This window comes from Myotis yumanensis, unplaced genomic scaffold (assembly GCF_028538775.1).
Source record: "Myotis yumanensis isolate MYYU_CA2020_CCGP unplaced genomic scaffold, mMyoYum1.0.hap1 SCAF_10, whole genome shotgun sequence".
NCBI classification, from domain to species: Eukaryota; Metazoa; Chordata; class Mammalia; order Chiroptera; family Vespertilionidae; genus Myotis; species Myotis yumanensis.
The window spans coordinates 10813759-10885847 of record NW_027223761.1 but is presented as its reverse complement, the minus strand read 5'-3'; the positions used below and the strand labels follow the sequence as shown (position 1 = coordinate 10885847).

Here is a 72089-nt window from a genome sequence, read left to right as displayed (position 1 = left end):
TCCAAACATAATCAAGAAATTATGTAAAGGTAGATTAACTATATGAGCAACTTTTTCATATGTGCAGTTGATTTATTTTCATATCTTTATGTTTCAAATGAGGATTCTAGAAGACAGGGCTTTCCTAAACAACTCACTCAGCAGAGTCTTGAAATACTCCTTCAGAAGAGAGGACACTCTACCTAAAGCAGCTCCCGGGCTGTGGGGCGGCCGGGGCACCTTGTGAACTCACGGGCCTGCAGCCGCAGCTGCATTCGGGATGCCTGGAACCCTGGGCCAGAATTACTTCTGAACCCTCAGAAGAGGTCAAAAGGAATCAGGAAAACATGATCATTCTTTCTTTCAATCAAGCTTGGAGCTGGGTACTTTAGTCCTGGTGAGGACCAGATCTCTAGCAGCTCTTAGAATGGGAGAGCAGTGGGGAGGGAAAACTGTCAGCCATGTTTGTTCATCTCCACTTTTCTGGGGGGGGGAAACACTGTTCACTTGCAATATTCACTTCCATAAAGAGGACTGGTACCCTCTGCTGAGAACCAAATCAGAGCCTCATGGAGACAGCAGACACAGCTGCCTCGGTTGCAAATGGGGGTTCTAATCCTTGGTCCCAAATCTCTACACCAGCATTTCCTGGGCCCTTACATTGACTCCTGAGTCATTCCAATCCACCCCTCTCTGACAGGGAAACATTACACAAGGGCAACATGATGGCTCCATGAACAGTTCTCACCCCCATTTACCCATTATCTTCACAATTAAGGATCCTGTGCTCTTGCACTTCTCCACACCTCCATGGAGTCCATGTACTGAAAGATCTTGCCAATCAAACTTAGGGCATTTATTAACCATCCCTTGATCCCATTTTTTTTTTCATTCATGAAGGACATAGCAAATGACAAGCTCTGGTCGGCACAGGGCTACCAACATCATCACCACAGTGAGTTGGTATAATTCCAACCAATAGCCAGTAAGAGTGGTTCAGAGCCAGAGCACCTGGCCTAGAAACTCAGCTCCGCCAGCTGCCAGCTGTGTGACTTTGGGCAAGTTATGCAGCCTCTTGGTGCCTCCATTTTCTCATCTGTAACACATAGCCGTCCCTTCCCAGGGGGCTGTTGGAGGGACGTAAGAGATATAAGTTAATTTATTTAAAGAACTTATAATCGTGTCTAACATATAGTAAATGCTCACTTAGGAGAACTCTAATTTTTTAAACAGCTTAATTTCTAGAACTGTTTCCAGGAAATATTCCTAGAAACTTGTGTCCCCTAGATGTTTGGATCTACGTGAAGGAGTTCAAGGCCTTTTAAAGTTTCACCTTGTTTTTATGTAGTCCACAATGCAGCTCTCATCACGATAATTTACTGTAGCTTTAATACCATCCTTCTGGTCAAAGTGAGGTGAGAATAAAAATTATCTGTAATAGACTGTGTCCACAACACTAAACTCTAGATCTTTTAAAATTACTGTCTCTTCATTGATAATGACCCACTGGGAAGTACATATTGTTTCCATTTCCCCCATTTTATTTGAAAATTCAAGATACGAGATTTTGTCTGATAGAAGCCAGACACTTTGGGGAGTAGTGGGTTACAGAGGGGCAGAAGATGTCACTGGGTTCAATCAGATCTCTGAGGGAAATAGCTCAAATGCCCTACCTGGAAAACTATGTTAGTGTGCCCACATGACATGAAGAATGCAGGAAATTTTGACGTAAGGAGATTGGCAGTGGCCCAATCTTTCCAGTGCTGAAATGGATAACTATGCAAAGGGTGAGAGAGAGTTGGACTATACCACCCCCCTACCAGCCATCCTCGGGGCCCCCAGCACTTGGAACACTGTTCCCAAAGGCTGACCCTATAGACAGACACCTCCCCCCCTCCCCACCAACCAGTTTCCAACACTGGCTCTGTAATCTTGAGAAGTTACTCTGTGGCTTGAGTTCCTCATTAGTAAAACAGAGGTAACACCATGAGTTAATGTATGTAAAGCTCCTAGAACAGTGCCTGGCACAGACTGTATTATGTAAATCTAAATTATTGCCTTTATTTAAGAAACCTAAAATAAAAAATAGGTTCCTGAGCTTCTGCCCAATCCTAGTGAGTCAGAATCTGCAAACCTCTCCGAAGTGATTCTGATGTGCAGCAGGTTTGGGAACCAGGGGTGGGCACCTTGACTTTCAGTGAGATTATCACTTGGTCATCTTTTTAAAAATATCTCTGAATGGCCCAGGAAGAGAAATATGAGACACTTTGATGGATCAAGACCACTAAGCCCTGTAGACCCTCAATAAACCAATTAGATGCCTGTAAAATCCTACTGTAGCTAGATAAAGAGGGGTGCAGACAAGTCATGTCTGTTGCTTGGTTTCCTCATGAAAGGCACCTCCTGAAGTTCCCTTGGCAAACACTTCCCATGGCCAATGTGCAAACTGAGCTGCAATAGCAGGTTATTGTATTTGTCCAGGCGAATTTACAACTAAACGCAACTTGGGTTTATGTCAAAACAGGCGAAAAATGGGTTCCCACGCTCCAATTTCACAGAGATGTGGATTTGTGAAGGAAGTTCATTGAAATCACAACACTGAAAACTGAGCCTTGTGAAGCACCACCCACCACCTCTGTTCAGTTTGTGGTGGGAAAGATCAGCACGTGCCCTTTTTGCTTGGCTTCTGAACCCAAAGGGGCTTTTTCTTCTCAAATGATATCCTTGGGATATCAGTTTCTTCCTCTGTAAAATGAGGGAGTGGAACTAAACAGTCTCCGAAGTGTCTTCCAACTCCAAATTGGATGGCTTTCTGAAGTGGCCAAACCAGTTTCAAATTGCCCATTGGGAGCAGCTTATAGAACACTAGAGGCCCGGTGCACGAATTCGTGTATTTGGGGTGTGGGGAGAGGTGGGGTGGGATCACAGGAGGTTGGCCTGCAAATATACTGGAAAAAAGAAAGGCTTCTTAGATGTCACAGGGATTTCAAATTGTTATAAAAGCTTCTGTCTGCTTTTCACTTCCAACCTTACCTTGGCATGGACCTGTAACAAACAGCTCAAAACGGAACAGAAGGACAATAGCATGTGGCTTGAGAAATATCATAATCGAGTAAGGGAACATGATGTTTAATTGGGAATGAAACCTCCTAATATTATAGGAGTTTATAATATTATACAGTGTTATGTTCATAAGTTCCAGACAAATCTCAACACTCTTTCAACACATTTTTTTATTTACCCTGGCTTTAAGCTGTGGAGACTGAAAGAGAAGCCTATAAAGCCAAAACCTAGGATTCGGCTTCTATCCTTCCATCCCCTAAAACTCCCCATATCTAAGCCCTCACTGAGTCTCATCAACTCCAGAAAAGATCCTGAATCCATCCCCCTGCCTCCACCTCCACCATTGACACCCAAGTCAAGCCACCATCACCTACCACCAGACCTGGCAGGTCTCCCTGCTTCTTCTCTTGACCCAACTCAACCCCATCAAGCAGATTTGATCTCTTAAAATATAAGTTTATCAAAGGCTTAAAAAGAACAACCCAAGGGTTTCCCGTAGCACTGAGATTAGAAACCAAGTCCTGACCATGACCAACAATGTCATACAGTCTCTTGATCCCCCAACCTGATCACCTGGTCTCCAGCAACCTCTGCCTCCCACACCTGCCCTTGTTACCCTCTAGCCACATAGGTTTTCATGTCCCTTAGGGTCTTTAACTTAGCTACTGGTTCACCCAGGAACACTCTTTCGCCAGGTCATTGCAAGCCTGGCTCCATCTTGCCATTCCAGTCTCAGCTTTCCTGTAATGTTCTCAGTAAGTTTCACCCTGAGCACCTAAATGCTCTATTGTACTTCATCCAGATTGGCGTGCATCGTAGCATTTATGAGTAATATGCACTCTGCCTGTTCACTGCTGCCGCCTTGCATATCCTAAGCACTCAACAAATATCTATTGTCTATAGGAAAACTTTCAACACTACAGAAGTGTGTGCTTAGTTGCTACTTAGCAATATGAAAAAAATAACTAATTCATTTCAAACATGGGGCAATAAAAGAAGCTGAGGGATTTGTTTGCTGACTTACTTGGGATTTAATTACATGGAGGATTGTGATGAAAAGAAGGAAGAATATTGTAGTACATTATGGTGTTAATGTGTGGGAGTTTCATTGTTTACCCTTGTCTCCTTCCTAGGGTTTTATTAATGAGCCAACTATCTTGTAAGGGAAAATGTATTACAATGAGTTCCATTTGGTTGTGGATCAAGATAAAAATAACACAGTGTAATTTAAACGAAATGATGTTTGCTCGGTGAATGGCAGACCAATTTAACATTTGCTTCTCTTCTTACGCGCTTTGGCAGTGCACACCCCAAGTTGAACAGACTCAGCCTCCCTCCCATTTAGCTCATGGGAGGAGGTAGATGAGCCAGCTGCTCAACAGTCCAACACTCTTTGCAAAGACTTGCCACCTTGCCTGGCAGCTTTTGAGTGTTAGTGGGTCTCTTGACAGCCGCCTCTGATTTTCTGGGCAGGTATCCACCACCTGGTTACTTCTCAGAAGCAGCTTCATGGACCAAAGCAGGGCACCGATCCCAGGGAGGCGGCATTCCCCTTCAACAGATAACCTTCAAAAGAAGGGCAGCACCTTACGCCCACCTGTGTCAACTGCCAGCTGCCCACAACAGAGAGCACAGCGGTGGGAATGCCCCCGTTATCACCGACTTTCATCGCTGTGATGGAGAGGAGCTGCTCTTGTGGGCTGAGAGGGATGGATTTCAAGGGTTTCTTTGCCTTTGATGTCAACCCTTCACCACCACAAGATGAACATGTGCCACCTGTGGTGTGGCAGAGTGTCTAACAGGGGAGTGGGATAAACAGGGAAAGGCAAACATATACAGGTATTTGCCATTGGTGCCATCTCTCCCCAAAGAACATGGAGCTCAATTTCTAAAAAGTATGAAGAATGTTTATTGGCTTCTCTTCTGAGCTATTAAAGGTCAATACGTTATTTGCAGCAATGAGTGTAGCTAGTGCATTACTGGGTCGCTACCTGGTTCCCTGGCATATTGCACTGACTTCCCTGTCCTGTGTCAAATCTGCCTCTCTGTGATGTTGTATTTTTTTCCTTCTCCCCAAGTTCACCTAAGATGATGCTGAAAGTATGATACCTAATTTATACTTAGCGTGTTCTTAATACTTTCTATTTTGATCAGTTATTGCTTAGGATGCAATGACTGTCAGATTTTGAGAAAACAAGCATGGAAGCACAGTTTTCACAAAGTTTATTTTCTCATTGCGATGGCATTGGACTGGCTATTTATCGATACACAGCATACTAGACCTTAACTCAGCACAATGAGAGCTGATCGCTTTGAATACCAACTATGGAAAACTCTTTGTGACCCTTACAAACTGAGGACAATACCAGTAATAAGATATACTGGGCTCATTCACACTGACAAATACAGAAGCCATGATGTAAATAAAGAAGTTTTCCAGAAACACCATGACTGACATTTCACACAGCCTCTGACATGTAAGGGTCCTATTGTGTTGTGAACACAAAGAATCTCAAGTCCAACACCCAAGCCCTTATTCGCGACATGCATATATTCTTCTCTTTGTCTTACAATCCCTTCTCAGAGTTCTGTGCACCTGCTTGTGAGCAGCCAGGTGTTCAGCTGTTTAAACACAAACAACAGCCAGCATGCATTTCTCTCTGCTACTTACACCTGGCGGATGGGAGTGGGGATGGGGGAGGCAGATACAGATGCTACAGGCAAAGCCCAAAGGCCAGAACAATAAATGGGAAGACCACTGAACAAAGACAAAAGCTGCATGATTTTTCCCCTGAGAAATGTTAGCAAACTCAATTTCAACAAAACAAAAAAGCAATACAGACTAATTTATAAAACTTAGATTTGAAAGTAAGTTGGAAAATTATATATATATATATATATATATATATATATATTACACACACACACACACACACACATATTCATCAAAAATGATTAGCATCAAATGCATCAAAACAGTGACCAAAACATCCAAAGAAAGGCATAAACTAGTCTTCAGGAACTCGGCCTCTCCAGGAATCAGCAGGCCTTTGTTCTCCACACCTAAGTCCTCTGCAAGCCTGAGACACTAACCCATTTAAACCCAGAGGACTTAGGAAATCATTTTTGCAAGGATATCTGATCCCATGGTGTGTGTTTTTTCAAGTCCCAATCTGTATGATTAAAATATTTTCAAAGGAAAAAGAAGATGAGAATAATTAGTGGGTTTTTTCTGCCTGGTTGTTAAACACCCTAATTACTTCAAGCGCCATTACCGCCACTTGCACATAAGCCGTCTTTTGAAACTACTTTTCAATCTAAACTAAAATTGATGCTAAGTTCTTCTGAGGGTATAGCCAATATTAATACAATTTGGAGAGTCGCTGAATTTACTCTTTTTATCTTAACGTGGATGTCAATATTCTAAGTGCACACAATGGAGCTAATCTACTGCCATCTGAAGTGGAACCAACACCAAAACCTCTTTAAAGAGACCGCACATTTTTTATAAACGTGAAAAGTATGATAATTATATATCATGTACCATAACTTTTACTACTGATTTGCCATTATTCGGATACTAAAATGTCTTTCTATTTCCCTTTATGCAAAATTTACTTACTGTAGAATTATACCCCTGGGTCTTTTTTCCCCTCCCACTTTTCACTGGATAGAATTGCTTGTGTCTGATTGTTAGCTCAATAAATCATTCTGGTGCAGCTTGTGCAGACTTTGCATTAGTTTCTTTACTATACTTTCAATGAGCTAATAAATCGTGGCATTAATTATTCGTTTCTATAATAAACTGTAACCAAGAAACCAGACACTAGATAAATATTGGTTGAATACGAAAATGGGAATGGGATCCATTACTGTCAGCGCTCCACCTGGGCTCTGGAAGTAAATGAGGTCAGTGGTGAGCACCATAACAAGCAAGAGACAGTGCTTAGCTGAAGCTGTAAGGATGAATGAGACTTGGTGCTTGCCCTCAGGGTCAGATGGGAAGACATGTACACGAATGGCTAGGATACAAGGCAGAAGGTGGGAGCACCAATAGTGTTACACAATGATAGCAAGGTTCTGGGGAAGGTGAAATGAAAGCTGGTCGGGAGGATCAGAAAGGCTGCATGAAGGAGGCAGCCCTTGTGGTGCATCATAAAGGATGAGAGGAAATGCACGGGGCAGAAATGAAGGGGGATCATCCGGAAAGAAAGAACAGTAAGAAGAAAAGCGTGAAGGTGGAAGGCAACCTTCAGGATCCACGTGTAGTCAGTGTTGTCTGTAGCATGGGGGTCCATGGGAAAAGGGCCTTGAATGCTACATTGAGAAGTTTTCACAAATTCAATAGACAATGAGCAGCTAGTGGTGGTTTTGAAACAAGATAGCAACATGAAGATTCATATGAAATCAATGTGCAAAACAAGCTAGAATGGAGAGAATAGAGACATTTAGAGACTAATTGGGAAGCAAGAAGACTCCCAGGAGCGGGTAAGTAAAAATGAAGGCTTGAAGAGTGGCAAGGGGGGATACAGAGAAGAGACTGGAATCAAAGGTACTACAGAGGCAAAACAACATTGCAACAGGAACATGAGGAGGAGGAGGATCTGCTTTTGAGGATGGAGCTCCTAACACATGAATGCTCTATACATAACAAAGGCAACCCAGCCAGAGACCCAACACCCTCATGCATCTCTCCCCTCCCTGCGCCAGGGGTCCTAGCTCTCAACTAGCTACCACATGGTCACATCTGAGGCTTTCTATAACACGATAGAATATGCAAAACCCTCCTGAAATCTCGCTCCACTTCCTATTACTCATTCATTCAACATAGTAAGCGCAAGTGCTTGTTACCATCAAGAGGCACTATCTCACACTCTCAAGGATAAGACACTCTCTTCACCTTTTCTGCCTAATAGTCTCGTCCTGATGCAACTCTGTGTGGTTTTTTCCCCATGGAAATGGCTTTACTGTTTTGTAGATTTAAAACTAAACTAAAAAATTTTTAAAGAAAATAATACATTGCAATTAAAATGTGGGAGACAAAGTTGGGAAAAAATCTCAGAAAATAGAGCAAAATCAGGGGGTGAGATAGAAGAGAGTACAAAAATACTAGAGTAGCAATCTAGGAAGTTCAGCATCCAAAACATGAACATTCTGGAAAGGAGAAAATAAAAGGAAGAAAAATCATCAAAAAATAATTCAAGACAGTTTCAATAATAATAACAATAACAATAATAATTCAAGACAACTTCCTAGAATTGAAGGACATAGGTTTGCAGACTAAATGGCTACTTAGTGCCCAGAACAAAGGACAAAATAGACCTATGCCAACACATGTCACCATTTTCAGAATACCAGGGATAACACGGTCATATGAACTTCCAGAGAGAAAAGTGTGAAGGCCCTTCACATTCCAGCCCTGCACACCCCTCCATCCGGGTGACCTCCCCCAGTACAATACAGCCCTACCTCCTTCCTACCATCCTCCATCAACTGAAGTCAGATCATGTCCCTCCTCTGCTTAGAACCCTCTTGTGGCTCACAACGCACTCAGAATAAGTAAAAATATAAAGAACGCAGGGGAATTAGGCTTTCAAACCACCTCTAAAGTTTGATGACTCTTCTGAGCATTAACATTATTAAATGAAATGATAAAGGATTCTGCTTTACCGAGAGCGACAGTGACTGGGGTGAAAGTTTGTGAAAAGGGGTTAGATAGGTGTTCAGAGAGAGGCTCGAGGGAGATACTTCTCACCTGAGACCTAAATAATGAGAAGGATCCAGCCTTTGAAGACCAAGGAAGACCAGGCACAAAGAAGAGTGAGAGCCAAGGCCCTGTGGTAGAAACAAGGTGGAGCGTTTGAAAAAGGAAAACAAATACAAGCTGGTCAGGACCTGATATAAAATGAGGAAGAAGGTAAGGGTAAGCGGTGGCCATATTATGTAAGGACTGGATAGACCATGGTCAGGTATGAATTTCTCTTCCTCATACTGAAAAATATTTTTCTAGAAAAGTCTCAATAAGATTGCCTCGTTCAAATCACTACCTATTCATTTACCATCAACTTCCAAGAAACAAGCAAATAAAATTAAAATTGTCTCTTTCATATTTTAATTCGACCATACAGTCACCTACAGATAAAGAACATTTCCTTTTTAATTGAGGATACAGTTCTATCTCCTTCATAGGGGTGATGGGGATTCTTGATGAAAGAATCAAGGAATTTCAATACCCGGTCAATATTTTTTCTCTAAGATTGCTCACTGTGCCACCACACTCAGGGTGGCGGGCTTGAAATCTTCGTTCAAGCTAGATTGTGTGGCAAACACCACATTATTTAAAGACACTTTACAATTTTTCATGTTCTCCCCTCCCATGTTGGTGTATACATACAGGTGCACCTCCTTACCTTCTACTGCGCATTAATCTTACCTCAGGTGGCGCTACCTATTCCACATAGGCATCATCCATCAATACACACGCAGGCTTCTCCTAGAGGCACTCGGCTAGGGGTTGCCAGCCGGCGTAAAACAAGCCATTTACATCGATTCAGGGGATCCATAAAGCTGAAAGTCATGGAGGAGGAGTTGCTAGTTAGGGCGAGAGTAACGGTACAACTGAGACAAAACTATTTCATTGAGAGGCTTTCAGGGACCCATTTTCCAGTGTCACTTTTGCTGTAATGCACAATTGCCCCCAAATAATGCAGGAATCAAGAATTGCCGGAAGGACCGAAGCCAAGACGCAGTACACCAACTCTACAGACAGAATGCTCTGCGGTATCATTCACCTGCCACCCACCCAGCCCAGGTAATGAAATACGACACGAAAATGCCATTCTTTTTAAACACTTGGAAGGATGGCTTTGTTTCTTCTATTAGAAAACTATTGAAGTCCATAAAATTGAGATGCCTTTAAAATGGTGAAGTCATTTATTTAAAATGCCAAAGTGCTGTGTATGATTGAGTCAAAAGAGTGTGTCTGATCCTGTGAAAAATTATATCACCACGGGATTCCCTCCTCAAGTTGGTGTGCTATATAGTTTGCATGCTAAAATCTCCTTAACCTTGCAATTGCTCTCTCATTCCCACATTGCATCAGTCAACAATCCTTGCTAGTTCTACATCCAAAGCTCTAATCAAATACATGCCCTTTACTTCCACGTACACCGCTTTAATTCGGGCTCCTATCATCCCCCCAGACAAGCTATTCTAATAGCCTGCAATCAAAAACTCCTTTCTTCCTGACCACACTCAAAGGCCACCTCCTCTGTGAAGACGCCCCAGCTCTCCATGGCATGGTGCAATCACTCCAACTTGCTTTGTCCTGGGAGCTCACATACACAGGACTCTTACAACACTCTTTACTACAGAGCTTCAAGTAAGAATATGCAAGCTGCATGTGTAATTGTAAATGTTCCAGGAGCCTCCTCTAAAAGGTAAAAAGGAATGGGTGAATTTTAATAATACTTTTTATTTAATCTGGTGTATCCAAAATATTTCAACATGTAATCAATACAAAAATATAACAAGACAGTCTACAGTTTCTCATATTAATTCTTTGAACTCCAATGTGTATTTCACATTTGTAGCATATTTCCAATTTAGACACTAAGCTGTCATCAAAAATAATTGATCTGTATTTACATGTCATAAAAGTACAGTTGAAAAAGTACAGATGCACATATCTAAGTTGTTTCAAATGTACTAGAAATTTTTATAAGAACTGTATCAAATATCAACTTATTTTAAATTAAAATAAAATTAACATCTAGAAATCAGTTCCTTGCCCTGGCTGGTTTTGCTCTGTGGTTAGAGCATGAGCCCATGGACCAAAGGGTCACTGGTTCGATTTCCAGTCAAGGGCACATACCTCAGTTGCAGGTTCAATCCCTAGTCCCAGTCAGGGCGCAAGCCAGAGGCAACTAATTGATGTGTCTCTCTCACATCAATGTTTCTCTCCATCTCCCCTGCTCCCTCCATTCCACTCTCTCTAAAAATCAATGGAAATAATGTCCTCACTCCTTGGATGAGGATTTAAAAAAATTAGTTCCTCTGTCAAATGAGCTACATTTTAAGTGCTCCATAGCCACATGCAGCCAATGGCTATTCTATTAGACAGCTTAGCTCTACTATAATTATTTGTTTATACATCTGTCTTCCCCACAACATCAGACCACATCTACTTGTATCTTCCCCATTGCCTTAGCACATAAAGGGTGTTTAATGAGAGTTTGTTGACTAAATAAAGAAAAATAAATGTGGAAATCACTTGACTCTATTGTAATGTTAAATCAAGAACATTCTTTCCTAAGGATATAAATGGCCATTTCTATGAATACACATATACACACACATGCATGTACATGAGCACAGGCCTGAGTGAAAACTAATTAAGACTAAGTACATTTGATTTGTCATGGATTCCTTCAATAATAAAAATGACTTCATACATACTACTCCCCCTGCACCTGTACCTCCAGCCATCTATTCTCCTTTCCTTAAGGCATGTATGGGTACTCTACACAATTAGCACTTCATAAGCTTTACATTCTCTAGCTGTTTTTTCTATCTATGTCTTACCTCTTCAAATTATATTTTACGCTTCTGCAGACAGAGATCATTCCTTGCACTTTGTAGCTATCACAATGGCGATAACAAAGTACAAGAATTTAATACATGACATAGAATCAATTCTCAGTTGCCTTCTTTTCCAGTCATGCCTTTCCCAATCAATCCTAGAAGCCCAGCCTCTCAGCAATCAGATTCATACCAATATGTCTGGATAGCTGCGGCCAATAACCTCCCCACATAATCAGTACTTCCCTCTGTGCTACAACGCATTTTGCATGTGTAACTGTCCTTCACCCCCAAAAAGGTGGGAAGATGCTTCCAATCTTTGCTACAATGCCCCGTGTTACCTAGTTGTAGTGCTCTCTTCAAACTGACCCTTCAGTGGGCGTTGCCTCCTGTCCCGACTTGCCACCTCCATCGCCCCCTACCCGCCACGGATGCAGCAACAACGTGACAGAGGGAGCTCTGTGAGCGTGGAGATCTCTGTGGTCTTGTTAGCAGCATCTCCCTATAGGCAAGTAACTCTGACAAATCAATGCACACATAAATGTCCACAGAGGGGCTTACAGTAGGTTTCTCATTTATTCTATTTTTGCTTGAATAAGAACAAAATAAATGTAAACAGGAAGATGTCTTGGTGAATCAGTCACGGGGTTCCTCCAAGTCCGTGTTGGTGTTCTCTCGCTTGTGCTTAGATAGTTGTTCTTTGATGGCTTCTACCTCTGCAGGAGTGAACTTGGGGGTTAGAATCACAGTGTCATAATCAAATTCTTCATCAAGAATGAAGGGCTGAACTTCATCCCCGAGTATCTGCAAGAGGTAGCAAAGGAGGAAAATCATTTACAAATATTGTAAATGACGATAAAGTCCAAAACGTGATTCCCTATTACTATTTAATTAAACATTTTTTTAGACTCCAGCTCTCTCAACTGGTTAGGTCCTTTTTAAAGTAAAGGAATACAGTCACTTATTCAATTTGACCTAATGCAAGCCCCTTAAGAGCCCCATTTGTACCTCCCTGCCTCTAAACAATATCACTAACTAATTCTGCCCACAGCAAGAAGCAGAAAATCTATCTTGCACACATTCATTACATTTTTACCACCTGTACTGTTAGGACTAGAAGCATATGAAAAAACTAAAGGTTTATATTTAAAGTGTGAAAAAATACACCTTAAGATTTTGATCAACCTTGAATATATTTTCACCATTTACCATAAAAGACATATCAACAAAACAATTTTCTTTTTTTAAAATATTTATATTGATTTCAGAGAGAAAGGGAAAGGGAGAGAGAGATAGAAACACCAACGATGGCCGAACCGGTTTGGCTCAGTGGATAGAGCGTCGGCCTGCGGACTCAAGGGTCCCAGGTTCGATTCCGGTCAAGGGCATGTCCCTGGTTGTGGGCACATCCCCAGTAGGGGGCGTGCAGGAGGCAGCTGATCGATCTCTCTCATCGATGTTTCTAACTCTCTGTCCCGCTTCCTTCTTCTCTGTAAAAAATCAATAAAATATATTAAAAAAAAAAAGAAGAAGAAGAAAGAAACACCAACGATGAGAGAGAATCATTGATTGGCTGCCTCCTGCACGCCCCCTACTGTGGACTAAACCCAGTACCTGGGCATGTGCCCTTGACTGGAATCGAACCCAGGACCCTTCCGTCCACAGGCCTACACTCTGTTCACTGAGCCAAACCGGCTAGGGCTTAACAAAACAATTTTCAAAATTAAAAGTACTCTACACTTATTTCATTTACTTATTCAGATAATACCTATAATTCCTGGTCCAATAAGAGTAGGAATTAAAACACATAGTATCTCCTTAAATTTAAAAGTCCAGGATCCTTTTGTCCTACCAAGAATTTTTAAAATATTACAGAATTTATCTACAAGCCAGAGTAAATGCAAAGAGGTATAATAATTTTGTGTCTATTTATTCATAATCTGTGTTTTAAACACTTCCTAGAAGAAGGTAGATTTTTTTTTAAAAAAAAGCATATTTCCCACTAAACAAAAAGAGAATGCCTTAAATCTCACTGTATCACCCCTTCAAGAGCCTCTCCCCAAGCAAATGGTGCAGCTCTATAATATGTATGGTGATGCTGAAATAATTGAAAACTATGGTTTATGCAGGAATGAAAAAAAATGCCCTAAAGCCATAATCAGCTTTAAATATTCTTGCCTAGAAAATGATCTCATTGAGTGGCTTTTGCAATGTTCTTGATAATGGAGCATATAGCTCAGAAACCGTGCTGTTATTAAAGGTGAAAGAAAGAAAAAAAAAAACCACAACCATAAAAAATAGATTAGCTCCTGTCCGTTGGGCAAGTTGAACCTCATAGTTAGGGGTGCAGGGTTAATAGCAAATACCCGGCCATCTTCCGTCCTTTCTCAGTAAAACCAGCAGGGGAACGCATTTCAGAGGCGTGTTGATTTCCTCTTTATTAGAAAGTGCGCGCTCTCCTGACAAGGGTGATGGGAACTCTCACTGGAGTGAGTTCCCACCAAGGGCCAGCCCCGGTACTCGGAACTGTGTGGGCAAGAGCAGTGATCTTCAAACAACCCATCTCACAAGGAGCTGAACGGCGAAGTCACCTGCCCCAGACTATGCAGTCAGTAAGAAAGGGAAGTGAGTTCTGAATCCAGAGTCTTCAGGGAAAGCTTTCCCTTCTCCAAAAACACAGGAAAAATCAACCTGGAAGTCTTCCCTAAGCCTGGTCATCGCCGTCAGGGAGAAAAGCCCTTTCCTAGATAAGCTAAACAAATCCCATAGCCTATAATAAGAAGCACTCAAGGCTCCACATAATACCATGATGTCTGGAGCAGCAGACAAAGGGAGCCAGTCAGCCTGCAGAGAGACCGATCATCGTGGTCACTTCCTGAGATTAAACTTAAACGCCACAAAGTGACCATGCGGTCATACTGCTGAAAGCAGCTCAAATGAAGAAACACAAGCAGGCAACATGTTCATTTCCTGCATGTGAGCATCCCTGCATTCCCGCTCAGGGGACCCTTGCTGCCTTGCATACCTGGTTAAAGGAAGTAGGCATCATGCCTTGTTTTTATATTACCAGACCCTGTGCTAGGCATAGGCGAGCAATGGTACTAGAATGAAAAGGCTGCGTCCCAGCCTACCAGGAGATTACAGTTACAGATTACAGTTGGGGTCGAGCAAATTGAAAAGAAGCAAATATAACACAATGTTGTTCTGGGAGTATATACAAGGTGCAAGGGGATCCTGGAGCAGGGACACTAACCCCAGCCTGGAGGTCAAGGAGAACTTCCAGGAGCGATGCCTAAGCTGATCCCAGCTCAGAAAGGACTAGTACAAGTTAAAGAGGAAAAGAGAGAGTGAGTCTGAGAGAACAGAGTGGACAGAAAACACCCCAAGCAAAAGAAAATGAACATCTAAGAACTAAGGGCAAGAAAGAATATAAACTATTTAAGAAATTGTAAGTATGAGAAATAAGAACAAATGTTATAATGCAAAAAGTGAACCCAACTGAAGAAAAAATTGACTTCTTACTGAAGTTGAGGTGTCTAACTTACTTTAGGACTTAGTTTATTTTATATGAAGGAAGGAAGGAAGGAAGGAAGGAAGGAAGGAAGGAAGGAAGGAAGGAAGGGAGGAAGGAAGGGTGGAAGGAGACACACACTGCAACTCAGAAAACTTAACTGCGAACTTCAAAATGGCAGCTTTCAAAAGACAGCAAAGTCGCAATTCTATTTATGTATTTCAGCTGTTGGCTACTCTGGCACACTTTGGGAATTCCCTTCTTTCAAGTAAGGTTCATCTTAGGGTCCTGAGCTACAAGACTCCAAATTAGTTGCAAACTCAAATTCTGATTTATTTCAAAGAGAAGCATTTGTGCAATGGAACGCCAAGTCCCCCACTATTACACAGAAAACAATTGTGAATTAAGTTATTAGCTTGTTATTTTTGCCTAAGGAGCTGAAATATGTGGATTTCCGGTATATAATTTCAAATCTAATTGAAATCTTTTTGAGCCTCTGGGGGACAGAACTTGTACACTGGCAGAACACTGCTAGTTTTCTTAAATTGCTCATGTGACTTATTCTAAGCGCAACTGCTATAAGAGGAGTCATTTTCATTCAGAGTACCACACAGGCAAGTCAAAGAAAACAGAACTAATGCTCAAATCAATGACAGCAGCATTTAGCTGTAGGCTCTATTACAAAGCAATATGATAAGTAAACTGTCTTCATAGGTGAAAAATTTTGAAGACCCTATATGAATTGGAAAAACAGGAGATCTCCCATTAAAAAAATACTATACAAGTTTCTTCTATGACCTCTTCTATGGGTTCGGGATGGGGAGGGGGAACTCATAATTTTTCATCTTTCTAATGTGAATTACTTTCATCAAAATATATTAACTAAGGCAAGAAATTATTCACAAATAGAAACTGGAAGGTTCTTGGGAAATGTTTGACTCTAAGGGGGGAAATGCACATGTATAAAACCAGTGATAAAATGAACAACAACAAATTTTTTTAAAAATTGGTCTGTTCCATACTAGGAAGCTGTGGATTCTTATTAGGCAATTACAGGTAGTTGGGCCATCCAGGCTATGTTTTCATCTTTCCAGACTGAAGTCACAGAAAGCAACTGCGTCTAGCTCCTTGGTAGGCCCTTACAGGACATATTTGCTGGAAGTTGATGCTTATGGTCTTATATTGGCATTGGGTGCTTTAAAATAAGATTAATACTATTAAACCATGGCAGAGTTGGTGCAGTATTATGATTTCTAGACAGTTCTGAAAAGTTTCTCTTCCAAATGGTGGTTAGAAATAAAAATCCCAAACCAAGGGATATTCAAAAGTTATTCATCTATGTCTCATGAGTTTGCCAACACAAACATGTTTATATCATTTTGATTCCAATATTTAAAAATGTTGACATTTTCTGGGAAGAAATGTATATTCTTTTTGAAGATACAATCATATAGAGGGTTTTAAATAGCATTGTACTGGATGTTTGACAGGTTCCAGAAATCATTCAGGGTTTTCTTTTAACCCATCAACTAAAATCATTTTATAAACATTTCCATAATGGTACCAGATGCAGTGACCACTAGTTGGTCAAATCATTTGTATGGTCACAACGGAAGTCAGAAACAAGTCTTTGAAAGAAACTCATTTCTGCCAGAAATAACCTTGCAATTTTAGTTTCTTACTACTCAACAAAAGCAATCCACAATTCAAGAAGCACACTGAAAAGTGGCTATCCCTACCAGTTTATCTGGTAACCAATTTAGGGGTTTAACATAAGCCTACTAGCACCCTAGACATAAGTTTGCCATACCAGTGAACAAAGTCTTATAATAAAGGGGTAATTTAAAATTGAAATGCATGGATTATTTCTGATTGAACGACTGCTTCCATAACCAAATATCTTCAAGTGGCAAGATTAGTACCTGATAATTAAATAATCAAGAAACATCCTAAGGGCTTTCTTAGAAAGAGATAATAAAGAGCTGTTGGCAATCTCTGTTCCTGATCCGCTTTCGTGTTCGAGTGAACTGGGTGCTAAAGGTCACATCTGGCAGCCTCTGCTGGTGCACCTTTGTCGAGTACATGCAGAAGAGCTGTAACGGTTGGCGAAGGATGACTTTCAAGTGGTGCATTTGGGAGAGGACGCATGTGGCAGAGGTTCCATTCTACCCTGCTGGGGAAGCAAACAGCTGGATGACACTTCCCAGCCTCCCTTGGGGTGGGTAGGAACATGTGACTGAGTGGCTGCCAATCGGGCGTGAGCAAAAATGGAGCCCTGAGCTCTGAGCCTGGGGAAGCAGGCTGCCTCGGGCTCTCATCCCCTGACCCCGGAAGGATGGGTACCTGACTCGCAGCATGCGCTCTCATCCCCTGCCCCGGAAAAACAGGGACCTGACCCGAAGCATGCATTTGAGGACAGAGTCTGGAGGCAGAGTGGAGTTCCAGAGAGAAGGAGCGGTGGTGAGTCCAGGGAACAGAGCCACTTGCTAACTTGAGAGACCCTCCACAGGTTATTCCAAGAAAGAAAGAAACTTCTATCTCCTCCACCACTGAATTATTGCTGGGATTCTCTCCTGGAGCAGCCTAGCTTTACCTTAACAAATACAGGAAGTCTACAGGGCCTTAGGAACAATAATACAAAGAAAAAAAGCCAGCTCAGACTAAAAGAGATCAGAAAGCCATCTGTCCCCTTCCTCTGTCCTTTCAGTTGCATTGTCCCCAGGTAGCACTGGCCTATAGAGCTATGTCATGAAATAAAAATATTTTCCATGGCCGGTGTGCTCAGTGGTTGAGCATCGACCCATTAACCCATCGGTCACTGTTCGATTCCCATTCAGGGCACATGCTGGGGTTGAGGCCTCCATCCACACTAGGGGGCATGCAGGAGGCAGCTGACTGATGATTCTCTCTCATCATTGATGTTTCTTCCTCCCTCTCTCTCTCTCTCTGAAATCAATAAAAACATATTCTAAAAAAACTAGTTTCCATGTAAAAACACAATCGCTCTCTGTGCTTAAAAAGAAACACATACAATAGCAATAGATGGCCGTGAGAGGGGCCCAAATAAGCCACTTGAATTTGGAATTTTCCCAAATCTGAGAAAAATACAAGAGAGACGGGTAGAGGAGCATTTCTCTGAAAGGACAAGTTACAAAACCACTGCAATTGGAGTACCACCATGGAGTACCTCATCCTTTTGCGTGTCCGCTCTTTCCACCATGGGCCTTGGAATGACTGCAGGGGTCAGAGGCTGGGCTGCGGGAGGAATGGCAGCTGCGGGAGGAATGCCGGAAGGAATGTGGGTGCTGACGTCCTCCACTTCCCCGGGCAGCAGCGGCAAATCTGCTGGACAGAAAATATTTCACTTGATCCTTTCTCGGAATTTACAATTGACCTAAATCGTCTAAAAGCCTGTAATGGTCCCAAGAATAAAGCAAATATGCTCAGGTAGAGTAGGTCCATCTCACAAGGCCTGTCCTGGTTTGAGATTCCCCTTTCTAGAAACTAGAAGTCCCTGGTACTTCTATTTCTACCCTATTGTTGCAGTTAGAGTCCATCCAGAAGGTCTCAGAGAAATATTGTTTGGGAATAACTTGTTCATGCCTCTCACCCCTCAACCCACTGCCTACCTCTATAGGAAAATAAGGCAAGAAGATGCTGTTTTTGCCTCATTTTCCCATATTTTCCTGAGGGGAGAAGAGAAAGGAAATAGAGTGTAGAATTTCATCCTGTAAAGAGATGGCAATATTTCAATAACAACAACAACAAAAAAGCATATTAAAAAAACAATGATGCCAGAAGGAAAGAACTTTAACTTTTAACAGAAAAATGAACTACTCTGTCACATTCAGAATGCATACTCTACGTTTCAACACCTGCAAACAACAAAAACGTGTTTCCGGCTTATTTGGCACAGTTATAAGAATTCAAGAGCCAATCTTGGTTTTCTGATCAACTCATGATGAAGGGATGTGTTCCCTTATATTTGCACGTGTGAGAGAACGTGGAGGCATCACAAGTAAGTGATATTCTCCCACAGCTTTCTTTAAGGAGGACAAAAAAAAACACAAAACACACAAATAGAAGCACAACAGGCTTCGCCCTCAGTAAGTTTTCACAGGACCAGAGGCTGCAGGAGATACCCAATAACTTGCAGTTGGCTCAGGGATGCTGCCTGCTACTCAAAGACGATCTTACGGAAGAATACATTCTCCCTGGAAGTGACTAACAGGCATGCCTTGACCGTTGCCAGTGGCAGCATATATGGGGAGATAACTGAGCTTGATTCGATATTCAAAAACTGAATCTTATGTGAAATACATCTCTCACTATTGTGATGCTATCGCCTTCACAAAAAATATGATTACAAAACTCATAAGACTCCAGCAACAAAGAACATAGCCTAGAAACCGAGCATGTGAGTGGAGGATTGGTGAACAAGGTGGTTTTACTGTGATTAATTATGGAAACCATAAAATATGACCTGATTAACTAGCAGAAATAAAAACAATAATAATAGTCAACTCTTATAAAGCTGATATATTACATGCATTAACTCAGCTAATCCAACAGCTCCATTACTTCCTGTTTTATAGGCAATGAGCTCTAAGCACTAAAAGTAACCAACCTCATTGAAGGTGCCACAGCCACAAAGTGGCACAGCAAGGCAGTCTGTCTGTAGAGCCCATGATGCCACATTATGAACTTCTTTTAAATAAGCATTTTCATTACATATATTTTTTAAATCTATCAGATTAGCCAAACTCAAGGCCAAGAAATGTCACTGCAATAGCTCCTTAGTATGGCTAGTCAGTTGTAAGTGCACTCAAACATTTTATGCCCAGAGAAGTGCTTTTTTTTAAACTCATTAAGATTGGTGGGAAGATTGACTTTCTAATATATCTATGTATGAGTTCAAAGCCAAACTCAGTGCAACTGCCTAGGACTGGTACAAGCCTGGTTAGGGGCCTGCCAACAACAAAGGCAAGACGAGAAAGGTTCAGGCCTCTTAATGTAAAAACCAATGTCTACCAGACCCATTGACCATCAGGGCAAACATCAGTTCAAGTGTAAGATAAAAATCAATTCTGCCTTCAGAGCTATTTAAAATCTGATTGAGAACCGTATGCACCAAGGAGGGCAACTCTGCAATTCCTTTGCTAAACCTCTTCACCTCTAATATTTTGGAGAAGTCGTTTTCTTTCATAAAAATTCTACTGCCATGGGAACAACTTCAAAACAAGAAGACTCAGAATCCTCCACACGTTGCTTTGCCATTTGCTTCTTCAGTACAAAAGCAAAATGTACAAATGCGTATCTATTGGTGCCTAACACAGCACCTTACACATAGTATAGTCTCAACAAATACTTAAGGATAGAAAATAAATTGCCTGCATCTCAACTTTTAAACTGAACAGCAAGTATCAAGAGTCTGTGTGCTAATAGGACATTGTGGATGATGTAAAATATGTATAGTTCTTACCCTCAATAATTAAACTTTGTTACAGGAATAAGATTTTCACACATAAAATCAAGCAGAGAATAATCAAAACAAAATTGAACAACCTTAACTCTAAAGAGGATAGATTCATAAAAGAGTAAAACCAATATGGACGAGAAGAGTCTGATAAGACAGTTATGAAGAAAGCTACCTTATATTTTAGCCATTCTATAATCACGGGTGTGTTATTTATATACGCATGTTCTCTCCAGGAGAAAAATGATGGTATTCATTAATGGTGGGGAATGGAATTTGGTATCTCTGTAAAACTATCTAAAACTGAAATGTTTTAAGAAACTTGATCCTATCTTAATTGTTTCTGAAATACCAAAGGCCTTGTTTTCATCTTCACTAAATACCACTCCCTTGGCTGATGTACATGTAGAGTCAAGGCAACTCTCAAAAACAAATGTTGATGCTAGGCAGCAAGACTGAAAACACTTCAATCTCTTCTTTCTCAACTACATAAGAATTTCCAATATTTATGAACTATGTGTTCATGCCATTTGTCTTTCTGTATGTAGTCAATAATCAGCAAGTCAAAAACTATACTCACAGAATCCAATACAACATTATAAAGCAAGCAATCTATCTGACATCTAATAAATTAGGTAAGAATAATATTTAATTGTGTGACATAGTTATTAAATTAACCAATCTGTTCCTTTCTTGTCATGTAGAAATGACAAAAATTTTTTGAAATTTTGGGCATTCTCCAAGACGAAAAAGGATGTAGGTAAATCCAGGCCTCTTCCACACATAGCTTTCAGCTATGATAGTCTATCTCAGTGGTCCTTATTCTTAAAATTTTTTTGAAAACTCCAAAGAACTTTAGTTTATGTAGGTTATGTCCATGAATATTTATCATATTATAAATTAAAGACTGAGACTTTTTTTAAATATTTAACTATTTAAAATATTATCATATATTAAAATAAATATTTTAATGAGAAATCTATTTTCCCAAAACAAAGAAAATAGTGAGAAGAGAAGCACTGTTATATAGTTTTAAAAAAATTTTTTTTTGTCTGCCTTAAGCAAAGAAAGCTGAATTCTAAACTTGTTAAGCACTCAAGTTTGGAATATTGTTTCACTTGATGTCAATGAAAATAACCTAGTCTCACACAGATTTATAAGTGGAAAAGGGAGGAGTACTTTAATAGTCTTTTTATATAATCATGGACATTCTTCTTTGATACTATACTAGATCTCAAAAAATGGTAAAGTAAAAAAAATAAATTCAACGTGCAGTCTGAAACCATTTTAGTGAATTTTTCATACTGTCATGTTAAAATCTTGGTCAGTTTTACATGTTGAATGGTTCTTTCTCTAATTCATGATTTTGTAACATCATAAATTTGGAAAATACTGATTCACTGTTTTATCAGGTCCCTCAAATATAGACATATTTCATTATACAGTATAAAAATCACATTAGCTAACATTACCAATTTTATCAGAAAAGTCTTTAAATATTGGGGAAGTGTCAAGCTCACAGTACTGGATGCACATCTCCAAAACTCTGTTTTTCACTCAATGCACTGTCAATTTTGTCACTGCCAATGAATACTATCCGTTGCATCAGGCAGTGGCTCCTTTGGTTGAGCGTCGTCCCATATACCAAGAGATTGTAGGTTTGATTTCTGGTCAGGGCACTTGCTGGTGTTGCGATCTGGATCCCCAGTGGGAGGCATGCAAGATACAGCCGATACTGTAGATAGTTCTCTCTCCTCAATGTTTCAATCTCTCTCTTCATCTCCCTTCCTCTCTCTGAAATCAATAAAAACACACTAAAAAAATACTATCAGTTGTTTGTCTTAAAGAAATAGGCCTACTTTATTCACTTTTTTTTACTTCATTTTTTTGAGAACTATAGTTTGTCATTTTTTCAAGTAAAAATGTTGATCTAACATAAAAAAAAGAAAAGAAAAACTGGTTCAAAACACCACTCAATCACACGATTGATTTTCCATGAGACAACCATTGTATTTCAGTATGTAGCATTCAATGTTCAGCATTCAAACAAAAAACTACCAGGTATACAAAGACAGTAGATCAAAAGGGAAAATTAATAATATAAATGGACCCACAGGACACCTCAGGTATTAAAATTATAAGACACAAAATTTAAAATAACTGATTAATATGTTTTAAAAAATGCATCACAAAAAATGGAAAATTTCAGCAAAACTAAAGTCTATAAAAATAGATATTCCAGCCCTAACCGGTTTGGCTCAATGGATAGAGCATCAGCCTGTGGACTGAAGGGTCCCGGGTTCGATTCCAGTCAAGGGCATGTACCTTGGTTGTGGGCTCGATCCCCAGTAGGGGGTGTGCAGGAGGCAGCTAATCGATGTTTCTAATTCTCTATCCCTCTCCCTTCCTCTCTGTAAAAAATCAATAAAATATATTTAAAAAAATAGATATTCCATATCTTTTGATAACTTTAACAACTGGAATATTTAGGGATTTATCAGCAAATTAGATCCAATTCAAGAATGGATTAGTAATCTACAATAGAGATAGAATATACTCTAACTGAAGCAAGAAAGGAAATAAAAAAGGATGGAAATGCTGATAAGAGCCTAAGAGATATAGGGGATATGTAAAAATGTTCAGGCACAGGTAATATTTGAAGAGAGAGCAGCTGAGGATTTCCCAACACTTACAGGAATCTCTGCGAACCCCAAACAAAATTAATACAAATAAAACAATACCAAGGGATAGTGAAAATCAGCCAAATGAGAGGGAAACAAAACATATTGTCATCAAAAAACCATATTACCTTCAAAAGAACAATAATCAGATTGATATCTGATTTTTCAACAGTTTTCAGTAATGAAGATAAGAAAAGATTAGCATATCATCTTTAAAGTGCTGAAAGAAAAAAATAACAAACCTAGAATTCTCTACCCAGTAAAAATATGGGAAGATGAAATAATAATAAAATAATACTGGATTAATACAAAATAGGCAAGAAATAAAGAAAACATAACTGGCAGGATAAGTATATATGTATAGATGCACATGTATAAATGATAGGCAGTTCTCAAGAGACATAAAATTCAGAATAAATGAAAGTAGGAGAAGAAAGAAAGATTAAAAAGTACAAAAGAAGAAAGGTAACTGCTATCCAAGGAGAAGGTGGCCAAGTTCAGGGAAGACTTACTTCAAGGATGATATTGGCATTCAACAATGATAATAAATCATATCCATCTCCCTCCAGGTACAGAAATAAAAAATAAATACAGGAGTCAGAAAGATCGGGAGAAAAATATGAAATATATAATGGATGGAGCTGAACTTAAAAGTGCTGCTTGTTCTGCAGTCACAATGGGCTTCTTATTTTCCCAATTCTGTTCTCTTCTCAGGAATGGACTGAAAGTTTCCTCATGAAATCATGAGGCCTGGGCAGCAGGTTTGCCCTGTGGTTGACATGGCTTTTGAGCTGGACCTTAAAGGATTGTTAAGTTTGCACATATAAAAATTGGAGGGACAAAGATAGAGGAACACTTGGAAGCAAGAATTTTTCCCTCTCTGTGTTTTCAGTGATCTAGGCAATGATGGAATGATTTTAACAGTACTAAGTATAAAATGAATGAAATGCCTAAACATTAAGTTGGCTGAAACATGCCACCTCCTAGCTCAGTCCCGTTATACATGCTGCGCCTTATGCTGTTCCTATACTCCTAACCCTCAGCCTCACTCCACCCCCCTCATCTAGTTAAAGATTACTCATCCTCTAGATCTCAAGCTCTCAGAGAGTTTTCTCTGACCCACACACAAATTTAAGTTCCCCTGCCATATGTATGTTCTCATGAGATCTAGAATAATTTATAATTACATATGTGTGATTATCTGGTTAATATTTGATTCTTCCAATAAATTATGAATTTCATGAGAACAGGAACCAGATCAATTTCATCCTCCCTTATATTCCAGGCACCAATCACAGTTGTTAAATATTTGTTGAATAAGAGTCCCAGGTCAATGATAAGCTACATAAAGGTGCTTAAAGTTATAGATAAGGAAAGAATTTAAAAAAAAACAAAAAAAACAAAAAACAAGAAAGAGATGACTGATACCTTTGTTAGAATTGGGAGCACTGGAGAGCTTGAAAATGAAAATCAAATAAGGCTGCCAATCTTTGGGCAGGAATTATTTGCCCATTCTCCTTCAATACAATCAACCACAGAATAAGTACACACACTGACTACAAGAGTATAAGCCTGAGAAACAGACCTCAATAAGGCTCTTCAGCCCACTGCACTCAGCTAGAGAGCAGGCTGGGCCAACTGAAGGGAGAAATAAATAAAGAAAGCCAGAAGATTCTCCCTGCTCTAATAGCTCTGCATAGCTAATACTTACTCCAAATAATGATGACTCTGGATAAAAGTCAGGGGTACGCTAGTAATTACCCTGCTGGTTAATTACCTTATCTCAAATTCAAAGGAGGAAAAAGCGGTTAACTTGATTTCAAATACACACAGGGCCCCAAACTCGGTGGCAACTACTAGTGCTCGACACCACTGCAGTGAGCTGGTTCCTCTGAAAAACTGTGTCCGCCTGAGCTGCCAAAGCCAAACACTGGGGAAGCATCATAAAGCCAAACACTGGGGAAGCATCCTGCACCTGAATCTTAAAGAATATTTACGAAAGCAAATAAGGTGAGCAAATGACATCAATGGTAGAAAAACAATGCGCAGCTCACTTCCTGGTTGCCCTAGGCATATCTGCTGCTTAAACAATAACAACAGACTCTAATCAGTAAGCCTCTCAGCTGCCAAAATTTTACAAGCAACTCGCCTATTTGAAATGTCACATTTCCCATCTGACATAAATGTTTGCCTTCTGCTCACATTCCTGAGGCGTAATACAAAATGGGCCCAAACTACAATTCGCGTTGGCACAAACTATTTAATTTTTTCCTTGTAAGTGACCCAGACTGTGCATTATGAAAATTGTGAAGCCCTGGTGGTCCCTGCTGGTAATTGGAATAGGGCAATGAAGCCAGGGTTGCTTCTCAGCCTAGGTTTTCCACATTATTTTACATGTGGGAAGGTCTTGACTAGCTCATTCGAGTCCACTGAGACTTGGTTCAGGCCTCAGTGACCTTTTTCATGTAAGTGCAAGACGGCGTGTTATCTGATTTCTGGAAAAATCATACTAGTGAGACTTTTATGCAATTTTTTCAAACTAAAGAAATAGATCTGATTTTTTAAAAAATCATTAAAAGCATAACTTGAAAAAATATTTAAGGAAAAACAATATGAAAATAATAAAAAGTGAAAAAGGCTAATTGAAGAGATTTCTATAACCAAAATCACATTTGTTGGTTAAGTAGGTTTATGTCAGTATATAGATCTTCTCATTACTCGCAGGAAGCAAGAAATTTAAACCACTGGGAAAAATGCCCAACCAATGTATTTTTGTGCCCTCCTATAAAATTAACTTTATATTGTAAATGTACTAAGTGCAAACTAGAACTATTTGTCTCCAAGTGTCGTCCACACACGTGAACTCTGTCCGAATTCTCTGGGGTAGTGGCTGAAAACACAGATCACAAGATGCCACTGAAGAGCTTCTGAATTATACTCTCCCTTGGCACTAGGCCCAGGAATGTTCATTTTTAACAAGCTGGCCTTCCCAAAGTCACCCACAGCCCAAAACCAGTGTGCTTGCTCTACAAACTTGGCTCTTGATAAGTCCATAGCTATCCCTTCTAATGCAATTGGAGTCCCTAAATTGCTCTTATCCAGAAATTCAGAGCAACCTAGGGTATCACAGTTAAGAGAACCTTTCCTTGGACTATGTGATTCCATCAGATTTCTGATCTCACTTGAACCAGGTCTGCTGGTTAATAGAATGCTTGAAAAACAAACCCTTCAGTAGAGTATTGTGATGTTCAGAAGCAGAATATAAATGTTAATTGCTTCCAATTACCCTCAATCCAGGCAACCAAAGAAGCCAGAATAGGGCTTACGGAGTGTCATCATTCCCAAACCAAGTACACCCAGACATGCTAACTCCTGTCTGGCTATAAAGAAGTCCCCATCCAATAATCGTGACCATAATTCATGATTATGCTTATGACTGCCTAAACACTGTAAGCAACACCAAATCCCATGGAAACTGCCCCTTCCCTAACGTTAGGTCAACATTGACTTTGAAATATTCTTCCATACTAAATTAGGAATGAGAGTTTTCAAAACAAGTAATTCTAATTTGGAACATATTTCAAAAGTCCTTTAAGCAAAAGGATACCTATGTTTACACAAAAATGCTAACCAGGAAAGGCAAAAGGGCTCATCTACATAATCATTAGTGAATTAGCATAAAGCCTCTCTCAGTCCAGCCCATATGGGAAGATGCCCCCAAAAGAGACATTTATGCCCTAACTGGTTTGGCTCAGTGGATAGAGCATCGGCCTGCGGACTCAAGGGTCCCAGGTTCGATTCCGGTCAAAGGCATGTACCTTGGTTGCGGGCATATCCCCAGTGGGGAGTGTGCAGGAGGCAGCTGATCAATGTTTCTAACTCTCTGTCCCTCTCCCTTCATCTCTGTAAAAAATCAATAAAATATATTTTTTTTAAAAAAGAAAAGAAACATTTATAATATATCTTCAGTATTCTTAAGTGTTTGGTTTACATATTTAACAAATTTTTATGAAAGCAAAGATTTGGATTTTCTTTTGTTTATGATCAATTCTGATATTTTTTTATTTTTATGATCAATTGATATTCTATTTTTCATTCCAAAATAATCTCAATTTACAACATGGTGCTTCTAAGAAATTGAGTTTGACTTAGATGACTTTACTTGAGATAATCATTCAAAAATCAAGCATATGGTATATCAGTATGGAGAGGGGCAGAGGGAGAGCGGACATCTTTATTTCATTTAAGATGCAAGACTTTAAAACAGTGGTTCTCAACCTTCCTAATGCCGCGACCCTTTAATACAGTTCCTCATGTTGTGGTGACCACCCAACCATAAAATTATTTCTGTTACTACTTCATAACTGTAACTATGCTACTGTTATGAATCGTCATGTAAATATCTGATATGCAGGATGTATTTTCATTATTACAAATTGAACATAATTAAAGCATAGTGATTAATCACAAAAACAATATGTAATTATATATGTGTTTTATGATGGTCTTAGGCAACCCCTGTGAAAGGGTCGTTTGACCCTCAAAGGGGTCGCGACTCACAGGTTGAGAACCGCTGCTTTATAACCTTCAACAGGCTTTGACCTTTCCACTGAAATCTCTGTTATTGAAAAAGAAATTGCAGAACTCCAGTTTTCCCTGTCTCAGGGAAGATGGAGATAGGATTGCCAGGAAAGAAAAAAAAATGAATAAAGCTGCCTAAAGTATTACTTGTAGCTTCTAGAAAGAGGCCAGGCAGTTTAGAAAGAAAACAAAAGGCATACCCTTGCTCATTTGGGGCTTAATCTCTTCATCCATGTCCAAATCTTCTACTTCTAGAAAATTATCTACCTAGAGAAGGATTAACATTATTTTTATGCATATTAGACTTTTTTTTTTTTTTAAAAAGGCAATTAAGAATCAATGAATCCACTTCCAAAACACTCAAGTGAGCAACTGAACCCAATTTTCTCATTAACTTGAGTCCCAGCTAAAGGTCTGTGTTCACACAGCTTTCCCAGAGACATCTGAAAGAAGCAGTAAATTTGGAAGTTGGCCTGGATTTTGCAGGCACCATAGTAAGATCTTTATACTGAAAGAGAAAAGAACCATCTGGGGAGTTCTTGAAAAGGGACTTAGTTCCAGATTCTATCCCAGAATATATTCCACAGCCAAGACAGTCCAAAACAGTGTCGTGCACGGGTGGGGCCCCTCTCGGTGGCCTGCCGGGATTGGGCCAAAACCCAAAGTCCAATGCCGCCTGCAGTTCCTACCTGCTGTTCCCACTCATCCCGGTCCCTCTGCGCCTGCCGGCTTGCGCCCCATCAGTCCTGATCAGGAGAGGATCACCAGCCATGAGCCCTGTGGCTGGCGCCCTCTCCAGGGCAGTGGCCTGCGGGATCGGGCTGAAACCGGCTCTCTGACATCCCCTGAGGGGTTCTGTATTGTAAGAGGGCACAGGCCAGGCCGAGGGACCCCACTGGTGCACAACCAGCTGGAGAGGGACCGCAGGAGGGCTGCAGGGCGAGTCTCGCTCAGTCCTGATCAGCCGGACTCCAGCAGCAAACTAACCTACCAGTTGGAGCATCTGCCCCCTGATGGTCAATGCACGTCATAGCGACTGATCGACCAGTCCAACAGTCACTAACCTTTCAGACCTCACAGACCACCAGTAGTCCACGGACCATCGGTTGGCGACTGCCGCTCCAAAGGTTTTCTTAAACCAGTGGTCACCAGCCTTTCGGACCTCACGGATCACCAGTGGTCTGCGGACCACCAGTTGGCGACTGCTGTACTAGTCGACTGTCTGCTCCCTGGCGGTCAGTGCACATCATGGCGAGTGGTTGAGTGGCCTTAGCATATCATTAGCATATTACGTTTTGATTGGTTGAACAGTCGACCTGGTCACCAGACAACCAGATACTTAGCATATTAGGCTTTTATTGTATAGGATTATTACTGCTGCTGTTGTTTTACTGCTTTTGCTTCTCAAGCAAATGATGGTGGTGGGTCTGGCTATTATCATAACAGCACATTTTTCACCGGAAAGAGCCAGAGAGTAAAAAAAAAAAAAGAAAGAAAGAAAGCAGGAGAGAAGGGTTCATTCAAAACAAAATCATCCTGCCCTAGCTGATTTGGCTCAGTGGATAGAGCATCGGCCTGTAGACTGAAGGATCCTGGTCAAGGGTTCAATTCTGGTCAAGGGCACATACTTCAGTGGCAGGCTCCTGGCCTTGGTCAGGGGCATGTGGGAGGCAACCAAGAGACGTGTCTCTCTCACATTGGTGTTTCTCTCTCTGTCTTTCTTCCAGAACTCTCTCTAAAAATCAATGGAAAAAATATCCTCGGATGAGGATTTAAAAATAAAATAAAATATAAATATCGTTATAAAAAAAAAATCATCCTGCCCAGGTAAATCACAAGCAAGGTAAGCAGGGCAAAAAAATCAAGTGTTCTCTCTTTCGAACAAATAAAACTGAAAATTACTTCAAAGGTAAAAAAAAGCAGAGCAAATGACCTTTACAGACACAATAGCGACATTTCAATGAAAAACTATTCCATGAGGAGTAACTGCTTTCCACTGCAAGCTGACAATGAGACATTTTAGATTAACAAAATGGTAACATTTCAGACACCAAACTAATTCATCTCAGGTGAATATCAAAGAGTGTAAATAAGAAAATGATTTCACCACTGGCTCCAAGGAGACCTAGAGTAAAGGCATAATGTCAAAACACCTTTTATGCTTATGACCTGAAATATGTGCATAACAAAATACCTTCAAATTGCAAATTTAGAACTCATAATTGGAATTCAAAAGATAGCCTGGGCCTGTCTTCTTTCAGCTCTATTTGTCAGACCATGGCTCTTACATAGGAATTTAAAAGGGTAGCTTCCAGGGCTTGTAAGTACAAAACTGCAGTTATTTCCTGGCATCCAAGTGACAGGAAAAATTTATCTTCCATATGCCAGTTTCAGTACGAAAATGGGAGAATCTGTTAAATCCCATTTCTCTTAATGGTATATGCTAAAGGGGACTAGAGCCACATTTCCCTATCGAAGCACCTCTTCCATTTATTAAGCTTTGGGGGAAAAGATCTGGAACCTAGACAACCATGCATAGTGTAACATTCTCAAAAACAATTTTTTTTTAAAGTATAAGGGCAAGATCTGCTGAATTCCCCAACTTGTATGAGACAGCAAATGAGTCCTGTGGGTTTTTCTGCTTTTATAGTTTTTGGGGGGTTTTGCCATGGAAACAAAAATTAAATCATGCCTTACCTTCACCTTTCCTGCCCAATTTGGATCACCTTGAAAGGAAATGCCAACTTGTTGGCCTTCATCCAGCACTATCTGAAAAATACAAGGAAGACATACTGATGGGAAAATGGAACAACTGAAAATAAAGGCGCTGATCCTGTAGCCCTTCAGACAATAAAACTTTCCTTCCAGCTTTGTTAATTAGCTATGCATGATGAAAGCATCCCATCCGGTGAACTCTTGAAGGGCAAACCGGAAAATGCTAATACAACTTTTTCAAGTTATTAGAAAACAATGTCATTGAACAATCCTTTGTGTCCAACATGCTGGTCAAAGATTCAATAGATGATATAATTCCAGTGGCTAAAGATTGCCAGTAGATAGTGAATTCACTGGGGGACAAAGTTTCTGTCCCACAATTATCTCTCTCTATATATATAGCCTCTGCTATATATAAGCACATTTCTAATGAAGAGATTTTTGTTCCCTTGGATAAAATTGCAAATACAATTCTGTCCACAATATCACAGGGAAGATGTGATAAAGCAGAAACTCAAATGGCTTAAAAAGGAGAACATTTTTTGCTGGAGGCAAAGACCAAAAAGTAGTTAACATGTAAATGCGAGAGGTCCGTCAGAAGGCTGATGGACCTTGGGCTTTAGCAAGGGCTAAAAGCTATGCACGATTGTTCTGTGGAGACAATGGTGGCTGAAGGCAATCTCCTAACCTGATAATCTTTTACTGTTTACCAAACCTTACCTTTGATATGTCTGTTTGGTTTGCTAAAGGGCAAATGTATATTCTAGTAAATAAAAGGCCTTGAGTCCGGACATTCAGAGAGCTTCGCCACTAGAGTGAAGCCTCTGCCTGGTTCCCCATGCCTTCTAAATTTATATTTCTTGTCTATTGTATCCATTTATGCATGGCCCCTTCTCCAGATTCTGAATCCTTGCTGCAAAAGGCTGCGGCAATTTTCCATGACTATATCTACTGCCTTGTCTTGATTTATAAGCAAAACCTGGACAACCTACAAAAATGTGTTTTGTAGTTTATCTAAGAAAATATACAGAAAATATTGCTGTTATTTTTAATGAAGAAAATCAATCTTTATAGTTTCTTTCAACCTAAATAAAATACCCATTTGGTTTTTAAAAATAATAACTTTCACTTAGATTCCTTGATAGTTAAAAACCACAGCTAAGGATAATATGACTACAGTCTATTAAGTCTTGAAGGTTTGGGAGAGAGCATATAATATTCATTGACCAAATCCTGGAAAAAAACAAAGATAACAGCTTCTACTTTAAGCTCGAAAGAGGTGAATCCAGAACAGGTAGAATAAACTTCCATTTTACAGAGAGAATTTAAAAAGGAATTCTTTAGTTCCACATAGAGGACAAGTTAAAATGTATTTCAAGAAGAACTTGTAGATGACAAATTCTTAAGAGGTTTTTCTTTTTGTTTTGTTTTGTTTTTTATCCTCACCTGAGGATATGTTTACTGATTTTAGAGGTGGGGGAAGGGGCAGAGAGAGAGAAACAGCGGTTGAAATGTAGGTTAGTTGCTTCCCATACACGCCCCGACCGGGATTGAACCCAGAGCAGGAATCGACCCGCAAACTTTCAGTGTATGGGATGATGCTCCAACCAACTGAGCACACCAGCCAGGCTGTTATGAGGTTTTTTAACAAGAATTGTGGATAACCAAGTTATCATCATAAACGTTGGCTGTTAAAATCATACAATGTAATAATGATTTTCAATAAAGTACTCCAATGACACTCCTTCTAGAATTTGGAGTCTGAGTTATTGGTCTAATAACTGTCCAGTGTCTCTGATGTCCTTCCAGATATTTTTTTAATTAATCAAGAACGTCTGTTCTCAGACTGTTTCTAAAAGTATTACCTGTTCCTCCTCTTCTGAAGACTGTGATGAAGTACGAAGAAAGATGGCTTTACTCCTAAGGCGGTGATCATTTGGTTCATTTTTATGAGTAAGTTGTACTGAAATAAATATGTCTTCTGAAGATCTGGTTCCAAATAAGCCTCTTTGGGTCACTTTATCCTCTGAAATAATAAGTGACATAATATTGGAAAACATCCACCACACCCAGTCTAGTTCATTTCCGGTTGAGAATCTTCCTTCCAAACCAAAAAAATAAATAAATAAATAAATAAAATAGTTTTCAAGGAAATTTATAAATGCAAAAAAGATAACAGTATTTCATTTGCTACACAAAAATATGTTACGTGCTTACTATGTACCCAACATTGTTCTAAGTCACTGCTAAAATGTTGTTAAAGTATAGTACTTCCAAGTCTCCTTGGCATTACCTATCTCATTTTTTTTCCTAAATTTGAGGGGGATTTTTTCTTATATGAAAGCAATATATGGAGGATTTTAGCACATTTGTAAGATAAAATATAAAAATTTGAAAAGTACTCCTAGTAAGACAGAAAAGCTGCAACAACATTTTTTCAGAGGTATTTTTCTCATATTTTTACCTATGCATTTTGTTTGAGGTAACACAGCTGGTAAACAGCAGAGTGGGGATTTGAATCCAGACCTTCTGACTAAGAACCCATGCTCCTAACCACTGTCTATGCCACTTAGAATCATACCACAAAGGAAGGGAATGAGTCCTTAGAAAATAGAAGAATGACATGAGAAAATAAAAAAAAAAATTCCAAAAAGAAGACAAAGAAGAAAAGTTTACAATAGTACAAAAAGAACCAAAGGTGCATGGTACATTCCAAAATAGAACTCATTTGCTACAACCGCAATAACAAATACAGGACTCCACATCAGTGATCACTAGACAAGTGATAAAAGAGTCAAAAGAGACCAGGTGGCAGAAATCAAGATGCTGTGAGGGTGGGAGAGTAAGGTTTCATCCCCTTACAATACTCTACCATGAGACACAGGGACTGTTTCTTCTGTGAGCTCCTTAGGCAGGTATGTAACTGGAGGGGTTATGAGAGAGCCTAAAACAGTGAAGTGGCCATGCTTGCTCTTAAGCTGTTAGCTGCATGGCATGAAAATAGGTGAGATTCTCATTGTTCTAATGATCATAGCCTGGTGCTAGTCCAGTCAGGATCCTTTGTCTGCTTCTGAATACCCATCACTAGTAGAATTAAAACCTATAGGGATGTCTAAAGGACATTAATGCTGAGATACTGTTGGGGAGCAGAGGTAAGATAACCTGGTGTATAATTATTAACTCAATCAGCCAGAGAGGCAAAACACAAATATTGATTGAATTTAGCGCTTTCTCTGTAAAAGGGTCATATTAGTAAATGACACACGCTCAGGCCAGCTCTCCCTACTGCCTCCTGCACCAACATCCATGGCTCCTAACAAGCTACTCCTGGGACAGGTGACCCCTGCCTTTGGCCTCAACATCCCATCAGCAACTCTGATGTGAAGCACTAGCTTGGGCTGCTGGGGTGTAGGGGCTGGGGCCCTGAGTGAGTAGGGTAATGAGAGAGTTGCTCAGAATATTGCTGCACTGTGAAAGATCAGGTAAGTGAGGAAGGAATAGTCTTAGGACTTATCCCCCTGAAGTCTTCCTCTTTTATAGCCACAAAGATGTCCTAAATCAGTCCTAGGGCAAAGATAAGCAGTGTAGTAGCAGGGTAGAGCAAGATAGTTCTAAAAATGCTTGGAAACAGGAGAAGTTCTCTGAGAAATGAAAGGCTTCCTCAAAGTTAGACTCAGGGCTTCCTGTGGCCACCTGCCATTCTTCTGTGCACTGTTCTAATACGAGGTGGAATTACTTCAGTTCTCCCTGCTTATCCTTTAAGGCTTGAACAGACTAAATCTAGTATTTACTAAGAAAACACTATGTACCCAGCACACTATTGTAACAGTCCATTGATTTAAATACTTGGAAGGCATTTAGTGAAACAGATATTCCATAAGGACACGTTCTATTTGTTCTCATATCACACAAGATACTGCCATTTCCAATAAAATAACCAGGGTATTTGACAGATGAAACTCCTTTGAAAGAAAGAGCAAAATATAATGAAGTCCCTACTTCTGATGCTGATGTTGAAATGCTGGTGGGGACTCAGATCTAATAAAATTTCTTGTTCACGCTTTTAAAATTTCCTCATTTTGGAAACATAAAACTTTCATTTTTGAAATATGATTAAGGGTGCTGAAATAAATTACAAATTCCTAACTGGGCAGATCATGGTGGGTAGTCATGCCCACGCCTACAACTTCTTCAGAAAGGTGTGTAAGCCAGCCCTGCCCATTGTTCTTGTGCATCTTCTAGATCAACACACCTTTGAAATGCCAGAAGTAATACCCCTTGAAGACATAACCACTCTCAACAGAGCACAGAATCTTAACTCTCCTGGGACCCTTTCCCTGCCTTGCTTTCTCCCACCTTCACTTAATCTTCCTTAAGTTCCCTCAATAGCAAGTGCATACAAGAAATTGCAAACTGCTATTCTCCTATTCTCCTGAGCATTTGAGATCTTGCTTCCTGGCAACAGTAAGTTTGGCTCAAATAAATTCTTAGAAAAATTCGCTACAGGTTTGGATGTTCTTAGGTCAGCAAGAAGAAGATTCAGGAAAGAACTTGTTCTCTCTCCAATTGCTCCTACAGTTTAAGGCTCCTTCCTACTCCTCACATGAATACATACTATATCACTCAAAGACCCAGAAGTGATTCTTCCAAGGCTTTTATCACTTTCATAAAAAACCAACAAATAATAAATCTCTTGGCAGAATGAGGTAGGAAAGAAGTTCTTTTCCAGTATGGTAATGTCAAAGTGAATCCAAAGGGGCCTAAACCTGATGAGAGACACTGCTTCCCAGATGTCCTGGTGGCCTGGTGACAGTCCACATGAGCCACCCAAGTCCTTTTTTCAGTATTTCAACTTGTCCCTTATGTGTCTTGCTCTGAAATAAGTGTCAGACATAATAAATAAATAAAAATCTAACAGCAATATTTCAGAGAACAAGTAGGTTGTTCAGACCTGAAAGAGCATCTCTTTGGCATTTCTTTTTACAAAAAAATATATTTTTATTGATATCAGAGAAGAAGGGAGGAGAGAGAGATAGAAACATCAATGATGAGAATCATTGAGCAGCTGCCTTCTGAATACCGCCTCCCCTCTCCCCCCCGCCCCCCCCCCCCCACACACACACACACACTGGGGATAGATCCCAAAACCCAGGCATGTGCCCTGATCAGGAATCGAACCTTGGCCTCCTGTCATAGGTTGATGTTCAACCACTGAGCCACACCAGCCAGGCTCTTTGGGCATTTCTGAGTCAAAACTTCAATACAAGTGAAACAAAGGTTTCTTAAAGGTTTTATTATTCTGAAGCAATGAAATTTAAAAAACAAATTATTACATACCGAGCATGCAAACTTCCAACAGATCTGCCTTACTAGGCCACACCAGCTGTACCTACAATGTCTAATTTCAGGCCAAAGCAAAAGGTTCCGCTCCTTGAAAAGATTGAAACTACTGATGCCTTGATAAATTAATACTACTCATACATTGATTATATGGCTTCCAGATTAAAGTGATCACCTTCAGAGAAGTCTATTTTGAAAGAAACTCTGTAAAAACTCAGATTCATCCATACAAGAGCCAAACCAGTGTCCACGCGCTGAGAAGCGTCGCCACCCTGGCAGGAGAGTTTTCACAGATCTACACCAACCTCATCAGAATTCACAGCCAGGTCCTGTCAGCACCGCTGAGGCTCTGTTCTTCTGCACCATGGTCAAGAGCAATATAAATCAAGAGCAGGTTCTCGGCCGCAAACAGATACTGAATATGTTGCTAGAAGGAACGAAAAATTCATGGGGGATATTTCTGTGCAACTCTGAGCAGTTGCAAAAGGCCTTCTGCAAAGAGAATAGGGGATAAGCAATCATGCTTATAACAAGGTTGGGTACTTTGAAAGCCATGGGGTGATTTTCCCATTATACTGCTAGCCTAGAGCAATGTTTCTCTGGACAATAATATCTGCTCCTCATTTGTCCAGCCAAACTACTTCGCTCAACTGCTTCCTGATCCCATGCTACGTGGTATCTGGCCTCCCCTGGAGCGACAGTCGTTAGGATTAAATAAGCAATTTAAAAACCAATCAATCATAAATCAGAATGAATCCAAAGAAGCTAAATTCAGCAGACCGATGTTTTGTCTAAATTCCCTCTGCAGTGCTCTGAATTCCACCTGTTTTATGTTCTGCATTGAAAGGGCACAGGGAGGAGAGGATTACTTCAGCCTGGCTAGTGGGGAGTAATCGCGCTTTCCCTGAGGCCGGATGATAATTGACTCATTATTCACAGGCATAGCTCTCAAGCTGCAAATGCACAACCCAGGCCGGAAAAAACTGTGTCAAAAGCCCAAGGTGAGGGACACAATAGCAGGAAGTTGAAATTTTTCAATGTCCAGTACTAGGCACTTACAGAGAGCAAAATGTTTAGAGTGTCAAGTTGCCGAAAGTTTCTTTCCAGGAAGAAAATCTGAGTGGCCATTGAGTTAGGCAACTCATTCGATCCAAAAGTTATATTCTGGGCCTCAACCATGTGCAAGGTGCCAAAGATGGGTAAGAACCAATCCTGTCCTCACAGAATTTACAAACTAGGAAGTTCAGCCAGGTATGCAAACCACCAAAACATAACACAACTATGGCAGACGATACCAGGGAGGGGCAATGGTAAAGAATGGTGAAAGCTCGCCATCGGTTTGGGAATCACGGAAGGCTTCACACAGGCATGGGGCGTCTGAACTGGGCTTTGCAGCAAACTACAGTTTCAACAGGTGGACACTGCGAGGAGCTCTCCCACAAAGGGAGCAAAGCCGCGAGGTGGGGAAGCACAGAGCCTGAGAAGTCACCAAGTACTCCAGGGAGATGGGAGGAACACTTGGTGACACATGGGAGGGGTGATATTTGACGGGCACAACGAAAACTCTGTACTTGACCCAGGCCTTTGGGAGTCACAGCGCTGTGCTCTCAGAGGAAGTGGATAGAATAGAAGCAGAGTGGTTCAAACACGGGAGGTAGAAAGTACAGAGCAATTGTAGTCATCGGGGCGAGGGGTAAAGGGTGCCTCAGCAATTGGGTTTAAGATTTTAAAAAACTCACCAAGGGAATTCTGTGTTTCTGAAACAGAAATGAAGACATCATCACCAAGTGCTTATGTTCCCTCCCTCTAGATATCTCAGAATGTTAACCTTATCTTTCCACTGCAATCTGTACTAGTCTTCTAGTTTAATTCTGCATGACTTAGGTAACATCTTGGTTTCTTAACAATTTCTGTGATGGTGGAAGTAGATAATACAGTACGCTTGCAACTTGTCAAGTAGGTTACAGATTGGTGCAAAGAGGCCACACATATCACCCACAAGGTAAGCTCCTTCCCAACCGATCCAGTCAAGGCCACAGAAGGGAGGTGGCCCAAGGGGGGCAGATGCAGCATCTTTCGGCACAGCTTCCCGTAGCTCCCAGAACCCCTACCAGAGTGACAGCTGCTGGTGACACTGTCTACTAGTGGCTCTCAACCTTCCTAATGCCGCAACCCTTTAATACAGTTCCTCATGTTGCGGTGACCCCCAATTTCATTGTTTCAAATTGAACGTAATTAAAGCATAGTGATTAATCACAAAAACAACATGTAATTATATATGTGTTTTCCGATGGTCTTAGGTGACCCCTGTGAAAGGCTTGCGACCCACAGGTTGAGAACCGCTGAATAAGCTGAGATCTTGCTGCATCCAAATAGTTCATTTTTTTTGTATGGCAGTCCTTACCTACTTAACACTTTCAAATCTATGCACAAATGACTTATTTTCTTAATAGGAAATATTTAGAACAAACAGGACCCTCCTATTTCTTGAGCCAAATCCAGAGTCACAAGGTCATGTGAAGAACGCAAGGTCAGGACCTAAGTATCCATGAACAGCATCTCTGCCACTCCACAGCTTTACTGACGTGTAATTTACAAAATGCACTTGTCTTAAGAGTACAAGTCTATGATTTTTAGTAAATACAGAGTTGTGCAACCATCATCATAATTAAATTTTTAGATCATTTCCATTCTCCCAAAAGGGTCCCTGGTGCTCATTTGTAGTTACTCCCCATTCCTACCTCTAATCGCAAGCAAAACCACCGAACTACTTTTTACAGCTATATGTTTCCCTTCTCTAGACATTCCATATAAATGGAATCATACAATATGTGGTCCTCTGTACCTGATTTCTTTACTTATAGTACAATCCCACTTTTATAAAATAAATTTGCTAACTATATAAATGAAACTTTAGTTGAATCCTTACTGTAATTCTGATACTGCTAATATAAATAAACATATATGTAATGTGTATGTGTGTGTTTGTATATATAATCATTTAATCCTAGTAACAAGTCTATGAGGTTGAGGTATTATATCCATCTTTCAGATGATAATTGTGAAGCTGAGAGATTTTAAAGACCACCTAGTTGGGAAGTAGCAGAGATTAGACTAAAATCCTGGTTGTCACCAATTCCCATGTTCTTAACTAATATATATATATATATATATATATACATATATATATATATATAAAATATGTATATATACATAATTATATCTGTATAATTATATATATCCTTCCTGAACTTTTCTGTTGAATATGAATATATATATATACATATATATACACACACACATATATATATATATATATATATATATATATATATACACATATATACACATATATATATGTTCAGGAAGGATAAATACACCCATAGTTTATCTCTAAAACACAGGATTATGGTGTTATTAATTAATTAATTGAGTATAGACATAGATAAGTCAGGGCTAACATGGTTGTTCTGCTCCACAGTCATCCCAGAACCCAGGCTCCTTCTATCTTTCTGCTCTGCCATCCCTAGGGCACCACCCTTCTCCACATGGTCCGGGATGATACGCCACCACACCCTTGCTCCAAGCAAGAGGATGAAGAAACAGAAGAATAAAGGGTGTAGTACATCTGTTCCCTTCTGTTATTAGTGAAGGTATGGTTTCAGCTACTGTATCATGGAAGCACCAAAACAGAGCAGCCGAGACAAAAATTGTTTCTCTCTCTCAAGTAACAGTTGAGGACAGGTGGGCAGGCTCTGTTCCATGCAATGATCCAAGGGTCAAGGTTAGTGGGGTGCTCTGCTACCCCCAGCACACGGCTTCCATTTCTGGGTCTAAGGAGTTGCTCCAACGATTGCCTATTTCCAGCCAGGGGGGAAGGAATTTTTATTAAGAGGCCAGGGCACGTATCTTAAAGAGATGGCCCAGAAGTTATACATATCAGCCCCCTCACTTCTTATTGGCAAAAACTTAGGCAAACGGCTATACCTAACTGCAAGGGAGACTAGGAAATGTAATCTTTATTCTGAGTGGCCACAGAGTAGCTAAAAATTCTATTGCTATAGAAAGAGCATGGCCTTTTGTTTGTTTGTTTTTCTCTGTGTTTTGATGTGTATGTGTATTTTCTAATTTTCCTCCCATGACTCCAAAATAAATTTTATTTGTAGAAGTGAAGAAGCATTTCCTCCTAAATCTGCAATCTAGGGAGAATACCTACATGTATCTCTTCTTTCTTAAAAATTATGTAATATTTTATTTACACTTTTCCTATTTTAGAATCAAAATTCCTTTGACTTCATGTCTCGCTTTTAAATCATAATCACCCTCATCATAAAAGTTTACACTTGAGTAAATTTTTTGAATTTACCAAGTACCTTCATGTATGAAATATACAACAGAAAAGGTACCAAAAGCAATGAAAGTACTAGAGGGGCATTTCCTAGAACTACATCAATAAGATGCCTCCATTGCCCATGTGGTCTCCTAAGACTCTTGCCTGTGCACTTGCTAATGGCAACTGCTCACAAAGAACCCCGTTCTTCGGCAATAGAAGTCGCCAGGAGATTTCCCTGTGATGGAGTAACATTGGCCTACAGACATGTGAACAGTAATCCTTCAGCTTGGGACAGAGTGTATGCTGAACCAAAGTCTGCCGTAAAAGTCTGTAAACTATTATATTCTAGCCTCTGGATCAGAGATTAACAAGACCATAGTAAAATTATTCCTGTAACGCACAACACCATCAAAGTGCCTTATGAATAATATAAAATGGTGCCCTAGCCAGTTTGGCTCAATGGTTGGAGCATCGGCCCACGACTGAAAGGTCCCAGGTTCGATTCTGGTCAAGGGTATGTACCTCGGTTGCAGGCTTGATACCTGGCCCCGGTCAGGGCACATGCAGGAGGCAGCCAATGGATGTGGCTCTCTCACATCAATGTTTCTCTCTCTGTCTCTGCCCCCTCCCTTCCACTCTCTCTAAAAATCATGGAGAAAATATCCTCGGGTGAGGATTAACATAAATAAATAAGTAAGTAAGTAAATAAATAAATAAAATGGTGACATGAAATGAAACATTATATTTAAAGTAAAATGATTGTTGTTACCCTTGGAGTGGAGAGTGCAAAGAGTTTCACAAAAGCTGTGGTTCTTCTTCCCAGAAAAATGAAATATTTAAAAAGCACAGAATTTTGAGGAATTCATACATCTCCCCGTACCCTCCTTGATCTCATTTAGGGTATACTTCTCACCGCTGGTCTGAAAGTCAAGGTTCCTGGGCTGCGCACTAGAACTACGAGATCAAAATGTGTGGCTTGATCCCTAGGAATCTGCATTTTAATAAGCAGATCTCCCGGGAGACCTTTACACATACTTAAGGTAAAAGTCCCAGGTAAAGAGTCCTTGCGGTAGAATCTAAAAATTGAGAATAAAAAAGAAGTATCTGATACCTTATCTTTGACAAAGCATATAAAATACCCTTGCCTGAAGGCCATGCGTAGACAAACTATTTAATCAATCCACCAGAGGCCAGTGTAGGATTAGTCCCTGTAGTCTTACTACACAACAGACACTATACATAGACACTATTCAATATATACTATACATAGTTGGTCTTAACTACTTCAAGGAATATGTTGTAGACAACTAACATTCTAGATAGTATTTTACACTTTTCATATTGTAGATGCAAGATTTCTTAACCTTATGCCCCACTCTTAAATCATAATAGTCCCAATAATCATAAAACTTTACACTTGAGTAAATCTTTAAAACTTACCAAGCACCTTCATATATATATTTCCTCTGATCCTCACCACAACCATATGAGACACCCTGAGCAGGCAGAATTATCCCTGATTTACAGGTTCAGAGAGAGTAAGTGACAGGCCTAAGGTCTCAAAGAATTAATAAATGCCTGAAGTCCAACTTCTGAATTCTAAGCTAGAATTGTGCCGTTTCCATTACACTGGCCCTGCCCACGACGAATCAGAAATATAAGGGCACTAGATGAAACTCTTCATACAACTCCATCCCTTCACCCCAAAATCATGCTCTTCTGTCTGCCCACACAAAGATGCGTCTATTTAAGACAACCTCTTTTACTCACATAGGTGGAAGAAAGTTAGAGTAAATTTTTTCTCTCTCCTTCCCAAATAAATGCTTCTTAGAAGCTTACAAACTTTCTGAGGTAGAATAACCTCTTCTGCACAAAACTGTATAATCCAGGACTCATCCATTGGCATACAGCCAGCATTAAGGAATGCAAGAGCAGACCTAAATGCTACATGTCTTTCATTCCCTCGTTCTTTCAGGGCACTCCAGAACACCCCCCGGGGGAAGGGAAGGGGGGAAGCTTGAAGTAAAAAAATAAAAAAGAAGCAGTCTAAAAATTCACAGTTCTTATGATTTTTATTGCTATTTTACTAACTCATAAACAGTATTTATTCAAAATAAAACTGAGACAATCAAAAAACCAACAACAACATTCTGGATATTGTTTTATCAGCACCAACTGGAGTAGTTAGTATTGCCCTACCAACCTCTACACAGTCTATAAGCGGTTGCATTGCTATTGTGCCTTCACACGTCGAGAACATGTGGAACACACAGCACATAAAAATAAGAAGGACACATCGGAGTGGGGACCCTGTCTCCTTCACCTTGTATTCCCAGATTCTAGCTCAATGCCTAAAATACAGCAGAACCGTCAGTACTGAAATGACCTCCACATTCGCAAGAAAAACGGGATTGATGCTATAATTAGGGACTGAACGCAATACCCAGAAATTAGATGACTGGCTACAAGTCACACAAAACATAACTTATGGAGAAGAAGAAGAAAAAAAGAAAATATGGTACTTGATTCACAATCTAATCAGCAATTCGTACACTGTAAAATCCACAAAACACATAAACACCGTGTGATGATTCCTCCCCGTGCTAATGAAGCAATGGGCTGCAACATGAATCTCTCATCTGGGACGAATCCAAGTAGGGGGAAAAGACACTAAAAATGTCATACAAGACAGACTGCGGTTTGATTTTTCACATAAGAAAGATCTGAGTTTTGGTCAAGATACAGTTTCCTGTTTGCATCCTTTGGGTTTAGCTGACCATTTCAAAGAAAATATTATTGTTTTATGGCTGACAGAACATTTTGCTAAAACCATCCAGATGTGACTATTGTACCCATTCAACTGAATCGGGGGATGCAGCCTTATGATCGCCTCAGTGTCAAGCCGGGTAATTGACTCTTTCCCATCAGTATAACGCTATCTTTAACAATTTAACAAAATAACGTCTCAAGTTAAAGAGAAATGCAAACAAAACAAATGGGCATGTACTTATCAGTGTTTAAATTGGCTACTTAAAGGTTGATAGTGACTATCTTAAAAGTTTATTTGTGTGACTATAAAGGTCTCTGCTTGTGTTTTGTAAAAGTTCAAAATTCTATTTGCCTACTGAAAGTTCATCTCTCTAATTTATATGCATGTATAAAATATACTGTAAAATATATGTGTGTGTGTTGAAAAGATATTGAGAAGTAAAAGAAAATGATTTTTTATTTGCGCAAAAAATCAAATTTAGAAACTTCCCACAATATCTTTCTTCACTGAAAAAAAAAAAAACACAACTAGAAAAAAGTATTCATTGTAACAAACTACTAGGCACTAAAGACACCGCCCAAAGTAAAATTTAATGATTGTAATTCAAAATATTGTAAATACTCAAATACATTTTCTTTCCTTATCCAATTATACCTAACTACAGCAGACACAGAAAACAAATGAGTATCTATGGACCAAATATGCATGGGTAGACTAAAAATGAATTATAACAACTGCAGCTGAAGATTTATGCTAACATATCTAACACCAAAATGGTCCCATCAGCTCAAAATCCATCAGAATTTGAGGGAGGAAATTTCCTTCTGCAACTGAACCAGCATTTTTCTGTGTTTCATAATTTGTCAATTTATTCCCTAAGTGTAGTGATTTAGTGATGACAAAAGAATTAGGGAAACAAACGAAAATTGCTTAATTACAGTTTGCAGATGTTCCCCCAGAGAGAAAGAACAGGTTAATGCAACTGATGCTGTTTCTTCCATAGGACTGTGCTATACATTAGCTTCACCCAATACTATTTTCCTCCTTCAGTGTTCTGTGTGATGTTTGATGTAATGTTGTGATAAAGGAGTCACATACAGATAGCTACTGAATTTATGATCAGTAGAAAACCATAAGCTTTTTTTCTTTTCCTTTTATCCTTTGCAGCAATACCAAGAAAGAAAGAAACCATCAATAAAAAGCTTTAAAATAACAGCACGTCCTTACTCTCTCCCTTGAGATGCCAGATTAATTGAGTTTTCTAATTTCCTCATTGCTTCTATTGGCAAGTCCTCATGAGATGCCTTCTACGAATTTCTCTTGAGGGTAACATCCCAATAGCCTAATGTCTTAAGTTAAAATATGTTTATTGCTGTTTGCTCTGTTATTTTCAATTGTGTGCTTTCCTGTTCAGCTCACATTTGCAGGGGTGCTTCCAGAGTTGCCTTTTTTTTTTTTTTCTGTATGTGGCTAACGGAAAAAAAGGAAACAGAAAGACATTGCAAATGGCCTGTGAACTAAAAACACCACTCAATATTCAGTAGGGAATTGAATGACTGATAACAACAGCGCAGAAAATGCGGCTTCAGTGCCACCTGGAAGGGTAAAGCCGGTCAGTTCGTTTCCAACTTCCTGTGGCAGACGATCTGCCAGTTGCAAGGGCATCAAAACAATGCTAAGCCTGCTGGTCTCTGGCTAATGCTCTACGGAAAACAACTGCAAAAGGCTACCCAGCAAGACGTGTTTGCTGCTGCTGTGTTGTCTTTCATGAGAGAAGGCCGTTTTTATGCTCGGCTGACATTCCTTTCCTGCTCTGAAATTGGTTAAGGGGGCCAGCTGCTTTCTGTCATTTCCTCAGTGGTGTTTTTCTCAACAGATTCTGAAACCATTCTTCAGAGTGGGAAAAGCCTCTTTGTGCCCCTATGGAAGCTTAAAGGCGCATTTCTAAGGCTAACATTCAAAACAGCTCTGGGGACCAAAATGATATGTCAGCTTAGGAGATGGGTTGTTTCCTGCACTGTCACCAGTTTCATTTTTAATTACATTTTTAGAAGCTGTTAAATGTGAGCAGTGATAGTCCTCTGGCTGAACGGACAACTCGAAATGTATCAGTCAGAGAGTGTAAACCAAACCCCAGCCCAAGATTCTAAGCTCTGGATAGAACATACACTCAATAAGGAAAAAGTAAAGGACTCCTGTAGTGAGAGCTGTGGCCTCCGTGGGCCTCAGTGTCTCCCAGGCAAGATGCTGGTGACTGGCCTTGGACTCTTTCTTCTCCCTAATCCTCTGTCAGTCACCTATTACCAAGTGCAGCATCTCAATGGCCCTTTCTGCTTCTCATTTCCTCCTCCACTACCCTCGTCCATATCTCCACACAGAGATTTCTGTTCAGCCTCCTAGCTTGTCATCCGATTCCAGTTGTCTTCCCTTCTTGCCTCTACCTTTCCCACCGCGCGTGTGTGTATGTGTGTATGCATGTGTGCATGTATGTGTGTATGTGTATGTGTGCATGCATGTATTGTGTATGTATGTATACGTGTGTATTGTGTGTGTGTGTGTGTGTGTGTGTGTTTAAACTCTACTATGGCTCCCAGTTAGCTAGTACATCACATCCCAACGTGGGGCATCGGGACACAATGCACTCTGCAGGCTCTTCTTCCTGTGCCTACGCATTAAGTGTGAACGTTCTTTAGGACTCAGTCTGAGGCCTGCCTTAATCTGTCTCTTCATCATTCTGAATTCTCCTATTTTCTTTTCACTTATTCAACAAATATTTATTAAGCATCTACTCAGTCTACCAGGCACTGGTTCAGGCCCTGGAGTAATAATGGTGAACAAACCCCACAAGCAACCAGGCCTCATGAAGCCCACATTCTGGAAAAGATAGAAGAATTCTGTTTTGAGGGAGCACTTCTACTATTTCTGGCTCAAATCACCTGCATACCAGAGACTCCCAGATGCTGAGAACTGCCCAGTGCTTAAGGTAAGGCAGAAAAGTGAAGTGGGTCAGAGCATGGGCTTTGCAGCCACACCGATTAGGGCCATGATCCAAGGCCACCCCTAACTAGCCACATAACCTTGGGCAAGGCTGTTAGGGCTGCCAGCACAAAACACCACAGGCTGGTGGCCTAAACAACAGAAATGTATTTCCTAACAATTCTGGAGGCCAAAAGACTGAGATCGAGGTGTTGGCAGGTTTGGTTTCTCCTGAGCCCCCCATCCCCAGTCCTTCCTTTCACTGCTCTCTTGCTGTGTCCCCTCACAGCCTTTTCTCTCTGTGTGCACTTCCCTGGTGGGTCTCTCTCTTCTTACAAGAACACCAGTCATACTGGATTAGGACCCAGCCTTATGACCTCACTTAATCTTAATTGCCTCTTTACCGACCCTAAGTCCAAATACAGTCACAATGGAGGTTAAGGTTTCAATGAATAAATTTTGAGGGGACAAATTCGGTCCTAATCAGTAAGTTACTTAACCTTAAGCCTTGGTTTCCTCATCTGTAAATTGGGAATAATAAAAATTAAAATGTAAAAATACTCACTAGGTTATTCTAAGGATTAATTAAGATGATCCAAGTAAAGTACTAAGCATAATACCGAGTACTTAGTAACTGTTAGCTGCTTATCAATAATATTACACTAGATTCCTTACAATCTCACAATCCCAGATGTTTCTCGGGGGAAAGGGGATAGAATTACAGAGGAGGGCCAGAGGCCTGAAGTTTGAATGCTTGGCCACATCTCAAGCAAATTGCTAATCTACAACGACTTTCATTTCTCTGAGCTATAAAAAGGAGTAGTAAATAGCTATTTGTTTGCATCATTGTGGTAAATAAATTACTCAAGACAAATGCTTAGTGAATATACCAATGAAGGAATTCCATATAATAAAAGCCTAATATGCAAATTGTCCCCTCAGGCAGTCCTTCAACCGCTTGCTATGCTTGCTATGACATGCGTTGACCACCAGGGGGTGGCTCGGAACATGGCGGGCATCGGCGACACACTGCAACCTCTCGCCCGCTACCTGGGAGCGGGGGTGACGGAGGTGGGGGGGAATACAGGGTGTCCGCCGCCGAGCTCACTCTCGCTCCCCCTGCTACCCTCCCCAGGACACAAGGGCTCGCGCGCCAGGGGAGCACCCCCTCCCCCCAACTCCCCTACCTTGCGCCAAGCACCTGTGTGGAACCTGCCCTGGACCCACATGGCCTCTTCCGGGTGAACCAGGCCACAGCCACCAGGACCACAAGGGCCAGTAGAGCTCCCTATGGGTTCACGCAGGAGCCAGTCTGCGAGGCAGGCGAGAGCGCGCTGCCCGCCCACTTCCGTGCAGTGCCGTTGGGTGGCCCAGAGGCCCACTCTGTGCCTCAGCCCACAGCATCCACCCACGCTCACTGCATCTCCGAGTGGGAACTCGGGCACCATGACTCAGGCAGAGGGGGTTGCGCGGAGGCTTGGGGGTCCAGGTGCTGCCCAGGGCCCAGAGATTAGCTGGGACCTGCTCTTCCACCAGACACTTGCACTTCGATCACCAGCAAGGCCTAGGGACTGCACCCATGCATGAATTTCATGCACCGGGCCTCTAGTCTAAAATATGGAGCACTGGACTGCCTCTTCCAAGCCTACAGTTTAGACAGAAACAAACCTGGAGCGATTAGCTGATCTCTTAAAGGAGTACCAGTAGTTTTGCTTTTGAAGGGTCTGCATTAGCAGAATTTGTCATCTAAACCAGTGGTGCTCAAAACCAGTGAGGCATCAGAATTACCTAGAGAGCCCTGCAAATATAAAACTTCCTAGACCCCTAGCTATTGGGTTCTCACTTAATAAGCCTGGGATAGTGTCTGGAAAGCTGTGTTTCTATAAAAATTTGCTACTATTCAATTCTTTCTGAGTATCAGCCACGTTTGAAACTACTGGCCCATAGCAGCGCTTCCCAGTAGAAGTACAATGTAAGCCATACGTGTGGTTTAAAATTTTCAAGCAAGCATATTTTTTTAAAGTTTTTAAAAAGTGAAGTTAATTTTAATAATATATTTTATTTAAGCCAATTTTCTAAAATATTATCATTTCAAATGTAGCCCAAAAATATTGAAATATTCAAATCATATTTTAACTGTCTTTAAAATCCTGTGCTCACTTTGTACTCATCACATATCTCAGTTCACATGCAAAATTTCCACCAGAAATACTTGATCTGTATTTATATTTCATACAATTTACACTTTAAAAAATTTGATTTATAAGTTGTCTCAAACACATTTAAAAGTTATCCAATAACTGAATTAATTATTAGTGTTTTGATGGAGATTTAAATTAATTAAAATTGAGAAAAAATTAAAACTCAGTTTCTGGGTAGCATCTGCCACATTCCAAATGCTCGGCTGTCACCTGTAGCTAATGGCTCCTGTGATGAGCAGCGCAGGCCTAGTGATCACAAATCATGTGATAAGTGTACATTCCTGAAATATGTAATGGTGGTAGACTACTGGCATAGCTCCTTAGAGAACTAAATATGAACAAAGTAAAAAGTACAGATTGAACTCTCTTGTGATTACATAATATTAATAAAATCTAAGAAAAACTAAAGCCTATTCAGAGGTTTTGAAACTAAGTTTCAAAGATATTAATTCAAACAATCAAAGGTCTGACCACCACCAGTGAATATAAAGCCATGGGCATGGCCATTTGTGCTGAACATTCAGATATATGATGTTCTAATTACAGGAAGGAAATTTAGTTCAAATATTAACAAGTACGAAAGGAAATAGAGAGGGTGAGTTGACAAGAATGTTATTCAAATACCTGTGGAAAGAATAGTAAAATGCTAAAAGGACAAAGTATTGCAAGTGAAATGAGAATAGCATAAAGAAAACTGGAAACAAAAGTCAAACATTAAAATCAGAAACAAAATATTTGATCCAGACATAAAGTGGATAAATATAGCAGTGGATAGAAAGCTGTTTTACATGGTAATATAGAAATTGGTAGAATCACTTGGGAAACTGGATCCTAATGATTTTAAGAATGAAATAGGAGAATGAAAAACCAGGATTTATTTAAGAGTTAATGATAAAATCATAGTGATTCACTGCAATTTCCAAACTGTTTTAAGATGAATAGCTGGCAAAATGAAAAAGTTTAATGGAAATTAATCATTTAATCTGAAGCACAAAATCAGAACAATAGTTGTGTGTGTGTGTGTGTGTGTGTGTGTGTCCCTCCTATGAGCTTTCACAGAACTCTGCTTCTGTCCATTATGGTACTTTTCATACATTAGTGTAATTTCTTGTTTTCTTATTTCTCTCTCACACTGGACCATCTAGTGCTTGAGGACAATTATTTATTCTTTGATCCTCAGCACCTAAAATAATACCTAGACTATAAGGACTCAGAGAATGAATGAATGAATGCATTAACAAAAAATCAAATATAAGTTTTCATGTACAAGTTTTTATAACCTAAAAAAATGACAGCAATATGACAGACAAGGAAGAAGAGCATTTTTCCCTTTAGATGGATATTCTAGAAAGGCCTATAAATTAATCATATTCACAAAGAAATTGAGACACCTAAGACTGCAACCTAGCATCTTATCTTTAGCCACAATAATGTCAACAATATAATGACGTCTTCATCAATAATGAATAAAGCCAAAAATTTGCATTCTTATTTTCTCATGTAAATCTTAAAACTTGGTCTTACTCTCTTGAACTGAAGACACTATTGAGAATTCAATTATAACTGTCTCTTTAAAATAAATGTCTCCTTAAAGATTTTGATAGAACATTATATTTATTATAAATATGTACCTCGGTTCAAAAAAAACAGAGCAGCCCTGCCAACGTGGCTCTGTGGTTGAGCGTCAACCTATGAAGTAGGAGATCATGGTTCGATTCCCAGCGAGGGCACATGCTTGGGTTTCAGACTTAATCCCCAGTGAGGGGCGTGCAGGAGGCAACCGATCAATGATTCTCTTTCATCGTTGATGTTTCTGTCTCTCTCTCCCTCTCCCTTTCTCTCTGAAATCAATAAAAATGTTTTTTGAAAGTAAATAAATAAATAAAAATTAAAAACCAGAGCTGTTCTAAAAAAATAAAAAACCTGTAAAATATGATCGACATAAATGTACTGTAGGGAGAATTATGCTATAATATGAACAGTTTCCAACTGTTTTCTAAGAGACTGTAGCAGTAATGTGAATATCTTTCAATAAAGCTATAGTTTAATTTTTTCCAGGGAAATATTTTTGATAGGATTACTGACCCTTTTAACACTCTTAGAAAAGAAAATGAATCCCATCAGCACTCTGGCATATAACTATTATAAAATTAAATAGAACAGTCAATCAGTGGAAATGAGAATAGACCTGAGAAACAAAACTTATTGAAGAAATGTACATAAGTATGCGTGGTTTTAACCACACATACTCTTTAACAGAGAAAAGATTCCACTACATAGCAGCAAAACGACCAAACAGACTAAGAGAAATTAAGGGCTGAAAAGAAGGGGAAAACTGTGAAGAAACAGCTTTCCTGTTTTCCTTAAAACTGAATGAAAGCCTGGCCGGTATGGCTCAGTGGTTGAGCGTCGACCTATGAACTAGATCAAAGTTTGATTCCCTATCAGGGCACATGCCCAAGTTGCAGGCTTGGTCACCAGTAGGGGGCGTGCAAGAGGCAGCCAGTTGATTTTCTCTCATCATTGAAGTTTCTCTCTCTCTCTCCCTCTCCTTTCCTCTCTCTGAAATCAATAAAAACATACTTAAAAAAAAAAAAACTAAATGAACCATATTTACTTTGATCAGTTCTCCTATCACTCAACTCTTAGGCCTATCCCTAAGTCCCGTTTGGTTCTTCAGAAATTACTTAAATGTTTCAGGAGGAAAAAGGATGCTTACTGATTTAAGACACATTTCTGCACTCACAACTCTTTGTGCTTTAAGAGGAATTTTTTCAGGTCATTAGTTTATAATGTGAATGGCGCCTAGGGATATTTTGAAAGGAAAAAAAAAACTAGTGTGCTTGGAGATGCAGTTTATGTGATTTGTGTCATCATTTATTTCAGCTCAATTTGGGGCCAAAACTAAACTCAAAATGAAGTGACCACATGTGCAACAGTTTCTGTCTCAGCATGCAATGATTATACAGAACTCTGAAAAGAGAACAGTCCTCCTTACCCCCAAAACCAAAACATTATAACCTCCTTAAAACACCCAAGTCCTTGCACGTTCTTACTCTGCCATAGTATAAAAATAAAGTCAGCTTTACAAATAATTTGCAAAATTTTAATTACCAAAATGCCATTGGCATACCAAAATGCATAAATTCGGCTGGTTTTACCCTTGTTTTCACACACACACACCCCACTAGACATTGCATACCGGCATGTTTGGGTCCAGTAATTCTGTAACTAAATCATTAGCCTCAAAGGAAGCAAGCATCTTCCTAAACCCAAGTTCATAGATTAAGGTGATTCGGCCATTATCATGATTAATCTGATCCACATATCATGTCAATATAGATCATTCATAGTCCTACAGGTAACTAGAGATTTCCTAAAGTCTCCATTTCCCTTAAGGATAAACAAAACCACAGTCCACAACTTTTAAGGGTAAACAAAACAGATATTGATATTCCAGCTACTTTGTACAACGAAAGAAACAAGGTAGAATCACTTTTTCTTTGCTTCCTGATAACGACCCTACTTTTACATTTGTCAAGGACACATGAATCATAACTTAAAAGCATGACAAGTATTTTGAGTGTCATGATCTTTAAGATTATGAAACTCCTTATTCTCATTCTCAGGTACATGTTAGAATCACCAGAGGAACTTTTACAAATTACTGATTTCTAGACCCCAGCTAAGACTTAGAGTGAGCCCTGGTATCAATATGCTCTAAAACAGTGGTTCTCAACCTTCTGGCCCTTTAAATACAGTTCCTCATGTTGTGACCCAACCATAAAATTATTTTCGTTGCTACTTCATAACTGTAATGTTGCTACTGTTATGAATCGTAATGTAAATATCTGATATGCAGGATGGTCTTAGGCGACCCCTGTGAAAGGGTCGTTCGACCGCCAAAGGGGTCGCAACCCACAGGTTGAGAACCACTGCTCTAAAAGTTCCTCCAGTGAGTCCAAGGTGCAACTAAAATGGAGAACCAATGGCCTCACAAGTGTGGATCAATGACCCAGAAAGGACCAAGGTTGAGATCAAGCCAATGAAGATCCGAAGCAGAATTTACAATATAAATTACAAACTCAAATGCCTACAGGAGCCACTTAAGTGAATGAAACAGGCGATGTATACACACATTTTTAGATTGTGTGAGTGCCAGAGAGCACTACAAACTAGGGAGCTCACGGGGCAAGGGCTCCTGAACTCTAGCTGATATTGCCGACAGGGAAATAACAGGTACCAGATCTCACTTATCAGAAAAAAACACATCAAGATTTTTATGTACAATTTCACAACTCTAAAATGTTGGCTCAATTTAAAAAACAAAAATAATGCTGTAGGTGGCAAACAAAACACATAATGACACACACGACACAGGTTTGGCCTTTAGGCTTCAGTTAGTCACTTCTGGTCTAAAAGTTAGTTTCCGTTGTACAAAAATCATTACCATCATCATCATCACAACAATAATACCTAGCCTTCATTAAGTACTTACATGTTAGCCAACATGCTAAGAGTTCTACACAGATTCTCTCAATTCGCCAGCACCAACCTTTGGGGGTCTATTATTATTCCCCTTTTCCTCGATAACCCCGTTCCCCAAGATCACATAGCCAGAAAGTGGCGATGCCAGGATACAAATGTTTGCAGTATAACTCCACAGCCTATCCTGTGCTATATTTCTTTAAAGTTTTAAACATGCTTTAAAACCCCTCCACTGTTTGCACTTGGGTTTCTCCATAAATAAAATGAAGAGATTATACTGATTGATTTCTCAGGTCCTTTTTAACTCTCAAATTCAACAGTTCTGACTCCATCATACAACTCCTGGTTGCATTAAAAATGTTGGTATTTACATGAATCAGCCATGAATGCCCTGATAAGAACTGTCTGATCAAAGGAATGGAATGAATGAATGAATGCTCATCAAACAGTCTTTTGGAAAAGGAGCAAAGACATAAAATTATACTAAAATTCTTTATCTCTACTACTATAGAAAGTTTACTTTTCCATTTTACCTTTCGAAAGATGAGTAAAGGTGCTCAGAAATTCTTCGTATGTTTGCTCATGACAATTAACAAACTTATCCAAGACTTCTTTAATTATTTGATCTTCATCCATGGTCTCCAGTTCTGGTATTTGGGCAGGCATTCCTATTCACGGGGCCACTTTATCTATGAAATGAAGAAAAGCGTGAGTTGGACAGAGTCATGCAGTACCAGCCTCTCAGAAAATACTGTAATGAGCAGGTGAAAGAATTGCAAGACCCAAAAGGACAGGTCAAGATAGTTACTACAACAGTAATAAGGTCGAGTTCAAGAGGTCAGAGTTCATTCATATCCTGGCTTCTGAAGTGCAATCACAATTTTATTTTTGCTTCAGCTTCCACATTTCCATCCTTAATTCACGCCTTTTCATCTTTGTATCCCAAATGTTGAACAGCTCAGGAAAGGGCATAGAGCTGGCAGTCAATCAATATGAGGCTACAATTATAGACAGTCCCTGACTTAAGATGGTTCAACTTAGGATTCTTTTTTTTATTTTAGCGATGGTGTGAAAGCAATATGCTCTCACCATACTTCAGATTTGAATTTTGGTCTTTTCCTGGGCTTATGATATGCAGTACGATACTCTCTCCTGATGCTAGGCAGTGACAAGAGGCCGCACCTCCCAGTGAGCAACACGATCATGAGGATAAACAACTGATACTCTCTAATGTAGTATTAAATGCATTTTCAACTTACAATATTTTCAAAAGCTTATGCTGGCTTTATCTCGATGTAACCCCATCATGAGTCAAGGAGTATCTGTTCTCATTTGAGCAGGGACTACAGTCTGATGTGGCTAGAAACTGGCAAAACACTCATGTAAACTTGCCCAATTACTTCACCTGTGCCTCACCGGACATGGCTTCAAGTCCTTTCATCCTCCTGATCAGTCCACCTGGAAAAGGTTACACACCGCCTCCTTTCCTTGAAAACAGGCCATCCAGAAATGAAATCCGGACATGGTCCGCATACACTGAGATGGGACTAACTCCCACACTAAATATTGCACGCCCGCTACATAGCTGAAGACCACGTTCACGTTGCTGGTGGCCCCTCCAGTGTCAGTTCACTTGCCATAACTAAATGCCTGTTGGCCAAGACACAGTGACTGCCTCAATCCACACACAGTTTAAACTTTGTCTTTAGTTATGATGTTTCACCTTGTTACATTCCATTCATTCTGGATGGAATGTTAGTCTCACCGAGCTTTGAGAAAACTGACTATCTATAAAAAGCACAGGAGCAATTACTGCCTAAGTAGCTGGTGTGATTCAGGGAGGATAGTAAAGAGGAGGGGTTCTCCAATACTGTCTAGCAAACAGAGGAAGCACCAAGATTCTTATATTTTTCTAAAACAAGAAAAAAATCAGTTCTCTGTTCTTAATCATATTTATTTGGTTAGCTCAGAAAAATAAATAAAAATGTTTTCACAAGATGATACCTAACCTCATTTGATGGAAGGATCTGATCTAAATTAACATGAAAGTACTTACAGCTTTAATTTTTATTTCATTCAGAGTAACTATTCATATAGTTCCCTGTAGAAATACTATCTGGCTTGCTTTTGTGATGCTTTTCCAGACCCCACCGGAGATTTTGTGTAATATGTGGCGTTTTCCCTGATTACCTTTGTAAACTCCAAACTATTCTGAAATCTGAAATACACCTGACCCCAAGGTTTTAAATAAGAAATTGTGAAGCTACATGTACCTCCCAGGATTGGAATGAAGATTAAATGAATAGACATGGCACCTCAAGAAGTGTTAGCCATGATGATCATGGTGATGGCAATGGATCGGGCTTAGCACTCGGTCCTCTGCCTACACAAAGACCTCTTTTGACTGTCACTCTTCTGACTTTGAAGGCGCTGCTATTACCTTCAGATAAATCAAGGTAAGTCCTCACTCACTACCACCCCAGATAAAACATGGTGCTGGAAAAGACGGGGTGAAAATAAAACGTGGAGCTCTGTACAAACTCAAAATGAAAGAAACTGTTTCAAACTATTTTTGTTGTTGTTGTTAATCCTCACCCAAGGATATTTTTCCATTGATTTTTAGAGAGAATGCAGGGGAGGGGAGAAACAGAGAGAGAGAAACATTGATGTGAGATAGACACATTGATTGGTTGCCTCCCACAGGAACCCTGACCTGCGCCAGAGGACCAGGCTGGGGATTGAACCTGCAACCCACATACGTGCCTTCTGATTGGAATCGAACCTGGGACCCTTCAGTTCACAGGCCAATGCTCTATCCACTGAGCAAAACTGGCTAGGGTTCTGGCATAGAACCCTATGAATTAGATATAGGAAAAAGCATCAATTAAGGTTTATGAAAATTTACTTGTAACACTGCCAACCTTCAGCAATCCAAAGTTTAATCAATTATGTTTGGAGTTGCTAGATAAAAAATAATGATAAAGAAATTCCCAGGTAGCTATTATGCCACTACCAGTAGGACATGTACTTAATTCCAAGAATGTCAATGTCAATCCAATTTTCCAGAATTGAACCCCAACAAAACTCTAACACTGAATTATATCAATGTTGCCCGAACCATCTCGGGTAACTACTTCAGCAAGCAAACACCACACAGCAACAGTCACCCGTATTGGAGATTGCTGTAGGTGTCTCCTTTAAGACTTTAAGTGATGACAGAAATTCCTTTAAACTTCCCAATTCTCAAACTGGAATAGTTTGAGTAGTTCGCCTTAACACATGTCAGCTTCACTAAAGGCAAATAATTAACAGACTGTGCCCAGCACAAATTCAAAATCCTTCAAGACCTTTAATTTCCTTCACATGATTATCACAGTAAAGAAGAGGTTATGCTTTCATTGACTTTTTTTAAGACTTTTGGAAAATCCAGTTTCACAAAATGTCATGATTGGAAGCACTTAACAAATACCCACCTTCAAATGTAGAACTCACCCTGTCTGTGAAAATACAAAGAACCTAATGTGAAACATCCCCCGGGACTGACAGAGCAGCTCAAGCGCTCGCCAGACAGTCGAGTGGTTTATGCAAATCCCAGTGGTTTTCTAAAAGGAAGCAATGCTTTTTCAGTTACTATTCATACTGTGTTTGTGTTTTTATCATAAAGTATTTTTCTAAAAGAAAGGGAGAGAAAGAGGGAGAAAGACTTGCCTGGACAACAAGATTCTTTGTTTTGCTTTGGTTTTCATGTTTTGGGGCTTAGAAGCTCCACATGAAAGACCCAGAACATATGATGATAAGTCAATGTGCATAAATATCTACCGGTAAATCATAAGTATCACCATCACAATCACAGCCTCCAGTAGGAAACACTGGGAGGAAGCATTGCTCTGCTCGGACGACTGAACATCACAGGAAACCACAGGCTTGGTGAGGAACAGGGTTCTCTTCTGATCGAGCTGCTGAGCACAGGAGCCCTCCCTGGAGTCGTTTCTACCACCACCCAAGCCCGTCAGAGTGTGTGCTCTCTGAAAGGAGGTTATTATGAAATACGGGATGTGGAATTACCACCATTGACTTAGCACATCGTTGATGTTTACCTTCAGATCCCTGCCCCATGCAGCTTACCTACACACAACTTTCAAAGACAAGAGTGTAAGCCTTAAGAAACAAGATGCCATGAGCTAGTCTCCTCTCAATGTGCATAGCCTGCTTTTTAAAATTATTTTATTGCTGAGGGAGAGAAAGAGAGAGAGAGAGAGAGAGAGAGAGAGAGAGAGAGAGAGAAAGAGAGAGAGAGAAAGAGAGAGAGAGAGATTGTTTGGTTGTTCTACTTATTTAGGCATTCATTGGTTATTTCTTGTATGTGCCCTGACTGGGGATCGAACCCACAATCATGGCATACTGGGTCAATGTTCTGACCAACTGAGTGACCTGACCAGGGCCATAACCTGCTTTTTAACAGCACAGAGAGAGCTCTATGTCCACAAACAGGTTTTTTAAAAAAAAACTGGGCGCCTTACCACTGATACTTAAATAAGTAACACATTTTTAAAGATTTGTCCAGGAGCCATCAAAACGCACTTTCTCAAATTCTCATAGTTCTGCTCAACAAAAATCTCCTACTGTGCTCAAAGGTAAGATGGGATATTATCACCTACTGTGCTCAAAGGTAAGATGGGATATTATCAAAATAAGTCTCCCTGCATAAGGAAACGAAACCATCAACCTTGATGTTTCATAGAATGGGTCTCCCTTTATAGTTTGGAAAATGGACAAATCTCAAAAAGACCAAGTTGCATTGTAAGGATACTGAGTTAATTTATGATAGAAGAGACCCGGTGTGAAATGATTGCTTCTTCCTTGACAACTACACCTATTTTGCATCCTCTAATTTTTTTAGGCCTTTTAGTTCATATTAAGAAAAGAGAAAGAAGACCAGTGACAGAAGTTGCCACAGATTCTTAGACTTGAGAGAAACATGAAGGTCATCTAGTACAACCACCATGAATGAATGAATGAATGAATGAATGAATCTGGGAAACTTTAGTTGGGGTTTTTGTCATCTAATGACTCTATTGATGAGAAGTATTATGTGGCTCTCAATGTCATAAATAATAATGACATGCTCATGATTATGAATCTCAGGGTATATATGAAGTCATCAGGAAATTAGGCAAAAAGCAACTATCTCCCCCTGGATGGGTATATCTATGCCTCCAACTAAATTCTGTACCCAGTAATACTGTTGTTTCAAATACTTACCAATACAAACAAGGAAACAAAGGAAAATATAAAAGGAATAAAGAAGAAGGCATAAATACAAATCTTACAAAATAGAAAAGAATCTCAACTCCTTTACTTTTCCCCCCCCTAAGGATGAGATAAAAACATACAATTCTAACATCAAAGAATACACTGCACTTCAAGTTATAAGCTTCTGCCAACAAATCTATTCTAACACTTAAAAGGCATGGAATTTTTCATTATCACCAAAAATGTTGATGGCATAAGCATCTATATTTTACAAAAATTCTCCCAGGTACACTGCAGTGAATATCAAAGGAAGCTCTGAGAGAGAGGACTTTAGAAAAGAGAAGTTGTGCTGTCATCCATGCAGAGGTCTCAGTAGGAGGCATGTCTTAGCTATACTTTTTTCCTTGACCAAATCTCATCTTAAGGAAAAGTGAGGAAGAATTGCATGTAATAAAAAATGCGGGCTTACTACATGCTTACCATGAACATAGATATCACGAAGTTTGCCTTAACAGAACAGGTTCCAGTTCCTCTCCTAATGAAGATTGTAATCTACACGTTCAATACAGGACTCCATTTTTGTAACAGGAATGACTATAATAACCTGTTTCATGGTTAGTGATATGGAATGGAGTGAAAACATTCTATATAATAAAAGCCTAATATGCAAATTGACTGAACAGTGGAACCACCATGGAATGACCGGTTGTTATGACACACACTGACCACAGGGGGCAGACACTCAAAGCAGAAGCTTCCCACAGCCTGTAGGTCCTGACCTGTGTTGGTGACGGGGGGCGGTGCCAGCGAGTGGGCGGTGCCAGGCCAGTCAGGCAGGTGCCAGCAGGGGGCCCCAATTGCCCTGCCAGTCACCCTGCAAATCAGCCCTGATCGCCAGCCAGGCCTAGGAACCCTACCCATGCACGAATTTCATGAACTGGGCCCTAGTTTTAAAATAAAGGATATAATAGGAATAAGGACCATAAAACATATCAAGGCAAAATAGTGAATTTTATAAAGGAAGCAGGAAATACATATATAGACAATCTGTAGGATATGGGACTAGGAAAAAGTATGATCCATAAAAAGAAAATTTGATCAATTATACCTTAGGAAAATTAAAAACTTTGCTCTGTGAAAGATCCTGTTAAGATGAAAAGAAAAATTACAGACTAGGAGAAAATATTTATAAGTCACATATCCAATAAAGGACCAGCATATAGGATATAGAAAGAACTCTCATCACTTACTAAAGAAAAAAATCCAATTTAAAAAGGACAAAAGACACACATAGATATTTGAGCAAAGAGGATATATAAATGGAAAATAATCTCATGAAAAGATATTCAATATCATTAACCACTAGAGAGATGCAAATTAAAACCACAATGAGTAACTTATTAGAAATGACTAAAATAAAAAATTGTGTTAACACCAAATGCTGGCAAGGATGCAGGAAAACTGAGTAACTCGTATGTTGCTGGTGGCAGTGCAAAATGGTTCAGCCATTCTGAAAAAGATTTCGGCAGTTCCGGACAAAACTAAAAATGGACTTAGCATACAAATGAACAATTGCACTCTTTGCATTTACCGCAGAAAAATAAAGACTTATTCCCATGCACAAAGTTGTATATGAATGGTCATAGCCGCTATAGTCACAATCGTAAAAAGAAAGGAAACTATCCAAATGTCCATTAGAGGGCGGATAGTTAAACTGTGGTACGTCCCTACCATGGAATATTACTCAGCAATAAAAAGGAACAAACTATTGATTCATTCAATAACCTGGATGAACCTCAAAGAAATCATGTGGAGTGAGAAAAAGCCGATCTCAAAGGGCTATACTAGTGTACAGACTGCATGATTCCATTCATATAACAGTCATGAAATGACAATTATCAAGATAGATGGGGAACAGTTAGTGGTTGCTGGGGTTATAAACAAGGGGAGGAGATAGGTGAGTATCGACGGGGTAATGCAGTGGATTCCTATAGTGGTGTTACAGCTGAGTATCTTGATTGTGGTAGTGGTTACGCAAGGCAACACGCGTGCTATAGTTGAACTACTCACACATACAAATGAGTGTATATATACATAGCTAGTGAAATCAAAATATACTGTGTGGATTCTACCAATATCAATTTCCCACATTATACTACTACATTTGTACAAGGTGTTAACATTGCAAAAGGCTGGATTATGGAATCTCCCTGGACATTTCTTTACAACATCATGTGACTCTATCCTGTGAATCTATAATTATTTCAAAACTAAAAGTTTAAAAAAAGGGGGCGGGGGGGAGTTGTAGAAGAAGGTTGAGCCACCTAAGGCAAAAGAGATTTAGGAAAAGAAAAAATTATCACTAAACATTTTACCAGGAATGTTGGCACTCAGCATGTTGATTGCTTTCCCCCTGCAGAAAGCTCTGGGGGATGGGAATAATGCTAATCTATAAAATTACATGTTTAAGCAGAAACTTTCCTCTTGAAAAATTTGCTTCCCTATCCTGCTCATTCATCCAAGCTACTATAATGACGTTTCTTGAGGCTATCACTCATTAAGCCTGGTTGTTCATCAGCAGATTGTATAAAATCAATTTTATTTCCCCCAAATATACTCTTCCTCCAAGCTGTTTAAGTCAATCCAGACATATCGGCATTGGCTCACTGAGGCAGGTCAACTGAGCATTAGGCTGTTTTCAATTACACAGTTCTGCATTCCATTAAACAAAGAAAAATGCAAACAGTTAAGCATTCAAACTTCCTCTCTCTGCTCACTCCCTGTCATTTTTTAAAAAACAGATCACCCTTGGATGTGGAATCTGAAGGATACACCCGTAAGACAAATTTCAGAAAATCCGTTGTTTCTGAAATCAGGAAGAATACCTTTTCACCACCATTTTTGTTTCTTCTACCTGCTTTTTTTGAAACTTTAGAGTTGTGGGTAACCACAAGTAAATACCCTGTCTTCATCCCTTAACAAAACCCCCACATCATTTGACCTCTAGGCTAGCACATTTATTAAGAAAAATGTACAATATACATTTATCAACCATATTCAAAATTGATCTCCTACCTTCGGAACTGTGATCAACTACATCAGTGAGTTATGGACAATGACAGTGAGTGTTTGAGTGAACATTTCTTGAAAGGCCCCTTTCAAAGAATCCATAAGGTAGTAGTTCCAGAGTCAACTTACAGCTCTATAATCATGCAATAATGTTTAAATCATAAAAGACTTATTAGCTCATTATAATCCCACCTTCACATGGATGCAATGTCCCATTAATGCTTATTTAATCTGTATTGCACAACTATAACTGGAAGGCATCCACTCCTGATTAAAGGTATCCCCCTCTCTCCAGCTTCCTGAGCCTGTCGGCCACCTGCGCCCAGTGCGGTGCAGAGCACTTTACACCAGAAAGCCTATTTTAAAGCAAAATGTGCACAGTGGGTTAGGAGCAGGTGTAGACCAACGGAACTAAATCAACTCTGCTTGCAGGAGTTCATTTCTAAGTATTTCAAAATGCCAGATCTTGCAAATAAAATCGACCTTTTCATTTGACATTCTCTTAAGAGAAATGAGATTTTAAAGATGTATTTCCCAACTATTTTTAATTCTAAATTCCTAAGAATGTGAAATTATAAATGGGCTTTAGAGATAATGCAGTGATTCCCCAGCTTCCACTTAATCTCAGCATTTGTATTTGCAATTTTGCCTCAATGTACACAAAACAAACGCACAGACACACATACGAAATTTCTTCTTTCCAACATGGTTTCTATACTCAAAGGTAGAAATTAAGAACACAAACTCCCTCACCTAAAAGTGAAATTTTTATTAGTACACCACTGTAAAACACCTATAAAATTTCCCCCCATTTAACTTTATAGTAAAGAGTGGACCTCAAATCAGAAAACATGGAACATAGAAAAATACCAGCAATTCTGGTCAGGTGGCCATATTTAATTAATTGCTTTAAACAAAAAAATGACAAGTCACTTGTCATGTTCTTCTCTTGACAATCCATCATACTAACTGTAGATTGCTTCTGTGCATATATATTTGCTTTTCCTTCCTCTTTTCTCCTCTTTGTCAGTTTCGGTTGTGGCTCCTATATTGTGGGATTCACTCAACAAGCCAAACTTCTCCCTTTCCTTTTCTATTCATATTATTTTCTTAAAAATCAACCACCTAGCCCAGCCAGTGTAGTTCAGTGGTTGAGTGTCGACCTATGGACCAGGAGGTCATGATTCGATTCTGGTCAGGGCACATGCCCGGTTTGCAGGCTCAGTCCCCAGTGTGGAGTGTGCAGGAAGCAGACAATCAATGATTCTCTCTCATCACTGATGTTTCTCTCTCTCTCCCACTCCCTTCCTCTCTGAAATCACTAAGAATATTTTTTTAAAAATCAACCACCTATTAAAATTTCTTAAATTGTCTATGCCTATCCAAATGCTATGTAAAGTTCACCAGCCTTACTTCAAACACTAACTCATTGAGCAACGATGTAATTTGTTTCTGCATTTATAAAATAGGGGTGGAGATGCTTGAGGGATGCCCTGGGCTTCTTGGTTAACACTGTCATGAGTTCACGGAACAGCGTTTCTCCCTTACCTCCGCTCAACCCATTAGGTACACACACCTGCAGTTCTGTCACCCTGGTCAAGTTACTTAACTTCTCTGGCCATAAGTTGTTTGATTGTAAAAACAAAGGGACTGGACTTGAAGCTGTCTTCCATTTCTGACATTCTATTTTTCTCCAATTATGCTTGCTTTTTGTTCAATTACTATGTCAGTATATCTCATTACTTTTATGTCGCCTGTGGAATAAAAATTATTTTATTCTCTAATTACACTGATTTGTATTCTTTAATTGTCCACTGTTTTTTGGATTTAAGGTAGGAGAAATCAATATATTTCAGGAGAAGTTTGAATTTGATTCTGTCTCAAGGTTTAAGAATGGGCTGAGTAACCTATAATTGAGATTTCTTGATGAACTTTTAAGGATGAGTATGGGAAGAATGTGGGGCATCTTTATCCACAATCAAAAGTTGCTTCATCCTACTATCATGCATGTTCCTTAAGGGAAAGATCTATGTCCGTGATTTTTCCCCATTTCTCCCCATGACTGTTCATAGTGGACATACAGTAAATTGTTTACTATTTCACGTTTAGTTTCTATGCTGAGCACTTTGGTAGACTGGGACCTTGGATAAACATTAGAATAGAGCATAAAGAAATGAACATTTTTATGGTTATGTGATAGGCTTACTAGGTGGTACATATTTTTCTTGATGCAACAGTTTTTTATTAATTGTTTTAAAATTATGTCAGCTACAATAATTAAGACTATGGCATTGGTGAAAGAAAAGGCAAATGGATCGATGGAATAGAATAGACAGCCCAGAAATAGACCCACACAAATATAGTTAACTGATCTCCGACAAAGGAGCAAAGGCAATACAATGTAGCATGGACAGTATTTCTACAAATGATTCTGGAACAACTGGACATCCACATGCAAAAAAAATTTAATCTAACCACAGACAGCCCACCCTTCACAAGAATTAACTTAAAATGGACCTAAATGTAAAACACAAACCATAAATTTCCTAGGAGAAAACATGGAAGAAAGCCTAGATGACCTTGGATATCTCGACAACTTTTTAGATACAACCCTAAAGGCATGATCAATGAAAGAAATAATTGATAAGAGAGACTTCATTAAAGTTAAAAACTTCTGCTCTCTGAGAGACACTGTGAAGAGAATGAGAACACAAGCCACAGACTGAGAGAAAATATTTGCAAGAGACATATCTGATAAAATGTTATCCAAAATACAAAAAGAACTCTTAAAATTCAACAATAATAAAACAGTGCAATTTAAAGAATAGGTGGCCATATTTAATTAATTGCTTTAAACAAAAAAAATGACAAGTCTAAAGACCTTAACAGACACCTCAACAAAGAAGATATACAGATGACAAATAAGCACAGGAAAAGATGCTCCACATAATATGTCATCAGGGAAATGCAAATTAAAACAATGAGATACCATTATACAACCATCCAAATGGCCAAAATCCAGAACACTGACAACACCGAATGTGCAGCAACAGGAACTCCCGTGCATGGCTGGTGGGAATGCAAAGTCACACAGCCACTTTGGAAGACAGTTTGGCATTTTCTTACAAAATAAAATATACACTCACCAGATGATCCATCAATCCCACTCTTTGACGTTTACCCAAAGGAGCTAAAACTTATGCCCACACAAAAACGGGCAAATGGATGCTTATAGCAGCTTTATTCATAAATGTCCAAACCTGGAAACAACCATGATGTCTTTCAGTAGGAAAGTGGATATATACACTGCTTAGCGCGCGTGGGCGCGCGTGCGCGCACACACACACACACACACACACACACGGAGCTATCAAGCCAGGAACCTTTAATCCATATTACTAAGGTAAAGAAACCAATCTGAAAAGGTTACGTACTGTGTGATTCCAACTACACGCACACCTCATTTTTCTGTGCTTTACTTTATTGTACTTCACAAATGTTTCTTTTTTTTTTTTGCAAATTGAAGGCAAGACCCTCCACCAGCAAAATGATCATAACTTGCTTTATTGCGATACTCACTTTACTACAGTAGTCTGGAACCACAATATCTCCTAGGTATGCCTGCATGTAACATTCGGGAAAAGGCAAAACTATGGGAACAGTAAAAAGAGGAGAGAGGGAGGTATGAATATACAGAGCACAGAATATTTTTAGGGTAGTGAACCTATCCTATATGATGCCATAACTGTAGATACAGGTTATTTTTCATTTGTCCAAACCCACAGACTACATCACACCTGATGCGAAGTATGGACTCTGGGTGATACTGAAGTGTCACTGTAGGTTCGATTGTAACAAATGTACCTCTGGTGGGGGTGTTGACAATGGGGGAGGCTATGCATGAGTGACACAGGAGGCATATGGGAATCTCTGTAACTTCCACTCAATTTGCTGTGAACCTAAAACTGCTCTAAAAAAGAAAGTCTATTCAAAAATTAAGTCAACTTTTGCCATCTTTCATTTATTCTTCCTTTGACTGTGAAATTTCTGGGGTGGGAGTGGGAGAGGCTACCAACATAGTTGGATGGGCACTCTAAATACAATATCTCATTCAATCATTTGCAACAACCTTTTAATGTAAATATTTCTATTAACCCCATTTCAGAGATGGGGAAAGAAGCTTGGAGATTAAGTCACTCCACCTGGAAATGGCAGAGTGAGCAGAGAAAATCAGGTCAGCTTGACTCCAAAGCCCACCGTCTCGATCATTCCCTTGTACAACATTACACAGAAGCTCCCTCATATAAGCTAGTAATAGATCTCCAATAATTAGAACTCCTTTCTGAGGCTTACATTAGAGAAAATGAAACTGTCAAAGAACAATTCCAAGACAATAGGTCCAGCTGGTGTGGCTCAGTGGTTGGGCATCAACCTAAAAACCAGGAAACATGGTTCATTTCCCAGTCAGGGCACATGCCTGGGTTGCAGGCTTGATCCCCAGTGTGGGGCATGCAGTAGGCAGCCCATCAATGATTCTCCCTCATCATTGATGTTTCTCTCTCCCTCTCCCTTCCACTCTGAAATATATATGTATATATATATGATTAACAATGGTATTAATGGTCACTGCTTTAGGAAAAATAATTTCCCATTTGATTCATAATAGTATCTATTTAAATCATAGCAATGATATTCATTTTCTTCTGTGTTTTTCTAAAATTTTTTCAATAAAAATATAAATAAGGTTTCAACCAGATTTTTCCTTTGTCTTTACAGATGAACAGTGGGCTGTGTGTCCATTGTTTACCAGCAAGGAAATAGTTAAATCTTGAGGGTGCACCCTGGTGGATATCTCCCTCAACCATCTAAAGAAAAAAAAGGTCACAGTCAGTTACTCCCGTTAGAGCAGTGTTCGCCTGAACATCTGCAGGCACACACACACACACTCTCTCTCTCTCTTTACCGTCCGCCTTCTGCCTGCCACGGCCAGAGTGGGCAGTCAGTGAATCTTCCCAAGTCCTGCTGACATTTAATACCTGGTTTAGCAGCAAAGACTCAGAGGGGGGTGAAGCGGCCCCTCTGGCATTCAGGTAGGTCCAAAACTTTCATTTCTACCAAAGCCGAAAGATGGGCACCTATGTTTGTCAACTGTAAGGGAAAGACCCTTCAGCAGCGTGTTAGTTAGCAGGTGGACTGGAGGTCCAGATGGGGAAGGGATGATGTCGAATTTGGAAACTCGGGGGCCTTCTGGTCTCAAGCTCCTGCAAGGATTTAATCTCTGTGGCATCAGAGTCCATTATTAATCTTAGCACATAAATGCTTCTTTGGCCTAAATGTCACAAGGAAGACCTAATTCTGGTTTGACTGCCAGCAAAACAAAACAAAACAAAACAAACAAACAAATCAGATAATGTATGTCTCAAACCTGATTAACCGCGCCAGGTATGGTTAATTCATGCACCAAACGACTGCAGTTGCATGAGGTCACCTGCTATTTTGGAACAATCAGAAAAACATTGGTGACACTGATGAGTAAGTTTTCATGCTTTGGAGTACAGTGGTTTTCTTTGAGAGGAAAAGAGTCCATTCAGGCACAAGAAACTACAAGCCCAGACCTCACACCATCAGTCCTCTTTTGATTCTCAGCTGTGCCCTGGCTTCACGGCGCACAAATGAACATCTCCCAGCTGAGAAACGTTCGCATGGGGTTGGGAAAATTGTTTAAGTTTATTGAGCCTATAGTTCTGTCTTTTAAAAAGAATACTGAATGTGTTGATTTTGAAACTTCCTTTGGTTGAAGAACAGTGTCTTCTTCTTTAAAATCTACCTGACTAAATAAATATTGCAAAATAATGTGACAACACCTTCAATGTTCCTGTTTATCCTTTACATACCTAAGTTATCTGGTCATGGTTCAGTTATGGGTAATCTAACATTAAGTGCACCAATAGTTGAACTGTGTTACAAGAGGCGTTAATTCATCTTAACAGAAGTAAACTTGAGCATTGTTTTTAGGTCCCTGAAATGATGAGGTGGGCCAACGGCAGGGCATCAAAGAGAGAACAGGTCAAAAATCTTTAGGAATCTGAACTAAGCTACAACAAATGGGTAGTATTCCTTGTGCCTTGCCCAAGAAAATGTTTCTGTTTCATCTACATAAATCATGTTTTCACTCATGAGAAGCCGATACCCCTGACAACCTTACCATGAAGCCAATGGGCTGCAATGAAAACAGTTTTTTTAAAGCTTGCTGCTTAAAACCAAGTGTTCACCCTGGATGGGCTGCTTTATATTCTAGTAACAGCCTTCATCAGTGTTTAAAACAAACAGGCTTTGGCTTCAGCAATCCCTCCACCCAAAAGTGGGCAATTCTGTGACCATCATCGCACAGTATGCTGGGTGTGATCACTTAGGGTTTGCATTTACGGAATTGAGGGTCAACAGTTTTTCCTTTTAGTTCCTTTTCCACTTTCTTAGTGGCACAGATGCCTTCTCTTATGTATACTTGGGTAGGCCACAAAGAAAGAAAACACTTGCCCACGTTATTTCAAAAGCAGGGCAAGCTGCTGAGCCTACAAACCACTGTGGTCTGAGGAAGAGAGAAGCTTGCTTTCATCACTTTAGCAACCGTCCATCTCATTCACCATTCATTTCTCACTTGGTTTAATAACCCACAGGATGATTGATTATTAAAAGATCTCACCTTGAGGACTCTCCCAACTAAAACTAATGGGTAGAAAGGATATTTAGCAATTAATTACATCCACCTACAGAAGTTATTCAAGGCAGAAAGCCCCACCCACATCTCAGACTGACCATAGAGCCTAAATGGTCCCAGGAACCTTTGGAGGGGATATAAAAATAAATTATAGTATTAACATTTACTGAATACTTATTATGTGCCAGGCACTCTGCTATGAGATTTACATACACAGGGATTTACATTACCCCATTTAACCTTCAAAGCAACCCAATGTAGCCTTAGCCAGTTTTGCTCAGTGGATAGAGCACTGGCCTGTGGACTGAAGGGTCCCGAGTTCCATTCCAGTCAAGGGCACATGCCTACTGGGCTCGATCCCCAGTAGGAGTCGTGCCGGAGGCAGCCAATCAATGATTCTCTCTCATCATTGATGTTTCTATCTCTCTCTCTCTCTCCCTTCCTCTCTGAAATCAATAAAAAAACATATTTTTTAAAAGACCAATATATAGATACTAATATTATCCTCATTTTACAGATATGAAAAGACAGGGGGAAAGTAACTTGTCTAAGATGGTTCTAGAGCAACTAGTTTTAGAGCCCAGACTTGGACTCAGACAATCCAATATAAGTCTGCATATTTAATGAGGGGTTACAGAAAGGGTCACAAGAAGGATGAAATATTTCCTTTTATCTAAATTGAACCCATCACCAGCATCTCCACTGCATATGCTTATCCAATTTTCATTAGTCTAAAAATAATTACCAGTCTATACCTACTGACCAGATTCCCAAATCCTAAAGCCCTTCTAATCATCTTAGTATTTTAAATATGATCGGCCATGACCAGCAGGTAACTGTGTACTAACAACCTTACTTTTGATAAGTTCAAGTATAATCATAACAACTATCATGTATCATGTGCAAAGTCCTGTTCGAAGTCCTTTATATGTGTGCATTAATGTATTAATCGAGACTTACCAACCTATGAAGTAGGTACAATAATTATCCCATTTCACAGAGGAGGAAACTGAAGCAGAGAGACGTCAAATTACTTGCCCACGTTCACGTACTTAGTGGCAGAGCCATGAGTTGAATACAGCCAGCCTTCAGAGTCCATACTGTCAGCCACTGTTTTATGAAGCATATTAACAATTTACTCTTAAAAGTCAAGGAATCTGTGCTATTTTGTTTCCTTTCTCCTTGTAGTGCCTAGGACTTCACTCTGCAAACAGGGAAGGTGCTTCTCATTAAGGCTCCTGACATCTCTCTAAGGTAGGTGATAATAATAAACATAAAAATTCGTCAAGCTTACTTCACCTAGTAGATACCTTTGGAAAAAATACTGTAATACAAATATTAAATCCTAAATAACTGTGGCACCTCTTGGCTTAATGCCTGCTTCAGGGTTACGAAAGAATTACTTCAAATGTTTTGGGCTGGAAAGAGAGGTCTGAATTAACAGCCACTAACTCTATTTTCGGAAAGGGCGGAGGGGGGGTGGGGGGGGGGGGAGAAGTGAGAGGGAGAGGGAGAAAGAGAGATAGTGGTTTAGGAATCTTCTCTGCTTCGCTAAAAGAACCCTAAAACCCAGAGCAAGCGCAGTTGAGAAAACAAAGGGCCTTTGGCGTGGCACTCCCTTACAGTCTAATTAATGGCTATTTTCATGACTAAATACAGGAATGGTAAAATCATTATCAGGTCGCTTCTACCCTGCACTCCAGGTAATCTGAGACTCGCCTTTCTGTTCTGTTTTCCAACCTCGGCGGCCCCCTGAGCTCCCAGCCCCGGCCACCTGAGGATGCTCAGGGGTGCGATTCCTTGCGGGGCGCCACCGCTTCCAGGCAGCCCTCTGCAAGGACACCCCGGCCTGGCGTCCTTCAGGCTCCGGTTTCCAGGCAACCCCACTTAGGCCGGAGCAACTGTTGTTCCTCCTAGGTCGCCAGTTTAAGAGTCCCCGGACGCAGCATCGGGGACCCCTGGGCAGAGGGCTGGCTTCAGCCCCTCCCGGTGCTGCAGACTTCCCTAACCCGGATGTTGGGGCTGCGGTAGCCACTCTCACCTCCCAATCCCTAGATTTCCGCTCTGGCTCCAAATCTAGTCACCTCGCACTTTTGACGTCCTCCTTCAGAAAAAAAAAAAAAAAAAAACATCCTAGGAGTCTCCCCTCCGGAGCAACGGACCCTGTTTTAGCCATGCAACCCATAGAGAACTGATTCCTGGGAAATGTAGTTCTTTCTGACGTTAAGTGGTGAGTTTTAAGGAAAAAGGACTACAATTCCCAGAAATCTAAGGGAGGATTGTCCAAGTCTAAAACGTGTCCCAGCTGCTTGCATTGTATTTAGACAGGAAGGTTCTGTGGCTCTTTGCTTACCTAACTGCCTGGATTGTACTAATTCAGTCCCACTAAAAGTTTGTGGAAGAACTTTTGTTTAAAACATGCTTTCTTCCTGTGAGGGGATCTAAACACAGTTATTTATAGAAAGAGTTTTAGTAAGTTAATTTTTTTTTGTAATTCTTTCAGATAAAAGAACTATCCACAATCAGAAAATATGTCACTTCAGATGGTTACAGTCAGTAATAACATAGCCTTAATTCAACCAGGCTTCTCACTAATGAATTTTGATGGACAAGTTTTCTTCTTCGGCCAAAAAGGCTGGCCCAAGAGGTCCTGCCCCACTGGAGTTTTTCATTTTGATGTAAAACATAACAATCTCAAATTGAAGCCTGCAGTTTTCTCTAAGGATTCCTGCTACCTTCCTCCTCTCCGCTACCCAGCCACTTGCACATTCAAAGGAGGCTTAGAGTCTGAAAGGCAACAATACATTATCCACGGAGGGAAAACACCAAACAATGAGCTTTCAGATAAGATGTATGTTATGTCTGTTGTGTGCAAGAACAACAAAAAAGTTACTTTTCGCTGCACTGAGAAAGACTTGGTAGGAGATGTTCCTGAAGCCAGATATGGTCATTCCATTGATGTGGTATATAGTCGAGGGAAGAGCATGGGTGTTGTCTTTGGAGGGCGGTCATACATACCTTCTGCCCAGAGGACCACAGAAAAATGGAATACTGTAGCAGACTGCCTGCCCCATGTTTTCTTGGTGGATTTTGAATTTGGGTGCTCTACATCATACATTCTTCCAGAACTTCAGGATGGGCTATCTTTCCATGTCTCCATTGCCAGAAATGATACCATTTATATTTTAGGAGGACATTCACTTGCCAATAACATCCGCCCTGCCAACCTATACAGAATAAGGGTTGATCTCCCCCTGGGTAGCCCAGCTGTGAATTGCACAGTTTTGCCGGGAGGAATCTCTGTCTCTAGCGCAATCCTGACTCGTACAAACAATGATGAATTTGTTATTGTGGGTGGCTATCAGCTTGAAAATCAAAAAAGAATGGTCTGCAACATCATCTCTTTTGAAGACAACAAGATAGAAATTCGAGAGATGGAGACCCCAGATTGGACCCCAGATATTAAGCACAGCAAGATATGGTTTGGAAGCAACATGGGCAATGGAACTGTTTTCCTTGGCATACCAGGAGACAATAAACAAGCTGTTTCAGAAACATACTATTTCTACATGTTGAAATGTGCAGAAGACGATGTGAACGAAGATCAGAAAACATTCACCAATAGTCAGACATCAACAGAAGACCCAGGGGACTCCACGCCCTTCGAAGACTCAGAAGAATTTTGTTTCAGTGCAGAAGCAAATAGTTTCAATGGTGACGATGAATTTGACACCTATAATGAAGATGATGAGGAAGATGAGTCTGTAACTGGCTACTGGATTACATGCTGCTCTACTTGTGATGTGGATATCAACACTTGGGTACCATTTTATTCAACTGAGCTAAACAAGCCTGCCATGATCTATTGCTCTCATGGAGATGGGCACTGGGTCCATGCCCAGTGCATGGATCTGGCGGAACGCACACTCATCCAGCTGTCGGAAGGAAGCAACAAGTATTACTGCAATGAGCATGTGAAGATAGCAAGAGCATTGCAAACCCCAAAACAAGTTCCCCCCTTAAAAAGGCCTCCACTGAAATCCCTCCACAAAAAGGGTTCTGGGAAAATTCTTACTCCTGCCAAGAAATCCTTTCTTAGAAGGTTGTTTGATTAGTTTCACAAAAACCTTCCAGATTCAAGTACATCGAGTTTTTAAACCAATTATAAAGAATCATAGCAATGATAAAATTATATTCATCCTCTCATTTATTGAAAATGTCTGCATTTGCTTTTAGTTAGATGAAATTTGGTATCAGTAAAAAGTACTTATAATACAGTACTAAGTAATTGAAAGTATTTTACTCAAAGATATCTTAAATGAATATATATGATCTGAATTTCTTCATTTAAAGAA

The 72089-nt window shown here is 39.9% G+C and overlaps 2 protein-coding genes across 10 annotated transcripts; one reads left to right on the top strand and one right to left on the bottom strand.

Moving 5' to 3' along the window:
* Nucleotides 1–12179: 12179 nt before the first annotated feature.
* On the bottom strand, nt 12180–69905 carry IFTAP (intraflagellar transport associated protein). 9 transcript variants are annotated; one of them, XM_070427809.1, is made up of 8 exons: nt 69776–69905; nt 68695–68844; nt 53228–53383; nt 32452–32612; nt 30569–30640; nt 28072–28138; nt 18321–18478; nt 12180–12426 (listed from the first exon to the last, which is right to left on the bottom strand). In XM_070427809.1, exons 3-8 carry the CDS (start codon nt 53358–53360, stop codon nt 12259–12261), a joined length of 759 nt encoding a protein of 252 aa, XP_070283910.1. In that variant the 5' UTR covers nt 53361–53383; nt 68695–68844; nt 69776–69905; the 3' UTR covers nt 12180–12258. The 9 variants fall into 9 exon arrangements, with proteins under 9 accessions (XP_070283910.1, XP_070283912.1, XP_070283914.1 ...); XM_070427811.1 differs by having other exon boundaries at nt 68699–68844; XM_070427813.1 differs by having other exon boundaries at nt 68787–68844.
* A 360-nt stretch (nt 69906–70265) lies between these two features.
* On the top strand, nt 70266–71849 carry RAG2 (recombination activating 2). Its single transcript, XM_070426482.1, has one exon. It carries the CDS (start codon nt 70266–70268, stop codon nt 71847–71849), a length of 1584 nt encoding a protein of 527 aa, XP_070282583.1.
* Nucleotides 71850–72089: the final 240 nt, after the last annotated feature.

What these genes read in the sequence shown, in the direction of transcription:
- IFTAP (XM_070427809.1), bottom strand. Translation starts at nt 53,360, where the DNA reads ATGCCTGCCCAAATACCAGAACTGGAGACCATGGATGAAGATCAAATA. An exon ending in CTTCAGAAGAGGAGGAACAG is followed by an intron (nt 30,641 to 32,451) that starts GTAATACTTTTA and finishes TGTATTTTTCAG; the next exon opens with ATAGTGCTGGATGAAGGCCA. An exon ending in CGGACACGCAAAAGGATGAG is followed by an intron (nt 12,427 to 18,320) that starts GTACTCCATGGT and finishes TACCTCTTGCAG; the next exon opens with ATACTCGGGGATGAAGTTCA.
- RAG2 (XM_070426482.1), top strand. Translation starts at nt 70,266, where the DNA reads ATGTCACTTCAGATGGTTACAGTCAGTAATAACATAGCCTTAATTCAA.